The 60,948-nt window shown below is 39.1% G+C and overlaps 2 protein-coding genes and 1 long non-coding RNA gene across 4 annotated transcripts; 1 reads left to right on the top strand and 2 right to left on the bottom strand.

The window, feature by feature from the left end:
* Positions 1-464: 464 nt before the first annotated feature.
* On the bottom strand, positions 465-23,466 carry CIP2A (cell proliferation regulating inhibitor of protein phosphatase 2A). 2 transcript variants are annotated; one of them, XM_027681530.1, is made up of 21 exons: positions 23,267-23,465; positions 22,073-22,220; positions 20,950-21,062; positions 18,948-19,042; positions 18,219-18,315; positions 17,941-18,063; positions 17,644-17,789; positions 16,868-16,943; positions 15,600-15,827; positions 15,083-15,242; positions 14,113-14,254; positions 13,255-13,354; positions 12,264-12,382; positions 10,043-10,235; positions 7,770-7,844; positions 7,576-7,686; positions 6,610-6,806; positions 4,669-4,782; positions 2,797-2,879; positions 2,162-2,301; positions 465-1,093 (listed from the first exon to the last, which is right to left on the bottom strand). In XM_027681530.1, exons 1-21 carry the CDS (start codon positions 23,366-23,368, stop codon positions 923-925), a joined length of 2,733 nt encoding a protein of 910 aa, XP_027537331.1. In that variant the 5' UTR covers positions 23,369-23,465; the 3' UTR covers positions 465-922. The 2 variants fall into 2 exon arrangements, with proteins under 2 accessions (XP_027537331.1, XP_027537332.1); XM_027681531.1 differs by lacking the exons at positions 465-1,093; positions 2,162-2,301; positions 2,797-2,879; positions 4,669-4,782 and having other exon boundaries at positions 6,605-6,806; positions 14,113-14,256; positions 15,085-15,242; positions 23,267-23,466.
* A 43-nt stretch (positions 23,467-23,509) lies between these two features.
* On the top strand, positions 23,510-24,293 carry LOC113966573. Its single transcript, XR_003533872.1, has 2 exons — positions 23,510-23,666; positions 24,032-24,293. It is a non-coding gene; the product is annotated as an uncharacterized LOC113966573 (long non-coding RNA).
* A 1,300-nt stretch (positions 24,294-25,593) lies between these two features.
* SH2D1B (SH2 domain containing 1B) lies at positions 25,594-35,120 on the bottom strand. The gene is made up of 4 exons (XM_027681458.1): positions 34,943-35,120; positions 31,234-31,297; positions 28,525-28,693; positions 25,594-26,211 (listed from the first exon to the last, which is right to left on the bottom strand). Exons 1-4 carry the CDS (start codon positions 35,074-35,076, stop codon positions 26,174-26,176), a joined length of 405 nt encoding a protein of 134 aa, XP_027537259.1. The 5' UTR covers positions 35,077-35,120; the 3' UTR covers positions 25,594-26,173.
* Between the last annotated feature and the right edge of the window lie 25,828 nt (positions 35,121-60,948).

Genomic DNA, 60,948 nt, shown 5'->3' with positions numbered 1-60,948 from the left:
CACATTTAAATTAAGGACACAAAAGTGTTCTGCCACTCAAAAACATGCATCAAATCCCAGTACTAGTCTTTCATAGGAAAGTACATTTTTAAAAAGAAAACAAAGTTTCTTGAATAGTGACACTATGAACAATATATGAAATCCTGTTGATGTTCAGCAAAAAATGACAATCTGATAATAGCTAGCACATTGGAGGATTGCCAAAAAAGTGCAGACCTTTTTAAAAAACAAAGTGTTGTAGGATTAGCAAAGTATTACCTAGTATTTAAGAAATATTTGTACATTCATGTAATGCATTTTCTCTTGCTTTCCCTAATTGGTGCTGCTTGCTAAAAGGTCAGTTAGGTTTGGTATTCTACATGCTCAAATTCATGTCTCCTTATAATTAGAAACACCTCCACATTTTTACTACGTGAAGCACTTGGACCAATAGGCTGATAAAAAGAGCTTTCAATGTAATGTTCTAATTGATAAAATTAATTTTATTTTTATGTTTGTACCTTAGACATCAAAAAGCAACACTGCACAAATAATAATAATGGTATTCAGAAGAGTCAGAATTAACAAGATTAAATTATAAAAGTGCTCAACTTATGAAGCACGCTGCTTGTCAGACAGCCAAAAGAAGAATATACAGACAAAAAAAAGTCAGTGACTATGTGCTTTATGTTTCCCTACATATATATTTAGTCACCTGCTGAAGTTACATTTAGCTCCCAAAACAGATGATAATAGTTCTAACCAAGACCTATTTGCTATACAGTAGCTCATTTTTTCAGACCAAAGTTTCCACAATTACCACATTTTCTTCTCAATTGATAGTTAGGCTACTTTAATTTTAGATGTTTTAAAAGTCAGATCTAAAAATCTTTACATACATTCATACATATGTATAAAACACTAAAATCTTAAAAACAGAGCCCTACAAACTGAGGTTCACTGCTTCTGCACTTAACTTGCCACCACTTAGACTATGAATCATTGCAATCATATTGGAGTGTTTGTTCAATTCTTCCTTCTGTAGTTTTACAAGTGCCTCTTTTTCTTCCAAGCGTCCTTCCAACTGGGATTTTTGAACTTCCAGAGAAGATGCCTGAAGAAACAAACAAAATGTTATCATTTCCTCCATTATCAACTGAAAAACACGCACAATACTGTGAAAGCTGAGTGGCCTGGTGGTGAATTTAGGCAAGTAATTAAAAAGCAGTTTTAAAATTACAAGCTTATTTCAGAAATCTCTCTCAGCTGTATGTTTGGTGCATGTGAATGATTACGGCCACTGCCACACTGCAAAATGGGAAAGCACCAACTCCCATGTCTTGTTCAAGCATCAGAAGTATTCACGGTTAAGCTGTCTACATTTCATTTCAATACCCAGACCAGTAAATATTTACTGAGAACAAGGGAAATATTTGGTATATACTGGATAATATTGCCTGGAGAGATTAGGCTTTTGCTTCCAGGAAATGGAAATACAACAAATGTGTTTGTCAGACTGCCCACTTTGCATGTAAAATGAATCTCTGCCATGTGAGTTTACATGGAGCCTTACCTGCAGGCAAGGACAGGCAGGTTGCACTGAAGTTTGGGGGATTTAGTTGTTTGTGGTTTTATTTTGTTTGTGTGCTTTTAAAAAAAAAAACAAACCAAAAACCAGTACCCTGTTAAGTTGGCATAGCCAAACTGGTTTCTGTTTTAAAAGACGACTATTTCTTAGAGATAAAAATATTTTTTATTAGAATTTCAAAGATAAAAAAAAAAAAAATCAGGTGCATTTTGGTGCATGGATACGTACTTTAATTCAGGATGCGAGAAAGGGGGGAAAGTAAGCTGATCCACATTTTACATAAGTCACAACTACTGAAGAGGAATGTGCTACACTCTCTTATTAAATAAACATTATGCTACAGGTTTGGTGATTTTTTTTTTCCCCTTCCAAACATTACGTACTCACACATCATGCCTCATACAGCCTCACTAGAACTAGATCCTGACTTAAAAATTAATAGTTATGCAATTAAAATTGAGAGAATTTGCTCTTGTCCATTACTAGACTAGTATCTTTAGCTACTCTACCAGCAAAATACCCATTTACCAACTCATCAGTAAACAGATATCTAAAATTCTGGTCTCTAGAATGCAAGTGCAAATAAGTCCTTACCTTGATACTCAGTTCTTTCCTTGCTTGCTCTGTTTTACTTAATTCCTTTCTAAGAATATCGATAGTTTGTTCCATATCTGTTTTTTCTTTCTGTTGAGTTTTCAGTTTTTCTTCCAGAACTTTTATATTCTGTTGCAAGGCTTAAGAAAATGAATACATAAAAAGATTGGTTGCCAAACTTAAAGAACAGGTACTGCACTGCCCTGGGAGACAAGGTGTTTTTTTAATTAATTTTTTTTTTTAACTCAACACGGCTGCTAATTGAATTACTGAGTAGTGCCACCTACTGCTATATTTTAGTGGTTGCTTCCAGTCATTTGCAGAAGAGTTAAATTAAGCTCTTCTAATTTGCAGTTCCTACAGAAAACAGTTATAAAGACATGCTGTAAGAAGATCCTGAAGGGACATATGATGCTGTGCAGAGATTCAGTGAAGTCTGGGAAATCAACTTCATGTATCCTTTGGAAAAAATTAACATCTGTATTTGTTTCATTCAACTATCAAATTACATATCCATGGCCAACTAAGATTTACAAGTTGCTTAGCGAGATACAGCTGCTTATCTAGAGCCCATAAGAACAACATCTACTTAGTGTGGATAGTTCTCCAGCTTCAGTGACCTTTGAGTGACTTACTCAATATTTTGCCATCTCTCTCCTGTAGCTGTTGCTGTAATTCTTTTCTGCGATCTTCACTTTCTACCAACTGTGCAGCAGTCCTAAAAGTGCAGAGAAATAAATTTCAATGATCAAAGAGAGATATGCCATCATTTCCATGTCTAAGAAGCTAGAATGATTTTTGTATTATTTCCAATCGCTATCGAGAGCTTCAAATCATAAAATCTATGAATGTGCAGGGTGTGAGCACAGACAGATCTTATTTCCTTCCCCCCACTCTCCATGGAACAGTCACTGCCCTTCTCTGATTATGGCAGAAACTATTGAAAAGGTTCATTCCTGGAGCTTAAAAACTAGAAACTGTTGCCTTTGATTACAGCCACAAAGCATTCAAAACACTGACAGAACTGAAATTGTCATTCAACACGAGTCAAAATTCACTGCCATTAGTGATTAGGGATGCTGGGGTTTTAGCTCTTAGTAAGCTCCTGAATAGGCAATACCATTAGTAAAACTTGTTTCAGGCATTATTCAGGACATCTGTGCATAAAAAGCCACCATTCTGAACATCATCTCAATTGTCACACAACACTCAAACGCGACCAATCCATAAGATATTGCCATAGCCCATATATAGGTTTGCCTCAGACTTCCAGACTTAGTGCAATATTTAGTTTCCACATCCATTTAATATATAGGTACTGTCATTTACCAGCAGCATAGCTGTAACCTGAGCACTTTATGCTCTGTGAAGCTAATCTACTTCTTCAGTGATCAGCTAGCCTAATTTCTAAGGCATATTCTATTTGTCACTTGCCTTGCCTAGATGGCATTTCCTGTCACTCTTGTTTACTTGTTCATCCACTTTTTATCTACCAGTTTCTAAGCTGCAGCCTCTAGCAAGAGGGAGGGAACTGTATTTCCGTGGTCTCCATTTTATTTGTGGCAGTTCAAGAACATCTCTATAATAACTGCACCTCTGACCTGCCTTTAATGAGGGTCAGCTTTCATCAGAACAGCTCCCCAATTACAATGATCTGCATGTTGAATCTAAGTGCACAAATTTATTCAGTAGCAAACTAATGTATCAGTATGATAATTTTCCATTTGAATCAGAACTCAAGGCAGTGATTTGGACTGCTCTGATTACTGACAAGGCAAGAGCCTGGAAGGATGAAGTGAACTTTGCAAGCAAAATCAAGAATAGCATTTTATTTCTAAACTGAATACAAGGCCTGCCTATGAGCTGAAAATTAATGTATTAAATAAAATCTGTCAAAGAGGAGCCCTATATTCCCCTAGTTACATTGGTGAAAGGTTTATCAGACCTCTACTTTAAGCTATCAAAAAAGAAAAATTATAATTAGCCCTCAAGAAGACATAAGCAATGCTAGTTTTATGGTTGAAGAATGATGTTTTATACCACAGGCAGAACACTAACCTTCAGTATTTCTAATCTCAAATGTGTTAGTTTAGTAGGGTTGGTTGGGTTTTTTTCTGATCTGACTACATTAAGAGAAAACTTGCATGAAAATCTTCGGGTGATAAAAGCATTTAAAAATTCAACAACTACCAAAACGACACCTCCTCACTCCCCCAAATGCACCCAAGAACTGGGTCATCCTCTTTCTCTTCCTACTATCACTGAAGTTTGTGGGTATTCCCTCACCACCTTCAACTAATAAAGGAGCAAACAAAAAAAACCCACCACAGTCTCTCACTACTACAGATTCTCATCTAACATAAACATATAAAACAACCCTGAAGCATCTTTGGCCTCCTCTAACTTCGCTTCTCAGATGTTACTTAAAGCACAGTTGAAAAGTCGAGACTAACATGCTATTTAGTTTTACTTTTCAATTTGCTTTAAAAAGACTAGACTGAACTTACCTGTCATTCTGCTGCTCGAGTGATTCATTTAGTTTCTTCATTGCTTCCATTTGTTTATTTAATGAATTGCATGTAGTCTGTAGATCTTTATATTGTCTTTCAGTTGTTTCATACCTACACATGAAGTATAATTGCTTTTCAAGAGCTTTACTGTAATAGTTTGCAAAAAAACCCCCAACAACTAGACATCATCTGTGCAATCATCCCACTCAAGCTACAAGAAAGGTGTTTTGAGAAAGGGGGGTGTTCAGTTGATTTTTTGGGTGGTAGTTAGCTGTGTGTTAGATTTTTTTTTTTTTTAATGAACATACTTTGAATGATATAACCATTTGGGATGGAAAAGTTGAGTTCACTGAGTCAAACCATTAACCCAGCATTGCCAAGACCACCACTAAACCATGTCCCTAAATGTCACACCTATGCATCTTTTAGATACCTCCAGGGATGGTGACTCAGCCACTTCCCTGGGCAGCCTGTTCCAATGCTTGACTTGGAAGAAGAAAACAAACAAACAAACAAGCCAAGCTTCAGTGGATCCTTTAGATATCCTTAATTATTAATGATCAGGAAGCAACCTTCTTCCAGCAGAAAACTTAGGAACTGACAAAACATGCAAATGCCTTTAGAAATTTGCAGAGCTACTCTATTATAGTTTGGGTATGTCAGTCATCTTTTAAGGGACCCTGAGAGTCAGTTCATGACTTCCAGTTGTCTCATGATCCTAAAAACTGAACATACTGAAAACAATGCAGTGTGCATTTAATACAGGCTTATGAAACAGATTACACACTAAGTAAACATTTTCCTATTTTCCTACCAAAAGAAAAATTCTCTCCCCTGATGTCAGTTATCCGATTGCTTTTAAGGAACAGTATATTTGAAGTATGCAAATTGTTTAGAAAGCAAGTTTTTGCCTTGAAAGGACATTGTGAGGATCAGAAAGCTCTTATTCCTACTTTGGAGAATTTAAAGCCTCAGACTGAGGCTGATTTATTTCATGTGACTTAGTCAAATACATGTTCACAAAGTGTATGGCTGCATATAATTCAAGCAAGAATGGAGGCACTTCCACAATAACCATATTAGACACTTATTAAAGAAATCTCATAATGGACAAAAGTTTTATACATTTTCCTCCCTCAATGACTCCTTTATTGGCAGCAATAAGCCTTCAAAATTGCCTAATGTAATGCCTGCTCCCATTATTAAGCAAGAAATTTGCTCTCAGTTTTATCAGCTTCTTTGCCTTGCTGACACCTAGTGACAAGACTAGCTCATGAGAGTTGAAAAGTTTACGCCTTTATTCTTCCAAAACACATTCTAGTTTCTACCTTTATGTACTTCTGTGTCTCATGTGTCCCTTTTTAGCTTAAGATCCTAAAGAAAATAACACTTATAAATAATTCAGGACACACAAGGTGCCAACTCCCTCCCTAACTGACTTTTACTTAATTCAGTCAAATTTGCTACTGAATTGATCAAAGATACAAAGTCCTTATGCAGACATATCGTTATTGGCTGCTTCTCCAGAATATTTGCAGCATATAATCAAGACAGCATATAAAATCAAAGACAGACACTGAGAGTATGGTATAATGCTAACAGAAACTAAGCATTGTTAATTCTGTTTCTTAAAGAACAATGCTCTCTTTTATACAAAGTTCATGCTATTTCCTTAACTGGACCTTCAACATCTATGACTTCAGTTCTTATTCCACTGAGAGCTGAATGTTAAACTATGTTAGATTTAACGTAATAAGTTCTTGAATTACTTAAGTTCACCTCATTGACAAGCATATAGAAGAAAGAAAAAACAGTGAACTTTCCACTTAAAAACATGACTTAGCATGTTATGTTGCTCTTCCAATGTGCTTAACCCAATAAAGGACATCATCACTCTTTAAACATGAAGTATTTGTTTAGTGATCTTACATGCCTTACCTCTGAAGGAGATCAACAGAGGATTTTTTCAGTATTTCATGTTCTTCAGCAACTGTTTGCAACTTCCTGTTGTGTTGAAAGAGCTGCTCAATATCAGTCTGTGCTCGTTCAGATTCTACCTGCTGAGCTTTCAGCAAATCATTAAGTTCTTCATTTTTTCGTTCTGCATCCTTCAACATTGCAGCCAGAGTTCTTGCCTTTGAATGGAAAGACATGCCCACCACAAATAAAAAACAAAGGAACAAAAAACCACATGCACCATTACCAAGAATTCTTTTTCAGAAGTCACTTTGTAATAGGTACATTTGAGGCCATAGATCTAACACTAAAATGTCATCATCTACATTAAGAGAACAAATTCTCTCACCTAACTACAAATTAATTTGTTCACTAAATTCCTTTAGCTCCTGTTATAGACAATGTGAGGGAGGAGGGAAGAACAAAGCAAATGATGACACGTTTTAACTATGAATTTAGTAATCTGCAGCCCAATGTTTACTATAACCTTTAAAGAGTAGAAATTATTCTGAGTTTTCAATGCACAGCTCAAATACATATCCCACAGAAGCAAGCTTTATTTGAAAGTTCATCTCTGACCAGTGATTAAAAGGCATAAACAGGAAACAGTTCTCCATATACCAGCACATTCTATACAGAATTTTAGTAAGTGGCTTTATTAATTCTCAAGATTACTACCACTAAATTAACATAACAGTTAACCAACAATAATCAGTAAAGTAGGTCAGTTTTGTTGACTTCCTTAAGAGAAAGGACATTAAAGAAAACTGTGCCAAAGAACAATTTAGAGGAAAACGGGATGTTTATGATGAAAAATCAAGACTGCCCTAACTTGCAAGCATAGCTTACAGATAAGCAGCATAGTTTCCACGTGCAATCACAGTTAAAACTACCAAGGCAATTATTAGTCTCACCTCTGAGTCCCAGAGGGAAGCTCCTGCTACTTACCTCGGACTCAGCCTGGGCTCTCTGACATCGGTACTGAGCCATCAGCCTATCAGCCTGAGCCAGAGCTACTGCCTTGGCTTCCAAAAGGTCTTGCAGCCTCGCTTCTTTGGACTGTATGTAGGAAGAGCATTTTTCATTAACATTTTCTGAATGTACAGACTGCAAGGTACCCACACACGCCAGGTTGTACTCACTGCTAATGCCGACAGCTTCTGCTCGTAGACATCCATTATGTCAGAGATCCTCATGTCAGCCAACGGCTCCTTCATCTGTGGAAATGTTTTCCAGTTACTGCTACTGTAAATCTGCAGGTACTTAAGACTGGTAATGCACGCTGAAAGAGCTCAATAGCTTTGTAAGCTCCACTTGTCCATTAGCTTTTTGAATTGTCTGCTCCAATACAACCACCTGACTCTTGGGGAAAGTTCATGACTAATTGAACTAGTTAGCCTTAATAGGAATCATCTGCAGTAGACTTTCAGTCCAGCACTATAAAAAGGTAAAAATCATCACTCAAATTGTTCCCTTTGGTCTAATCTTTGCTGGAGAATTAGCAGTCCCCTCATAGGACACCTAAAGTAATCTGCCTTAACACTCACAGCACAAATGCTTATGGCTAAAACTCCTTGTTCATGCTCCATGACTTTCTCAATGTACAGATTAACAGAAAAGGCCCAGGAAAGTTGTTCTGACAGGATACTATCCAGAACAGAACTTACTATGTTAACCCATTGACTTACTAGACAAAATTCACCATATATGGCACAACAAATCCTAAGTGTTTATTAAAATATATGCCTGAGTCAAGTGAGAATGCTACCTTGGGATTTTGGGATGTTTTATCTTAGGAAGTGCTACTAAACACCACTTTTGAGCAGCTGTTCATATATGCTGATGTATGACCAAGTGCAAACTATGCCAGCTGTTCATACATTGAACACCTACTGAAAAGTTACCATTTCTGCAACATTTTGAACCATTATGTAAGAACTTATTTGCATATTAACAGGAGGCCCCATGTAGCTCCAGCTGTCAGCTCATTTTTCTGTCCCTAAAGTACAAAACAAGTAGTTTATTTTCCTACTTGCAAACTTAAAATATCCAAAAGGACATAGAGATGACTACCACAAGAAAAGTTTCTCTAAGTTCCTTTCATTCTCTCTGTACAGTAATACAATGAAAAGTGTTTTCTCAATTATGTTTTTACACACATTTGAGCTTCACACAACATACAAAGCACACATGGAAATGAAGTACTGGATATTTAAAATGAATGTGTATCTTGATTTTTAATGGAAAGTTCTACTAATTAGAAGGCCTAAGAAAAGCGTCACTCAACAATTCATCAACTTTCTTCCCTAAAAAAAAATGGAAGCAGCTTTACAAACTGTCACAACACTGAAAGCTGCTGCACTAGTAGCTGTTTAGGCACCTGTGGCTGCTTTGATTTACATTAATATAAACACAGCAATGCACCCAAAGACTGTCACATGCAGTCCTGGAAAGGATGATCAATGGGAGTATCCAGTGGAAGAGTAAAAAATAAGTCAATGAAGACTCACTTGACCTTTTTCATTATTATTCTGGCAGCTGACTGGAACTGGTAGCTCACTGAGTTCCAGTTCTATCAGTTACAACAAAGAGATGAGAGTTGCAAAGCTAAGGCTGGAGGCAATCCCACTAATACAGATGTCAAGCTGTTATCAAGAAACTTTCTATTCATTTTCCCAATTTGCATACTGTTCTTTCAAGCCAAAAGGAAACAGAATCAACAATCCATCACTCAGTCGGAAGCAGCTACAAAGCAGCTAACTTGCTTTGAACAGAAAATAGAAAGAGGAGATACATTCAGTATCTGACAGCACGGCCCACAAAGCTGCACCCGGTTGGTGGTGCTCGTTTGGGTGTCTCACTCACGATGCACGTTGCTGCAGAGGGAAGTAAAAACTGTCCTCTGAAATAAAAACAGTGCCTTTCCAAGAAGGCCATAAAAACTGAACTGCAAATGCTAGAGTCAGCTACAGCCAACAAAAGGAAAATGTTGGTAGGTGCGTTTAGGCATACAAGAGATGCACCACACTTTTCTAAAGCAGCATAGCATCTCTTCTTGATTACAGGCTATTTCTCAGGAAGCAGGGAGAGGAGGTTCCTTGTATGTGTCCCAGTGAGTCCAGGCAGCTGGATTATATCTGACTCCTGCCTTCACATTTGACAGCTAAGAAGAGCGTGGGCAACCCCACTGGAGAAAGGGACCTCAGTAAGGAGTCCAAGCTTCCGATGTAGTTCAAAGTAACATCACTGAATTTTGCTCAGGAGCTCAGTAAAAGGAGCACATTCTAAGTAGACAGTAATCTAAACCAAACTCAACTGATACACACATGGCAGCCTAACACTTGGATTTTACTTTCCGTCCCTCCCAGTAAAAAGAGTGGCAAATATTTAACAAGGGTATACAAATTCTACCAACCTCTAGTCCAGAGTGAAGTTTTTGTATTAATTCCTGAATATTTGAAGCTGTGGATTCATCATTTGAAGGACGGGATGAGGAACACCTCACTGAAGTAATGTTGGTCACAGGTGCCTGCATTGGGATTCTTTTTGCTGCATGTTCTGTTTCTTGTTGTCTGTAGGCATTATTTGCTGCAATGCTTTCACCAAGCCTGTATAAACATCAAGGCTATTAATGACACAATCTGCATTGCAAGGACTGAAGAGGAGAACAATTTCATAACAAAATTAACTTCTCTTTCATGGAAAACAGATTAGAGTCACATTTGCATTATCACAGAACATTAAGATGTGGATCAGACATGTGCCCAAACTGTCCAAAGATACTGAGAGTAGGAAAAAAAAAAAAAAAAGAGTATTATTGCTAACCTTTACAGACAAATGCAGAATCTCATCAGAAAGGGCATGGTGCTCAGCTCTTTTTGAGCAGAACAGATCATGCCTCTTATGAGCCTGTGAAACAGGTTATTTTACCTGTTATTATTCAACTTAACTAGGTCACTGTTTGTCTCAATGAAGACGGAGAGGGTATTTAGGAAGCATTTTTACTGGGTATAAAAATAAGAATGAATCATGAAAAAGCAGAATGCTGCCAATAAACCTTAGTTTTCCCTTGTCTGCGATTCTATTTTACAATGCTATATTGCATGCAGCACATTTAATTTTCTAAGTTTTAACCAAAATTTAAGTATGTCAATAAAAGTACAATCTGTTAAAATTTGTATAGGGAAGAGAACTCAAGAGCTTAGAAAAAAGTAATTACAGTACCTATATTCCAGCATTTGTATGCAATTTGTGGTTGGTATTTTCGAGGCAGCTACTAATGACATGTTTCAAATAAAAAAGAATGGTAAAACAGCTGATTTTAGAGGCACCAGTTAAAACTTTTTTCCTCTTGATAAATTCCTTAATTACTATTAAGGAATAGTAAGCTATCCCAGCCACTTCACTGAAGTGCTGTCTCAATTGCTTCCTAAGTGAACCCAAAGCCTATTTTTAACCTGCATTTATAGACATGTTATTTGGCTATTCCATTGTATAACTCCAGACATATTTGATTGCACAGATCCTTCATTATTGCAGCCAGACTATTTGTTACTGGCCATTATGAAGATGTTTCCTAGATCAACCAAATCATGTAATTATAGAACAATTAAGGTTGAAACCACCTAGTTCAACTCTCCTGGTCTAAGCAGGTTGCACAGGACTCTAGTATCCATAAAAGCAGCACTGATGTTTTCAGGGTGAACACAATTTTAGACTCTCATTACCGTGTTCTTATCACTGGCCTATTTCTGGGTTATGATGGAAACAGCAGGATTTCCTAGGGTGTGGGGGGATTTTCATTTGTTTTCTGAACCAAAAAACCACCACAAGGCAAATTGCCATGATTTGGCCGGGTCATCTTCCTTTACTTTTCCCCCCATATAAGTAGTAATTCAATCACTGTTCCAAGACAAGCTGGTTACGTTACAAATCTTTCACTGGAGAAAAGCAGTTCAAATGCCAAAGAGGCATCTGATCTGGAAGTTCTTTCAAACAATTTCCATTTTTGTTTTTAAAAAGCTCTAACAAAAAAGGAAGAAGTTTCAGATTAGTTTCCTAGGTTGCAAAGACTGATACAATTTAAAACCTTTTTTTTTTTAATTTTATTACACCTACAGAAATAAGGACTATCTAACAGAGTTTGTCAATGTTTTTCCCTTATTTAGGCCACCTTAAATACTTAAATACCTGAACCATATACGTACCATCTGACTGTGTCTTACCCTAATCTGCTCTTTCTTGGAAGCTACTGCAAAAGGGTGAGCAAAACTACAGGAACTGAAGAATGACATGTCTGACAAAGTTCAGTAGAGACAGAAATCTGACAGTCAGAATATTAGATGTGGCCTAAGTAAAAAGTTCCAAGCACAGACTTCAGGCAAATGAATGACGAGGGACAGGAGTCAGTCACTACTATGCTCCCTAGGATCTGATGTAAAATGAATGCCATCAGCATTTAGACTCTTCCTCTCGTTTCCAAGATCACTACTGTCTCATAACTGCACAAAAGGAAAAGATAGTTTTTCTAAAGTTTCTGTCTCTGATGAGCTGAAAATAGTACTCCAAAAACCATGAATATCACTAAGCTCATAAAAATGTGAAATCCTAACCAGACTCTCCAGAAATAGACTTACACTATGGCAGGAAAATCTGGTAAGGGTGCAGCCTCAAACAGTATTCCAAGTCCCACTTGTACTTGCTCTCTATGGTTTGATGTTAAAGCAAATGTCAAAGGCGTAATTAAGCGTTGATCCTAAAAAAGACAGTTTGGTCAAAACAAAATATAGCAGTCAACAACAACAAAACCTCTCCCACTAAACACAAACTACCAAAACATCACAATATCAAGGCCCATGAGCACAGAAATGTTTTATTCAAAACTTAAGCTACCTTCTTAAAGTTTGCCCTTCTAAGTTTCTGAGCCCGAAGCCAATGGAAGACACGTGATTTTAAAAGTAGTTTACACTTCTGAGTATTTAAAAACAAGTTTTCCCATTAAAGCCAACAGAACAGGTAAAGAGACTACTTAATTCCCTCAAGTTTTCAAGTGCTTGATTTTCAACATAAAGTGTCACAAGCTAAAGTTTTATAAATATTTATTGAGAACTGTAAAACTCGTTCTTACCCATTAAATTACACAATTCCCATTCCTGAAAGAAAAATCTCCAAAAGAACAAGAAGTGTTTGATTGTCTGGATTGCTTTTCCATCATTATTAAGGCATCATCTGATCAACAGGTATCAGAAACTGTTTTGACCATGCAAAGTCCCAAAGTAACATACATATTTAATAGTAACCAACACCATTAATAATTATATTGTTGTGATAGTTTTTTTCTACTTTGCTACATTTAAACTGCAGCCCTAATGCAGTCATAAAAGGATAATTCTTACCAGAGAGCTAAAGTATGATTTCACATGCATTACTGAAATAAATGATTGAAGGAAAAGCAAACTGCTCTTATTTTAGAAGCGTTAACAGTGAAACAACATTTAAGTTGTGCACTGGGGATTACATTTTCCTAAAAGTTTCATCATTTCAGAGATAAGCATGCAAAACATTCAAAATTGTAGTGCAGTAACACTTTCCTTCAGACACATTTCATGAGACATTTTAAAATCATACCTGTAAAATTCTGTAGAAGCTGACCTCCATACCAGGTACATCCTGCTTCAATCTGCTCATGAGCTCAAGCGTTTTCAAAATAATATCAGCAGCAAGTTTGCTTTTAAGGCATCCAAGCAGAAAAGCAAATTGAGTGGAAATAAAAGTGAGATTTGTCAAATCAGCACTGACAAATAAATTCAGTCAATTTAAAAAAAATTTAATAAATACCTTCCCAAAGAAATTAAATATGTCTAGCAAGGTAACAATACCAAAACCAAAGAGACCACACTGAGTTCCTCAGACATGCTCCTAAACTTCTCCAGCATGCCAAGGATGGCAACAGTGAAGACCAAAAAAATCACTTCCAAGTTGAAAGCGAGGAAGGTTTAATTGTAGGTCTAATTATATTTCACTGAGCTTTGCCTGTGTAATTCTTAGTTATACCAACATTCAGGTTCATGACACTGAGCTGAAGGAATGTGTATTTCATTTTCAGTGCAATAATTTCCTCCAATAGTAATGTGTGATATTTTTGAACTGATTGCATAAAATCAAAATGAGAAATTAGGTGCCATGAGCCAGTTCTAGTAAGCCTCTGCTTGGATAAGCTTGAACTACTGCATGAGGTTTAAGGTCACTGTTCCACATAAGTGGATCTCCAGTTTATGCCAACTGAATGTTTAAACTAGGTTTTACTTACTGAACTGACCAGCAACATTACCTTCTATTCCCACAAAAATACTCAGTTTGATTTAATACCAGTATTGATTTATATGCATTTAAGTGGTACTTTCAACTATCATATAGCTTTCATTGGTATCACCACTCTCATACGAGTCTTGCTAAATTAGATTTTAGATAAAAGTGTGTGCTCACCACATTTTAGAGTCCACTATTTTTGTCCCAAAGCCAGTATCAATCCCACTGTAAGTAAACTGGTGTTCTATTAGACACGTGCATTGGCTGGCAGTGAGTACCTTCGAGACATGCATTTTCAGTGTGTCATCTCTACAGAGCAGTAGACAGAGTTAAGAATAAATTCAATATACCAATGCTTAGGTATTGGCACCAAAAGGCAACATTTTCTAATAATAAAGGGCGCAAAAGCTAATGCATTGAAGCACAAGAGCCTCCAAAAATTCTTTTAAAACCCAATTACACAAGCCACTTAAGTCATGCTTAACTCACAACCCAAGTAAGCTTCATTTTTCAATTAACATATACACTTACTTGGAAACAGACTGCTAAGGGAAACCACAATAAAATCAGTGGCATAAAGAAACACAGTGAACAAGAGGTAGTGACCAGGCAGTCCCTAGAAGGGAGTTAGCAGAGAGACTTCTTCTCAGAACTCAAGCTTAGATGCAGGACTACATCCTGCAGTCATGTCCTCCTTACTGTGAACACCAAGGACTCAATGAGGAGCATAAAACTATCATTCCACATTATTTTTCCTTGTTTCACTGATCTACATTTATTTCATATTGGCTGGGAGCTGCAGTTGACTTAGCCAGGTAACAGTACTATACTGATCAAGATGGCCAACCAAACTCCCCTTGCAATTCCAACAGAAAACACTCTTCTTTGGTTTTGATCTGCAAAGTGCTTCTGAACTTTGCAATAGCCACAATGTTTTATCCTGCACCACTGTATTAGAAAATAATTTTACAGCAATGAGAAAGCTACTAAAGATCTACCAAGATGACAGTCCTAAGTAAAATGAGGGCAGTTGTTGTCATTAGAAGCCATTAAAGTGACCCAAGATGGATGTATCTTTTAACACCTTAGAGAAGATTATGGTGGAGGAATAATAAATTAACTGCCAATAGACTCATAAAAAGGATATTTGTCAGGACATTAATAGCCTTGACCATTCTTTCACACTTTTTCTTCACTAATAGCTCATCCACAACCTGTTCTGGCATCTGAAGATGATCAAGAAGAACAGGCAGCAAAAGATCCACAAAGTGTTCAGCTGAGACACTGTTCCCACTGTTAATAACATCCTGTAATAAAGATATTTTATTTTGTGTCAATATTTAAAAGTACAGCACAAGGAAGCCAAGCTTACTTTTCTACTTCCTAGAAAGCAATTCTGATAGTTTTCTATCTACCTCATGACTTCATGAACTGCCATATTTTCCACTTACAACACTGACATATTTCTAAAGTACAGCATGTCTTTAAAAGAATAGTTGTTTTACAAAGTATGTTTTATTTCAACACAATTTCTTTATAAAGAAGTCTTCTCCAGGTATTTCTTTTATGTGCCATTTCTCAAGTCAAATTCCAATAGTTGTTTAAATATAATTTAAAAATAGAGCTCTACGAAGCTCTTTAAACTCAATTATCAGTCTTGGTACCTCAAAAATCTCTCTGAATAGTTGCAGCGCTAGAACTGAACAGTCTTCAGAGCCTTCCAATGGCTGGTTTGACAAGTGCACCAATGCAACAGATGGTTCAAAAGTCTTTGAGCGAGTCACAAATCTGGTGCTTCCAGAGACTGGGAAGCCAGATGGTTCCAGTATTGCCTGCCGCAGGGTATGACGCAGTTCTGCCACGGAACAGAAGGCAAGCAGCAGCTCCAAGATCTGTGTGAAGTGAATAAGAGTTCAAATGCTGCTAAGTCAAGAACTTACACAGCAATTGCAACTCCCATAGCACAAGTCTAAAGAGGTATGTAAGTTCTATGCAACTCCTTTTAGCATTTTGAAGTTTTCTGAAGAATATTTTCCTTCCTTAAAGCCAAGCCAGCAGCAGAAACAGTTCATTATATCGGGGAAGGCTTGTACAGTATTGAGTGTATTGCTTTCCCTTCTTTTTTAAAGAGTATGACTGCTGGCTAGTGATTTGGTAAGCAGGAGAAATGCATCTACACTCACAATGAAGAAAGCTATGGAAGTGAAAACATTCTGAGACATGAACAGATGCGCCTGTCTGCTCCTTCTCTAAATATATCCAATAAACAACAACAACAATCACACAGAGAGAAATATTAGCATTTATTACTAACTAGGATGTGTAACACATTCATAAATAAAAGCTTAAGATGTGTTTCACAGATGTGTTCAGCCCCAAAATTTTCATATTTTAGCCTTAGCAACAGATAGCCAATGGTTCCTTTATGTAAAGTGGTAGTGAGATAAACCTGAATGGAACAGTTTACTGCTTAAACAGATGTAGCATCAATTTGTTAACTAAGGTGAGAACATTTACTCTTAAATCTTTGAAATTAGCATCAGGGTTCCCTGATCATCAGTTGAAGTCTGAGTAGTATTAATTCAAGTTTTAGACACTGAAGTGGGTACACATTGCACTTCTGGTAGATCCCAAAATTTCTTATTAGCTGAAGTACAGAAGGTGTTTTCGTTGGCTTTTTGTTTTTATGTCTGTTGCCTGAAAGCAGTCACACATAATCTGGCAAAAAAACAGTCATTACAAATTCAACCTGACAGCCTTTTGAATAACTAGAAAATATAAACTTGGTGAATACTCCAGGTCATTTAAGAGTCCTGAAGTCAATGTATTTCATTGTTGACCCTTGTACACAAGGAACCTACTTAGGAAGACAGAAGAGGAACTAGATTAGGGGTTGTACCCTCTTAGCCTTTAACTGAAAAAGCATAAATACCTTAGATGATGAATCAGGATCCCTTCCATGAAGAAGATCTAATACTTGACCAAGGCAAGAGGTAAAGTGCTCATATCTACAGTATGCATAGAGGAGAAAAAATATAAAAATAAAATTGAAATTTCACCACAGACATTTATACTGAGCGGTGAATGTGAGTGCCCTATTCCCCTTCTTACTCCCAGACACTTCAAGTACAGTTACAGTTTTGATAATGTAAATTCTATTTGAAATAGAATAAGCTTTAAAAATATTCTAAGAATGAAAGCAAATTCCTTAAAATAAGCCAAGATTTTTCATCTATTTTTATGGCTTGATTCAGATTGAAAATCAGCAACTAAATTCTGCTAGCTGAATTTGTACAACCACTAGTCAACCTCTCCACAGAACTGCTCTATAACACCCCCACTCTCGTAAAATTATTACTTCTCACAACCTCTACCATAGTATTTCACTTCAAGATAATATAGCACTGTAAAAGGCAAGATCAAGTTGTCTTGACTACCAACACTGCCCAGACAAAGAATTACAGAATACACCATTCAATATTCCTTAAGTGACAATGAAAAAAGCGGATTTCAATTCACACTTCTGTGTGAAACTATAACCCAACAACCCTTTAGGTTCAGATACAGCAGTTATAATCAACTATTCAAAAACCATCTAGGGATTTTTTTCCCTCCAATGTTTGGTTCAGAATTCAAAGAGCATACAGCAAAGAAACTGAATTAGAGCTTAGGAAAAATAACTTATTCTTTTAGGAAATTAAGCCATACCTGGTAAGATAATCTGCAACTTTGGGGTTCTTCATAAGATCCATGAGTAGATCAACAGAGTATTTTCTTGTTAGAGTACCATCTCCATTTACAACAATATTGAATATTAACTGAAATGTCTGATGGATATTTCGAGCATGAAAGAGCTGAAAGGAAGAAGAAAGTTATGTACAGGCACATACTTTGCAGGGTCTCTTGCTTATTAAAACTAGCTGGAATTAGAATTTTATTTGGCCAGTGTGACAATTAGTTTTACCTACAACTTAAGAATAGAATAGACTTCAAAGTATCACTTACTTTTTCTCCTACTTCTTCATTTAGGGTAAGGCTTGATAATACTGAAAGTGCAAACACAACCATAGTCAAACTGCTGTGGGCCAGGAAGCTTATTAAGGTACGATAGAAACTCTTCACATTATTCTAAAGTAAAAAGGAGAAACATAGGTATTATAAAACCTCCAAATTTACAGATTTTACGCATTTATAAGTAAGCCATACAAATAATGAATAAAACAAAAATTAAGTAACTCTTGCCCTTAAGCCAAAGAACCATGACATAAAAACAAAACTCTTACCAAAGATTTTATCTGACTTTGAATAGACAAGTTGTGACGACAGAGATTTGCCAGGAGTCCCAAACATGGTATCGTTAACTCATCTTCAGTGGATTGACTTAAAAGAAAAGTCCAAAAGATGCTTTTATTAAAGTATCTAGAATTTAATTACAAAATATTGTAGGGTGGGAGACTGGGTGGTGGGAGGACTTTTAATTTTGTGGGTTTTGGGGGGAGCTTGTTTTTTAATTAGACACCATTCCACCAAGCAAAACAAAATTCAGATTGTAATCCCCACAGTGTGGGCAGCTTTTAACTAGGTACATCTGAAAAAAGCCCCAAAGTATCAGAGACTAATGCTATCAAAGGTCATTTATTGCATATACTTCTAATACTCATTAGACTTCTTACAAGGACACTTGAGTAAAGTTTTTATTAAGCTAACAAGTCTGCTCCTAGTTACAAGCATGAATTTTCCCCTGGCTCTTCTCTTTCTTAGCTTCCTGCTCCCAGAGGTGTAGGGGTGGGCTAAGAGGTCAATTAATATTCCATCACCCAAAGTCCCACAACCACTGCATTAAACAATCTGAAACAACACGGTTTTCAGAGAAAAGTCTATTAACTTCAGAGAAATAAACGCCACAGCTCACTCTGGAGACCAGGTTAGTACAATATGCTGTATGCCTTCAGAAAGTTTAGAAACTCAGCTTGCTATTTCCCATAAGAAAAGACAAACGAGTACACACTTACACGTGGTGCATTAGAAATGCAATTAATTCCTCAATGTTGGTGCCAGCACAGAAGACTGGAACATTGTAGGTTAGCCTCTGCAGCAACTGAATACCCTGAGGAAATAAACAGCTATTCACATGTCTTTCCTATAGCATCTCACTGAAGAACGTTACAAGTTACAAAAGATAAAACCAAAAGGACAAATAACAAGACACCACAACTGAATTAGTTTTCAGACTCTAATGCTAACATAACAATTACACAAGCTGCTGCAAGCACATTGAGTAATGTCCTACTACGCTGATGTACTTATTGAAAGCCCAAAGAGATTAGTAAGGTTTTATTTTGACAGAGGAGTTACCTTTTCAGACCATCCAATTCTCCCCTTTGCCTCACCAGAAAGTTCTCCACCGTCAGTGAGAATGGGGTTTTGTCCTATTCAGAGGTCTAGAAGTCTCATCAAAATCCAAAAAGTACTTTGCAACGTCTTGCAGAAAGGATGCTCATAGGAAAACAGATTTGCTCTAAAGACTGCCAAGAGATCTAATGGTAGCAAAGTCCTTCATATAGCACTCTTTTGGCACATAATTGAGTTAATGGAAGCTAATATACTCAGATATGACAAGAATCACAGCACAGGTTAGCAGCTGAAACAAAATCTAAGTGTTTCAAGGTCTTATTGGATCTATTTGGCAACTACAGTATCTCTCCTACTGATGGGCCAATGTCCTGGTTAGAGCGGCTGGGACCGATTCATCCCTGGATGGGTGTAACCCGAAACTGTGTATTCTATAGCCTCCATGCCATTTCCCAGAAACTGCTGTCAGTAGAGGCCTGCAAGGTGGGAAGATGTTCCTGTACCCTTTTATGGAATTCCCCGCTCTGATATCCTTATATGGAATTCCCCGCTCTGATAAGAGGGACTGAGCATCCACATGCCCTTTTATGGAATTCCCTACTCTGAGGAAGGGACTGAGCACTCCCGCCTGAACTGGAGAGTACATAACTGGGAGTTTCAGAGCCTTGGCTCTCTCTCGTGGGACCCAGAGGAAGACAGCAGACCACCGCTGCTCCCAACCAGGCTGAGACCACCACCCTCAACTGGACTGCAATCACCACTTCTGACCAGACTGCAGCAGCTCTCCCACCAGCAGGTTTTATCCCCTCTCCCTTTGCTTTGGACTCGGGGGGTGGGCCAAGGTACACCACTTTTATTCATACCCCAGGGTGCTGGGTTTGTACACTTGGGTTTTGTGGGTTAAAACCAATTGTCTGTCTGTATACTTGTACTTATTGCATTATTTTAATAAATTGTTATTCTGACTTATAAATCTCTCTTTTGAATTGAGTTCATTTTGCCTTGCTGGTTAACTTTTAAACCAGCACAGCCAATCACTTGGATCCCCAATTTGTGGTACTCCTAGTGCTTTGAGATATATGCAAACCATGAGAAAAGTGTTCTTTACTGGATGCCTGATTCATTTTCCATTGAACAAGGGCAACAGCATTACTAGCAAATTCATTTTCTGCTTTTCCACTCCATAAAGAGAGATGTGACCACAGGCAACCAGCAAGCACTTGCTAAAAGCTCAGAACCACATAGCAGAAAATCTGTGCATATTTAAAAAAAAACAAAACCAAAAAACCTTTAAGGAAAGGTTAAAATCAGTGAGGTCAAACTGGAAGATGTCAGACGTTCACTGTAAGTACAGCCCCCTGGCATTCACTGGCAGATGGCACTGACCAGAAGGAAAGAGGCCAGATATGCCCTGCAAAATTTCCATGAAAACAGGCAGCCACAGCTTTCCTTTCACTCCTTCACAGTCACCTGTCAAAGTATTAGATAAAACGATCTCCAGGCTTTGTTATGAAGATTAGGAGAAATAACCAAATACCACACCTGAGACTCTTCCTGAACACATTATCTCAGATAGGGCTTTTGAAGGGTTATTATATGCATACAGTATAATGCATATCATGCAACAGTAGCTAAATATCATTAAGCATTAGTTCCTGTTACCTGTAATAAGATCGGGTCGCTAAGGTTAGTAGAACTTCGATGAACCACTCCTGCCAGCACACTGGTCAGATTGTAGGTGTCCTGCAGAGCTTCTCTAGTCTCATTGTCTGAAGCTAGAATTCAAGAATTATTAGCAAAACCCCCTATCTAACAGCAAAAGCAACTGTTGTATTAGCTACCAATTTAAGCAGAAGCCAAAGTCAAGTAGACTAAAACTGATAACTTGATAGGGTTTCTAGCAATAGCTAATTAGAAAAAAAGCCAGTTCTACTCAGGAACTCGAAAAGATGTAGCAAACAAGGATGACATGCAGGTAAAGCAATAGATCAGCTGGAGGAGGACTAATTCTTAAAATTTTCCAGACCCAACCTCAGCAAGTATTTTACAGTGACTGTTCCAAAAACATAAAAGAAAGCTCAGAGAGGCTAAAACTCCATGAATCAGAGATGATAAACAAGTGATCACCCCAAAGGAGTCAAGTGTTAAATAACTACTCATACATGATGAGAAACTAAGCAGGGAAGGGATAATTTTTCCCCACATACGTACATTGTGCTCTGAGCACAGAGCTCCCAGGACAATGAAGTCCTACTTCTGTGAAATGGAGGGAAAAAACCCAAACAAAAACGTCATCTCAAGAGACAAGTAAGAGGCAGTAGAATCTATTTTGCAACTGGGAAACCTGATGCACACAGGCCCAAGCTATAGGAGAGTCCAAACTGCCACCCTGCCAACACTCTGGTGGGAGAGGTAAACTGAGGTGATGACAGTTGTTGATGTAACATGGCTTCTCCCTATCCTTGCATCCAGGCAGGTCCCTCACTTCTTTAAAAAGTTAGTCTGTTCAAGCTCCAAAAATAAAGGACAAGAGAATAATTCCTCATCCTACCCAGTGAGGAAACAAATTCTGACAAGCACAATCATTGTAATTTCACAGTGATGACTTGAAATCTGCTTCTCATGGAGATTTAACATCTTAACAGGTGTCTCAGCCAAGCACTCCACCACAACGAAAAATACTTCGTCTTTCACACCTAAAGCTTCTTCCAAGAAATCCATCACCCACACCACAGAATCTTCCCTTGCCCAGATAAAAGATAAAAAGTTCAGATGCAAACCTTACCTAGTTGTGATAGCAAAGTAACTACAGACAAGGTCAGAGATGGGTTTATATTAGTGTCCTCAAGGAGCTCCACAAGGCAACTGAGACATTCACTTGGTAGAATCTGGTTTGAAGCAAATAACCGTGTAAGCTTCAGTCCAGAGATAACCTGGAGATGAAAGGGGAAAAATAACCTTACTCAACTGCAACAAAGTAATTCACATAGAAGTCAAAGCACAGAGTTGTATTAAATAGATTTTGCCCTACATGACAAACTGAGAATACAAGTGCCACTCTACTGAGGCATTTGTATTCATATCTGCAGAAACAAAAAAGTTTTGAAAAAAATCTGGTTTTCATTCCTGTGGATGTGTTCCCTTTACTCTTGGAAAGTAACAGATTTATTTATTTTGAAAGTACAACCAAACAGATTGCTCAACACAAACATTTAGCAATCAGCCTTCAGCTGAGCCCAACAGCCTGCTTCCTAAGGATGTGGACAGGAACCCAAAGGTGCCACTCCACAGGAAGAGAAGCAGCAGCAGTCAGTGCTGTTCTGGGAGCACTCTGGGACTGAGATGAAAAAAGTGGAACCTGGGCTCACAGAATCCTATACAAGAAGATGCCAAAAATGATACATCTGCAGCACATCAATACAGGCAGACACAATTTGTATTTTACAAAACAGAGACACATAATGTTGAGTTTGCACATTCCCTGTATATCTCTTTGCAAGGGACACAGACAAGAAAGCAAAGCGAGATGCTAATTCTCATATAAATATTTTAGCGATTAAAAAAAAAAATCTGTATTTGGAAAAGGTACCTTGCAGATGAAGTAATTCAGCCAATGGCCAACACAAGGGTTGTACACAAGGCTGAACCTGGAGGTCAGGGAAACGCACTGGCCTACCCTCTGAGCAAAAAACACACTGGAATATGTGTTGCATGGAACTGGCAAACTCCAGTTACAAGACCAGTTCATCATTCAAACTCTGTTTTTTTAGACGTTAATATAAATGATCCTTGTGGGTCAGAATTCTGGGGATAGGAAAAAACCCAGAAGTCCCTCGTAAGACACGCTATATGCCTGCCCTGAGTGTTTATAAGCATACAGCACACATCTGTAAACACACAAACACACCACAAAGCATTATAACAAAGGACGCCACAGCCACCCCCAAGCCCCCCTCCCACCGCGCCTCGGGACTCCCACCTCCAGGCTGCGCTGCAGGAGCGCGGCGTTGTGCGGTGTCTTGGCGGCGCGGTACTGCGTGGCTGCCAGGAGCAGGGCCTTCATGCAGCCCGGGGCGTCCATAGCGGCGCAGCCCCTCAGACACTCCACACTCCACTCGCATTTCCCGCCGCAGACGCCATTTTGACGCAGCGGCCACTGAGCGGGACCAGCCGCCGGTGCCGCGGGGCACGACGGGAGACGCCGCCGCCGCCATCTTGCTTAAGGGAGTCAGGGGCGGGCGCCAGCGGGAGTCGAGGGTGGAGCGGGGGAGATCCAGGGAATGCAGCGGCTTGGGTTAATGACACCGGTTTCAGGGCTAACGTGCGGCTGAGGCGGTGCAGAGAGAGATTCTTCCTAAGCGGAGGTGTATGGGGTTGGGGTGAGCTGTCTTCCAACCCCCCAACCTCTGGAGGGCAGCCTCGGGATTGCAGCTGCCGCCGGTTCCCACCTGCGCCCGCAGCCCTGTTTCGCTTTGCTACTGCCTGACTTTTCCTCTCCCACTGGGGTCGGCTTGAGCCCAGGGAGCAGCCAGGAACCCCTCCTGGGCCCCTCCGGCCTCTCCCGTGGGAAAGGGAAGCCTTGGTGGGGTACCGGCGGCGGCGGGGATCGAACCCGCCGCTTGTCCGCCTCGCACAGCGTCCGCCCCCTGCGGTCCGACACCGTGATGGAACCCTCCTTACAGCGTGTTCTCTGTTACACCATGTTATTTCTTACACCAGGTTCTCATACCTTTCGACTTTGCAGGTACGACAGGGTCTGCCCCCTCACTGCTCAGCCACCCCCCTCGCCTCCACACGGGCACACCACCTCCCCGTGGGATGTTGGAAAGTAGATGCTGCTGCGTGAAGCTTTCAAACATGTTTTCTCAACTCGTGCACGGGTTGTTTTCTGCTATAGGTATTGCCTGCAAATGTGTGCAGGAATGTGTGTGTTGTCCTCATTTTCTTATACTGTTAACAGGATAAACATTGCCAATATAGCAATAAAGCACTGGTGAATAATGTAATGTCAATCGTAATGTAAATTTCATTCTGTGTCTCTTTTTCCTGCTTTAAATCCTTTATCCTTATCGTGTTCTGTGCTTCACTTGACCGCCTCAGAGGTAATGCCCGAGAAGTGACCAGTGGGTGGGTTTAGAGCCCCCCTCAATCCTAGATGCAGCACCTGGAGCTGCAGCCACAATTGCATTGTAATCCAAGTCCAAAGCACGGCTGCCAACTGCCAGCTAAAAGGCACCAGAGCCTGCCCCCTTGTACCCTCTCCAGCCATCAGGAATCACACAGTCACTGTCATGAGGCACAGGCTGGGAATCCTTGTCACTCAGCCTTTTCCCCGGGCTGAACGTCAGTGAGACTGACTGAGCACGTGGGGGACTGCTGAGACTGTGATTTCAGAAAAACTGGTGTTGTGTTCTGTTAAAGACCAGGCTGCTGGAAGTGGAGTGTCTCAGCACAGCAGTTGCTCAGTCTGATACCTGTGATAACCAGCTATCAGACAGGCTGCTCAATTTTGAAAATAAAGAGACACATCAGTGTATGCGCTTCTACAGAGCAAGGGTTGTTTTTTTTCAGTTCAATAGTACAATTCTTCAGGGACAACTACTTTATTTTCAATTCATAACGTTTTGGACACATATTTTAGTATTTCTGGCAATGCCAGAGTCAATTAATATCCTTATTTTTTTGTCTTCTTCATGCTGTAAGTACCAGTTGAGCCTGGCACCAAAAACTGTTAGCACTGTTAAATTAATCATTAATTCTTAAGCACTGAAAGAACTAAAACTCCTTTGACAAGTTCCTTTCTTGTGAAAGAAACATAATGGAAAAAGATGTGACTAGTATTGTCCATTAAAATACATAAATAATTTGTGAAAGATCTTAAACACACAACCACTCTAAATATCTTTCTCACTGTCTCAAATGGTGAGAGAGTGTGTACGAGTGACTGGGAGAGTCAGGACATACGTTCCAATTCCGGCTTTGGCTGTTAGTTGCAGACCACCTTCAGAAAAAAAGTGTTTATTAAATATTTAAAATTGGGGGTAATATTAAAGCAAATTTTTCTATTAAAGAAACCAAAAAACCCACATACACATCATAATACAGAGCCAATGGCAGTAGCAAATTAAATGCAATAAGCATTCTCATATGTACAGTACCTATTAAACACTAGTATGCGTTCATACTGACATGCATGTAGAATTTGCACTCCACTTGTAATCTAGGATCATTCCTCAATATTAAAAGTATTTCAAACCATTTTCATTTTGTTGATTAATTCTTTATGGCATAGATTTAACACAGCATTTTTGTTTTAATTTGGATTATTCCAAACTACAGATTATTACTAGTATTCTTTGATGTTGATGAAATACTATCCAATTATACAACGAGGTAACATGAATCGTGCAAAATAGCAGAGTTTAGGGGTTTTAAAGAATTTTATAATGTCAGTAGAAGTTTTTACATTTATGATTTTTATCAACACATATCAATTCTGTCATAGATTACTGCTTTATGCACATTCATTTATTGTATTTATATTGCTGCTTTCTAACAGAATATTCACTTTAGCAGTCAACATCCTGGACAGTTTCCTGGCTTAAAACAACCCAAAAGACACATACATGGACACAGATACCTTTCCATGTATGTGTGTGTCTGTTATAAAAAATAATTCTTTTATTCCTGAGCAAAAATACATAGTAGCTTGTACTGGATCTAATGGGAGAAAATACAACTACTCTACCAGTCTGCAAAAGGAAGAGAGTAATTCCAGAGGTAAAGATCCACAGAGGATGCCCAGCTGGCAGCTCTCTCCAGCCGATCCACTGCACTGTGGCACAGCCTGAAATGGCAGCTTCCCAAATCGTCGGGCACAGATCCTTCACGGTAAGACAGTGACATAATCGGCATCATCAATTTCTGTAAAGTATTAGATAAAAACAAAAAAGGATGTTGTCATTGCAAGTGGCCCTTCTGAAAGGCCACAATAAGCAGGATGGCCTGTGGCAGGGCAGGTATCAGTAACTCAGTTTTGTTTCTCAGTATTCTCTCTGCTGTTGCAAGGTCAATGTTTAGGCCCCCTGTCCTATGGACTGGGTTTGCCAGCAGCCCACACAGAGGCAAATCCTGTATTGCCTTTTCTGAGCCATCAAGTTCTGTTATAAACAGTTGTATCCATGTGAGACCTCCTTCTTCCTGAGGAGCAGTAAAATGTTGGAAATCATTCATACTTGGTAAATGAGAACAATAGCCCAGATACCTGTGACTATCACATAACACATCCTTTCTTCTCTAAATAAATACCCAAGAGAAAAGGTCTCATCCCAACCAAGGAAGGAGAGCCTGAAGAAACCCTTTCTCTCTTACACTTTGTTCAGATTTTTTATGCTTTTTGAGAAGCCAGGGAAAAAGCAGACATTGCATGCTTGGGACTCAAAACTCCACTATGGAAACTTACTGCTCTTCAGGCAGTCACTCTCAGACAAGCTGTTCCTAGGCTAGAAAACAAAGTTCAAAAATCTCCAACCACCAGGATCGTGACTCCAGTCCCCTGAGGTGTTCCAGTGGTCGCACTGGAGTGCTCAGTCCCACATGTGCAGCAAAGCCAGCTGCTGGTGCAACATGAGGGACTGGGACAGGAAAATATAGTGCTTGCTTTGGGGAGCACTGCGGTGTGTTGTGAGGTGCCTGTGTTTCAGAGGGATCCATCATGAGCTCCCCTTGTGACCACGTAATAATGCAGTTCTGAGGAGAAAGTTTGGAATGCTGGATAAGTGAAATTTAAATTAAAATTGAATAATGACAATTCCAAAGTAGTTGGATTATTTCTAATAGCCTCCATTTTTATGGACAACCATAAATATTTTGACAGTGAAATGAAAGGGTTTGTTTTCCTCCTGGGAGTCGAGAACAGAACATGGTGCATCTACTAGAAAAATCCTTGTTGCAGGACCAGCCAATAAAATATCTATTACACCTGATTTTTCCGAAAAACATATCCATGCTACTGCAGTATTTTCCATCTCCCCAGAGCGGCAATGGTAAAATACCATAAAAACGTTTTTAGAGCAAATGTGGCCTATCTGCCTTCTCATGCAGGTGACAAGGTGATGTTGAAGACACGGGAAATACCTCTCTGCTACTGTTTCCCTCAGTCTGTTGGGCTCAGGGAGCACCAGGACTGTTGCAGTGCTGTTGTGTGCAAAAAACGGGGTGACTGCAGCACAGAGAGGCTGCCCCACACCACTGTGTTCAGCTATTGTTAGGCATGAGATGTAAATCACACAGCAAATTGGAGACTTAAAGGTTTCGTTTCCTTTACAATAATGGTACTTAATGAAATGATTTCCCTTGCTCACGTATTCCCTCGCTTTGACTCTTGTCACGGTCAGTCAGAGGACACTGAACAGTTTCAGGGTTATTTTTCAGCCTGTGGCTGGATGCTGCAGCTGAGCACAGTACAGCAGTAACATGAAGAGTGGCTTTCAGAGGTGTGTGAGGAATGCTGGCAAGTTACCAATAGCATGTCCAGTCATTCCTCCCAAAACAAGGCTGTTTGGATTGACATAGGGCTATAAAACATTCTAAAGTTTTATGAAAACCTGCATCTTTATTGCATCTATTTCCATAATTCTGTCATGTAGAAATATCATATCCCTGTCTTACACCTGGGACTCATGAGCATAAATTAGCAGAAGATCAACGAGAGGCTGAACTCTCTGGTTCCAAATCTGTGATTCTGGGTACCAGGCTATATGCTTATTAATTAGTCATATTTTAATACAAATCACAATTAATTACAAGATGACTGGTTTTTTTTCTTCTTTTTTTTTTTTTTCTTGCTCCCCTCCCCCCCCAGTCTCAGAAATAACTGAGTTAGGTTTTCATGTAAAAGTAGCTTAGAACCTGGACAATGAAGGTAAAGGACAGCTTTAAGTCCCAGTGAAGTGCAAGGGCTTGCTCAGCAGAACCACATTGGGTAAAACTGGTTCTCAGCCTTCCCTAGCCTGATGATTCTGTATCTCACAATTTTAATTTGTTAATTTGTAGTGGATGAGAGTAAGTAACATAAGTAACCTGTGAGCTAAGAATAACCATTTTCAGTGAACATAAGAGAGAAGGGAGAATGTCAAACTTCTATCCACATGAGAGGACATTTAGCAACTATTTACCACAAACCTGTCAAAGCTGTCATCTTAGAAAAACCCACAAAGGCACAGCTAAATTTCTCACCACTATAAACCTTGTCCATGCCCGAGTTGAACCTCTGGCTTCTTTGCGAGGCCTTCTGTTTCTTCACTGGGTAACGGAGGTTTGTTACTAGTCCTTGATCTGGCTTTTCAAAAGCATATATCAGGTCCTTTAACGTTCTGAAGATCCTTTCTGGAACACCTTCAGAAGTCTGCAAGGAAAAGACAACAAAGTTTGTTTGCAACTGTCCTTCCCATGGAGTCCCCTGAATGAAAGGAATGATAGGTTGTTTCTTATTTACCAAGGACCTGTTCATAAACAGGTTTGATGACAGAATATTTGTACTGTCCTTAAAACACTTGGGACACCTGTTTGGTAGCATGGATTTGGCACTAAGAGTAACCTCCCTCATCTTTTTTTTTTCCCCAAAAGAGCATACATTTAAAATATTGGTGTAGATGTGGGCTGCAGCAATCCACTACAGCAGAGCACCAGAAAGACAGCATTACACACTCTCCTCTGGTCTTAGAGCATAAGTTTAGGGATAACATATTTAATTCTCACTTAAAATGTTGTATTTAAACAACTATGTAACAAACAGGAGCCAAACTTTTACAAAATGTCAGCACTGTCAAGTATAGGACATGTGCAAGTAGTGGCGGATGTGTCTGAGGATCCATAAGAAAGCCCCCAGCTTTCACTATCAGGGAGGGGTTTATTATCTGTCCAGCTTTGTGACTTACCTTGGAGACTCCTGAGGCTAAAAATGGAGAATGGTACTCCTTAGGGGAGCAACAATGTTCTCACAACCTGCTTTTGAAGTGTGGGTTCATACAACAAGACAGAACTGCTTCCATGGCACAGCCCCACGGGGATTTGTGCTCAGACTTTACAGCACTGGTGACTTCAGGGCTGGACAGTGAACACATCAATCAGCTCTAATCACAGCAAGCATCCTCATTAAAAGTGAACGGGGCCTTGGTTTCACCTAATTCGCCATCTAACAAAGAAACCTGTGTCTATTTTCTTTGGTTTTCTGCATCCTTTATCTTCCATTCAGCCCTGTATGGACTTTGTGCCACTGCCTCTGTGTACTAGGTCTGGCTGGGATGGAGTTAACTTTCTTTGTAGAAGCCTGGATAGTGCTGTGTTTTGAAAGTGTGACTAAAACTGTGGATAACACACCCGTGTTTTGGCTGTTGCTGAACAGTGCTCATGCAGCCTTCAGATTGTTCTTTTTTTCACATTTTGCTTCCCTAGTGAGTAGCTTGAGGGCGTGCAACATGCTGGGAAGGACACAGAAGGACAGCAGATCTAAATGTGCCAAAGGGCTATCCCATCGCATCCCATCCCATCGCATCCCATCCCACACTGTGATCAGCAATAAAAGCTCAGGGAAAGTGAAGAAGTTTTGTTATGGCATTTGTCTTCTCATGTAAACATTGTGTGTGCTGAGGCCCTGTTTTCTAGGAGGTGGCTGCCTCCTGATGGGAAGGGGTGACTAAATTCCATCTTTGCTTTGCTTGCACGCACAGCTTTGCTTTACCTATTTAACTGGTCCAGGAGTTTCCTCACTTTTGCTCTTCATGTTCCCTTCCCCTCACCTCTCCTGTTAGGCAGGGCAAGGAATGAGCAGCTGTGGAGGTGCTTAGCTGCTGATGGGGGCAAACTACCGTACTCTAGAAAGCTCATGGCTGAATCTGGCCTTTAAAAACCCCCAAACAGTCTCTCCTCCACCATCAGTACATTATTTCAGTCTATTAGTTTAGTAAGCCCTAACAATCTGACTTAAAATTTTGAAGAACAAAACTCTTCTTTCACATTCTTGGCAAAACTTTGTAAAGAAAAGTGGGTTTGAAAAAACTAAAAGTGTCTCATTTATTACCTGCTGATAGGAATGACAACAAACCCCACTACTGTGGCTATAGTCCAAAACATATTATTTTTTTTCAACAAACCATTCTTCTTCATGGCAAATTGCATCTTTCATACATTAGTGGAGAACCACTAATAAGCAATAAATTACCAGTCTATGAGAGCTTGGCATGTTTTTTATAAAGTGATTTCCTCATTCCACTTAAATGCTACTTGACTGTTGGCAGTCCTTTTGGCTGTCTTACTACATCCAGGGTAGTGAGCCAGCTTTATAGGCATCCTCTCACATTGCCTGGGGATTTGATTGATGCAGTAGTCTGCTCTTACACTTATCTTTTCTTGAATAAGCAGCATTATCTGGCATCATCACTTCAGGTGCCTAACAATCACACAGAAGAATAGGTCTTTTAAATGAAAAAGATCATTGCAATATTCCAGATCCCAACGAGATGCTGTGTGCGATGGCAGAGCTTTCAAGTAAAAGAGCTAATTAGGAACAGGAGCAAGTAACAAAAATGATAGATTTTTCTTCAGTGTTATCAAAAAGAAATGGTCAAATCAGAAAGCAGCTGGTTAATAAATAATAGATCTGCTTAGATTATAAGGAAGTTCTACAAAAACAGTAGCTACTTTTGAGCTCATATGTAATAATAAATATAACATCAAAAAGACAAGAAATGAGTAGAGAAGAAAGCAAACTTGTAAATATTTTTCTATGGTATTGTGTTTATGTATTTTTTTTAAATCTATGATCTATGATAGATCAAATGTTCATAGATTAAAATGATCATTGATCAACTATGATCTTTTAATCGATGATTTTTAAAATCTAAGATCTTTAGTGCAATCTCTAGATATATAATGAGAGTTACTCACCTGTATTCTAAAATATCCTTGGTGCTCCCTGAAGATACGGTAAGTGTAGACGAGGTTTTCAAAGCTGTGAAAAACATAGTTGTATACATAATACACCACATTTGTAACTAAGCGCAAGACTAGAGATATCTTCAAACAGGAGATGCTGTTACAGATATGAGAAGTGATGCAGTAAAATTCAATGAGACAGAGGCAGAAAAGCAAAACAGAAGATTGCAAAAAAACAGAGATTGCACAATGAGTGAAGGTTTAATATCTTGAAATACAAGATTACTCTAACTGGGAGTTTCCAAGAACTTATGAACTAAACCTAACACACAGACATTTTGTAAGCTTAATTTGATTCCTCAGACATCATCTCCTCTCATCTGTCTTCTTATCCTTCTCTAGTGTGATATCTCCCTGAACTTCATTTTGATATTCTATCACAAGAAGGCTGTTGAATTCTTGGAGAGATGTTAGCAGAAAACGGCCTCCAGTCACCAGCACCCAGAAAATTACTGCATTGCTCCTACTTCTAAGAAAATTGTTCTTCCTTTGCATTTCCCAGGTTTTTAACTATTGTTATTTTTAATAATAATAATATGAGACCCCTGGTGGCCTAGTGGTTAGCATGCAGGACTCTCACTGCTGCAACCCGGGTTCGATTCCTCGGTCTCCCGGGCAGATGGAACCCGTTAGCCCTGTGAGGCCATCCATCTATGAGAAGGTCACTCTAAACAAACCTACGTCCTGAGGACCTCACTGCCATTGTCCAAGCTTGCTTGGCCCCGGCAGATGAACCTTAGGATTAAAGGGTGGGCTCAGTTCAGCGCAGGCTGTGTCTCACCTAAAAAATCCATTGCGCAGGCTGGAAAGGTAAAAGACCTTTCCCCAGATCTTCGTTCGCGAAGACTGGCCATTATATTATTATATTTTTAATAATATGCAGGTGTTTGAACACTAAGGCTACTGATGTCTTTGAATGTATTTTGTCAGCAGAAATTAAAGCTTTATCAAGTACCGCAGTGGCAGCAATTCAAGAGGTGAACTCAAGATCGTGACTGTGATGAAAAAAGGCAGCAGAGTTGCAAAAAGACGTACACCACAAATAAGTGAGAGGGTTGGGAAGTGGGGAGCAGTGTCTGAAAACAAGTTCTTTTAACTGGTATGCATGTTCATCGAAAGAACTTTAGCTGCGGCTAAGTGAATTGAGCTGTCTTGAGTGGGAGAATCTTAGGGTGAAAACCTGTATCAGGGGACTTGCACATAAATGAAGAGTTACTCTGAAATAAACTGCTTTGTTTTGCAAAAAGAGTTACTCTAGACCAAGATCAGGAGAAGGCTTCCAGTTATAATAGATTTATTTTAATTCAAAGAGTGGTATTACAAGGATGCATGTTTTCTTCTTGATATACCTGTGGAAATCCACATGTTCTTTGCTTAAGAGTACTTTATGAATGTAGATGCTCATTTTTTGAACAAAGACAGAGAAGTGAGAAAAAAAAATACCAGAAACTGATAATTTTTGAAATTCATTTTTTACCGATCACCTAAATTTTAAAAGGTTACTGCCTAGATATTATTTAGCTACTGTACTTTTTATTAAATAAACACGAAACTACCATGAGAAAGGAAACTTCCGTTTCCACATTAACTACTAAATGCTTATCAAGAGCTGGTAATAGGGTACAAATTAATATTGCCTGGCCTAGGCACAGGGGAGATCCAGTGACAGAAAAGCAAGGTGAGAGGAGAATGATGTTGAACCATAAGGAGAGCAGTAGCAAGTGCAGTAGATCTTGGCTGAGGCACTGTCAGAGACCTGGGACAGTTTTGGATGAAAATGAGAGTGTACTGTGGAGGAAGATGTATCAGCGGAGCTGTGCACCATGATCTATTAGAGAAGAGATGCTTTTGAATTGGTTCCCACCATTCTGACTCCCAGATTCTCCATGGGAGTGCACTCCTCCCCATATCCCAATAACAGAGGACAAAAAAAGGTTGGTTGTTTGCAAGTGGATCAGAATCTCTGCCCAGGGATCAGCTAATTTGAGAAAGGTGCATCAGTTTGTGCATCAGCCATGTCAGGTGCTAAGCAAAGTTTCAAGATGCAATTCTAATCCAAAAGTTGTCTTGAAACAGCACTGAGAGTTTCAGTGTTGATTTCCCCCAGTTTTAGGTCTGCTTTCCTCCGACTATTGAACCACTGCCAAGAAGTCCAGTCTCTGAGGCAATTCTCAGCCAATGCACTGTTACCTGCCCACGTGCTATCTGAAGATAGGCCTTGCTTTTACCTGTGCAAGCCAGCATCTGTTACATCACTGCTGCCACTCCTTCAGTTTAACTATTGCATTTATTAGTGTATGAGTTACAGTCAAATGCACTAAACACTAAAGTTCTGTTAGTTTTTAACACTAAAAACCCACAGAGGCAAGCTGGAAGTCACATGGTTTTTTGCACGCCTGCCTAGATATCACACTGTGACAAACCAAAGCATGTCTGCAAGAATTCACAAGTTAAATCTGCCTTGCCCTTAACAAAACAAAAAGCAAATAAAAAAAGCCGAACCCAAACCAACCCAAACGAAACCAAAAAAAACCAAAAAGGGACATTTGTCCCTTTTGTACCTTCTGACAGGGTATGCAAGCCCATTCCCTCCCACACTCCTTGTCTTCCCCTCACCCCCTACATTGTCTCATTCTACACCACAGTGAAAGCAGGTTCCCACAGCCCCCTCCCTGAGGGCTCTGTTTGTCCCCCACTTGCTATTTCCCTTCTCCTTTTTCTGTCATTGTACAGACCTCCTCTCTTCTACCTAGCAACACTATAGTACTACATTTTTCTCTCCCTTTTTCTCCCTTCTCCTTCGATTTGTTTCATAAGAAATGCATTTTTAGTCATTGATAAAACATTTTCTTGTATTTTTTAATTAATTAGATGTGCTGTTAAAAATTTTTGGTGTCACACTCAAACACATCCTCAAGGAAAGTGTAAAACCTCACAGGTTCAAGCAAAGAAAGACCTATATTCCAATTTGTAAACTTTAATACATTAGGAACAGATCAATTATATATGAGAAGTGTAAAAAAACCTTCTTGACAGAGAAATAAAAGTGCTATTCCCTACAGGAGAAGAAAATAATAAAATTTTAATTGTGGTAATTAAAGTTAAGGACTAGAAGTAGCAATTTTCTATGCCTATCTTGTCCATGGATTTGTCATACAGGACTTTGTAACTTTCTGTCTCAGCTTAAATTCTTATTTCAGGTAAAATTCCTTTTAAACACAAGGGTAATCTTTCATCAGGGAGAAATTCTACAAAGAAGGAAGTGTTTTGTAACATACCATGAGATTTTTCAGTCTCCTAGCAGTGCTAAAATGCTGTTTACTCATCATTACAGAGGCAGTTACTTTGAGTAAGGTTCTTAACATGTTTTGGCAGGCTAAGCTATTTTCTTTGGGCTCCCCTTATTGTCTGCAGAGAGAGACCAGCACCAACAGATTACAGTTTATTTATTGTCTGTTACATAAAATATTTTTTTTGCAAATTCCACCCTCTCACCACTTACTATAAAGGAAGCCTAAGATGACCAGCACTACTTGAATGCATAGACACACTCCCTTGGAGTTTGTTAATATCAGAGAAGAATCATTAATATTAGAGAAGATGAATGTTGCCTTTGGATCCATCTGAAAACTTGCTAAAAGATCAGTATTAGAGTACTTACAAAATACACAGACACAAGGCGCCTTCCACGCTCTCGCTCTCTCGTATTAAATAGCTACCATTCTTTCTCTTCTTGGCCAGCAGTTCTTCACAAGTTCTTCTTGTTATCTTTCCATGAAAAAATGGCAACTCCATGGACAAAAGAAAACAAGGTGTCTTGCCTTTCAAAGCAATTCCAGAGGAAGTCAGAAGCCTGGCATTAAAAGAAGACTTATTCCAAGTGCAGCTGCCTGCAGAGAACTGAAACTGGAGGCACTAAGTACACGCACGAGTTCATCTGTGTTTTTCACTGACCAGTCCAACGTGAGGCTGGTTAGCAGCTGCCGCTCACAGCTCATGAATGCAGTGAAGGCAGGAAAGGGTTGGTCTGCATTGATTACCATCCACATCAAAAGGGAAGAGACTGTTGAGTTATGTACCACACCTTTAAGTTATGGAATAACTGAGTTGACACCAAAGTATAGTTATCTTTTTAAGTTAACTTTTTATGTTTAAAGTGGCTCAAAGCCATGCAAATAGGGTCCTATGCTACAGGAATAAGTCAGGACTGTATAGAGAAGGAGAAAATTATCTAAAGAAACTCCTGACTTTTTAATTCAGAATTAATCGGTGAATCTGAGAAGAGAAAATGAGTGTTTGTGATGTTCTAATCAGCCTCAGTCACGAAGCCATAGAAAGTTCCAGAAAAGACTTGGCAATTCTCTGTTTGTGCAGAGGTTTAAACAAATTTCATCAAAATAAGCTGTAGAACTACACAAGGTGTTTAATAGAGGAACAGTGTGAGGTGGAGGGTTTCTCCCTGGGTGGCTTCTTGACCCCAGGCTGGGAAAAACAACCTATGAAAAAAACAAGGTAAATTGTGACCAAACACTGTAAGCAGGAGTAGCCATGTTGTACATGCAGCTATTACTTTCATGTTTCTTACTCTGACAACTTTATACACACAAAAATCTGATATTAACATTAGTGTATTTAGCTGCAAGTTAATCATGCATGTCACTAAGATGATTTCCAGGAATAAAGCAATAAGGTACTGTTTTGTCTCAAAGAAATTTCGAGACTTATGAAAAAAAACATACCCTCAAAAGAGAAACTTAGAACTGGCAAGACCAAGGTGACACTGATGCTGAGGTCTGTACTGCAGTCACCACAGATTACAAACAAAACAAGTCCCCATCCCCAAGCGGATGAACTTGTGTCTGTACTTAGAACCTCCTATTTCCATTGTCTGCAGACAGCTGCATTTGGAATAAGTCTTCTTTTATCCCCCGAGGGGATGGGGATAGAGGTGTTGGGGGGAAAATACCTTTGCCTTCCAACTGTCCATAAGAGCATATGACAAATATTCTCCTTGCTTTGAAATACACTTGTATTTTCCTACGAGTTAAAACTATTTGGGGCACATCTTATAAATAAACGTTTTCCATGAGGTATTGTGAGGTGAATGGCTTTTCCAGAAGCCCAGCTCTGCAAAGGAAGAGCAGCAGCTGCTCAGCGCTGCCCTGCTTCAGGCAGATCCTCTCAGCATTGAAAGGAAGATAAATGGGAAACAACTGCGAATTCCTCTTTCAGAAAGGTAATGACTAGATCTTCTTCACAATTTTCCCTAAAGACCTCATTATCTAGGTGCAGAAATAGAAGACAGTAGTTTCAGTAGATCTTGCAGATCTGAATCCAGAAGTTACTTAAAGGGAAACAACAACCAGATGCTGCCCACTGATGGCCTAGTAGAGTGCTTCTCTGATGACAAAAAAACCTGGAGAACGAGAAAGTGCTTGAGGAGAATTGGGGCCTAGGGTCTCCTTCCAGGAGCAGTCACCATCCCCTGCTCTGAGCACCTTCCTTGTCAGTTGTTTCCATGGCTCCCAGAAGGCACTCATGAATTAAGATAGTACTTTTTCCTTACCTTATCTATCTGTAGTCTTTAAATGGCCCTAAGAATAGGAGCTTGATTTAAAAGCAGAAATCATAGAAGTATACCAGAGAAAGGGGTCTGGGAAGGAGAAAGAAGAGAGAGGCTATAAATACAGTGCGGTCTGTCACTAAACCACAAACAAGATTCTGTGACCAGGCACAGGAACTTTACATTGTGTCTTGTATGCTTACCTGTATATCTCTGTGTGTGTATGTGTGTGTGTGTGTGGGTGTGTGTTTTGTTCTGACACTGGAGGGCAAAAATGCACCGCTTCTGGCAAAAATAAAACAGGACTTGCAGTTCACAGACTGGGCTACCTGCTGATGGAAGGTGAGGTGAGATTTCCTTGTCAATCACCCCAGAGCTGCGCCACGACCCTCAACACAGTTTGTACCATACAGCACTGAGTCTTTATCACGTATGTTGGAATCACATAACAATATATTTCCACAAGCCAAATTTAGCTGTAAACTCTGAGCAAACATTTCCTAACAAGTATTTATGGCTTAACAAATTTAGCAAGTATTTTTGGCTTACACAAACCTGCATACCCAGGCTGCCTTCTCAGCTGAGTCTGAGGAGTGGTCAGAAATATGAGCTGGTGGTATCAATTGTGATGAAATCTGTGATGAGAGGCCTGGGAAGGTAGGATGGCAGTGATGTCCCAAGGCAATGGGGCTTGAGTGGTTGAGGCAGTCACACCAGGCTGAGCCTCTAGGCATTATCACTCAGATCTTAGCTACACCAAATCAAGCAAAGGCTGTTGTGAATCCGCTCTTAAAATCATTTTACTCCACTCTAAAATAGGAATTGGTCTGTTTATTTCTTCTCATCTACTGAAGGAGATTTCACAGTTTCTAGGATAGCCTCCTTGCAGTGACTAGCTTTTCAGATGACAGAGAAAAGGGGAAAAGTGAAGTTCTTTTTCCTGGTAGACTGCCTCTTGGCCTGCTTCTACCATAGCATAGAAAAAACCAAATAGAGTATCACTTCCTAACAATCTTTGTATGTCAAAACAATTACGTCCTTTAGTCAATTTTTTTGTTTTATGAAGTTAAGGCAGTCAATTCCTGCAGTCTTTTCCCACAAGCCACATTTTCTGGCAATTGTTTTCTTTACTTTCTCTGATACCACCTTGGCTAAAACTTCTATAGAATTTGATGCCTATAAATGATCTAAATCTTTTGACTAGAAGAACAGGATAGTTAGCCACTCTTCCTTTGACAGAACAGCTGTTAGAGAAACAAGACCTGCAACATTTTGGAAGCAGTGTCAAGTCCTAGTTGACCATATATCTAATCAGTTTTCTGCCATTCTGTTGCCTTTACTAATTTTCAATTTTTTTCCCTCTTGTAATCATAAAACTTAGTGGGGCAATTTCAGAGTGAAACCTCATGTTATCAAGCACACTTTGCGCTCTGGTTCTACATCTCCTGGCTGTAGTTCTAACACAGCAAAGCTCTTGATAGTGCTTTCTGTAAGGATAGGAAATCTGAGGAAGAGCTAGGCTGCTTGACAACACTGAGAGTTAAGCATTCATCAATACTCAGGGAGAATGTGGGATATCAGGGTTAGATTGAAAGCTGTATTCAAAAGCAGCCAAAAGCAAAACCAATGTGCTCGAACTGTTGTGAATAAAGCAGGAAGCTGAAGGGTCATTTGTTATTTGACCAGAAAAAAGAAACAACCACAAAATAAGAAAACAGAAAGTACGTTCTGAGAATCTGAGTCTCCTGACAACCTGAGATCTCATTGAGCTATGTTGCTAGGCATTCACAGTCCTGTGGCTACTTTACAAACAGAACCAATTAGGTTTTTGCAATAAGTACCACTATAGCAAGAAATTACATTTAATTTTGCAAAATTCACGACTGTAGCATGATATTTACACCAGTCTTATTTTTGCAGTGTACTGTGTCTGGGTACAAATGTGGTTTTTTGTGGTATTTGTTGATGGCAAGATTTAATTTATACCAAAAGAAAAATCATTATGTAAATTCAAGAAGAAAATTGAACTAGTGTGTCTATTAGTTACAGATTGCTGCTAGAGCTCTCTGTGGAGCCCCAAGGCATCAGAGCTCTGCCATTAGCTTTCTAATAAAATGTAAACCTAGGAGGAAAAGTCTATTTTATAACCTTCTTAACATATTGCCTTTTTTAAAACAAAAGTAAATTGAAAATGATAATTGAAAATTAAAATGATAATTCAAAACTTATCTGTGCTAAAAATTGAATTAAAAAGTCACAGAACCAAACAATTAAAAAAAATTATATAGCTATAAGATATATGAGTAAGTGTAAGTAGTGGGTTTTGGTCTTGAAATTATCTAGAATTTTGCTTAAAAATTTACTTGCAAGATAGAGCCACAAAAGAACATTTTCCGTCTCACTGGCAACCACGCTGTCAGAGTTCACAGTGATCCATATGCAATTACACTGTGAGCTTAGAATAGTTGCAATTGTTGTATTTAAGTGTTACGACCTGCCCCTGAGACAGGGTAACAGGTTCTTGTTAATAGATCTCTTGAGGTGAATTAGAGTGAAATGACACTGAATGACTGGTATATATATAAGGCATATTTATTTCAAAATTATTTAATTGCAGCAGAAAGGAGTTGTGTAGCAGTTTTGGTTCTCTTCTGTAAAAATATAAAAATATCACACCCTGAAAATTCATCTCCTAAAACATCATTCATTGGTCTTGAATATCACATAAATCAATTAATGATCATAATGCCCCCAAAATACTGCCTTCCTGTTAAGAAATATGCAAATAAAGCTGTGGGAAATGACAAAACTCAACTTGATCACATTTCTATACTTCTGCTGCATACTCCATCAAGTATAACTACACTATAAAGCTTGTAGCTTTTGTCCTAATATTTGACAATACTCTGACTACGATGTTCATCTGTCTACATCTAGAGTCACATTAACACTGACATCTTTTTTACCTTCTGAATTTACTCTTACTAATAGGTCTTTTCACTGTTACTAATATTTTCCCACTCATTAAGTTGCCAATGTTCTGTCCAGAATGCTGTGTACATAGAACTACAGCTTGCCACTTTGGAAGGGTGCTGCTGTTTTCTCATCTTTGCATAATATTGAAAACAATGCTTCCCCCCTCCCCATAGTAATTAGACACTGAAAAATGTAATGAAAAACAAATGAGAATGATAACATATAAACTTCAGAGGGCTCTTGTATAATTTCCTAAACCACTTAGATGCCAGCATTTAATTATTATCCTTCAACTACCAAACTTCCTTCACATATTCCTTTACTGATGGTCTGGACAGCACTAGAGAGGGTGATCAGAGAACAAGGCTCTCCAAGTACACAATGCAGTGCATGCACAGGACAAAATGATGGTCTAAACTCTCAAGAGTTTACAAAACAAGCTCATACAGATCCTGGGCTTGAATTTATGTCTTCAAGCAAGGCAGACAGACATGAATTCCCATACAGAGGCTTATACTTGAAAGTACCAACTAGGCAAATAAATGAGAGTTTAAGTCATAGATGCAGGAATAACAGGGTCAAAAGAATAGGCTAGGAGAAATGTTTAAAGGAGAATTTGTGGAGCATATCAAAAGCAAATAAAGCATTTAGACTGCCCATCTCATTTGAACCAAAAGCCGTTTTTATGTCCCACATCCAACGATAGTCACTGGCAGATATTTAGAAGGAAGTGTAAGAAATACACTTTTTTTGTATAAAAGTGAATACAGTTCTTGTGAAACAGAGGATAAATACTGTGGAAGGACAGCTAGGATAAGAACCTTATCAATAGGAAGCATAAGTGAGATCCTGTTAGGAGTCCTTAAAGTGAGGAACACTAAAGACATGGGAAGAGTGACCGATGTCTCAAAGATAGTTACAGGTCAGTGGATGAGGTAAGCTACACATGAAAGAAAAGGCAGAGGCAGGACAACAAAAGGAAAGGAAGGGAGCTAGGGAAAAAAAAGAGGTAGGTGAATGAAACAAAACTTGATTTTCTGTAAAAACAATCAAAGGCTGATGAGAATAACGTAAAAGGTAAAGTGTCTAAAGACCACTTAACCTTATTTTGTTTAAGGACATATGAGCAAACATTGGTCACGCAGCAAGTGATTCATTAGAGCAGTACAAAGTGTTACTACTGTGACTTTCATGTGAACATAACCCATGAACTGCACCGCAGGATGGTTTCCCCACACTGTTTCAGCTTCTCTGATCAAATTCACATGGCTAGTTTTGATCTTCCCCAGCACAGCTGTATTTGAACAGGGGAACTTTTCTTCAAGGACAGTGTCTAAAAGTGACCTGAGTGGAGGCCATGTGAGGATTCCCACCTGTTCTGTGGCTTTCAGAGCCTAAGAGCTTCATGTTGGTACATTACTATTTGCCTGCAAAATCACCTGCCTCTCTCAGTGGGAAATATCGTCTCTAATCCCTATCTTATCTTCTGTTAGTTTTCATTATTTTGCAAATAGTTGGATGAAGATTTAGGAAACTAGATTATAGTTTAGCACTTCAGCCAAAATCAGCTCTTATAGACCACCAAACTAGTTAGAGAACCTTTGTTCTTTTTGCCATAAATTAATAGAGGCCAACATTAATCAAGGCCTTTGTGTTTTTACAGCATGCCTAGATTTGAAGTGCTGACCCAGGGAGGAACACTTTTTCTGTCACTTGATTAAGAGGGAAAAAAGAAAGGAATAGAACTATGGCAGCATAGCTGTAACAGAGTAACTCTTTCTGATGGAGTTCTCGGTTCTGCTTCATTTTGACTCCCTTTGACAGATAAAGCTTCCCACTGCTACTGTTGTTACTATCAAATTCATATTCAAACCCAAATGCTCCATCTCACAGCATGAAAGCTGAATGAAATGATTCTCTGGCTTGGTGACTCTGAAAATAACTCCACCGCATGGGTTAAATTAATCATGAAGAAGGAAGCAGAAATGAAAATAAACCTCATGTACACTTTGGTTTTTCTTTGGAAGTCTAGGAGTCTATCAGCAAAGTTCACTTACTTCCTGTAGAGGAGAAAAAGAGTAAGAATTTGTGATCACATAAAGACCGTTATAATCTATATGTACAGATATGTTTCATTAAAAAGTAGCAAAATAAACGCTACTATGCAATTGTTTCTGTCTCAGCTCTTACCTCTGCAACCTGACATCCTAGCAGTATTCGTGTGGCAAGCCCTCACTGTTTTGTTTGGTTCATTCAGTCCTATTTGCAGGTCACTACCTCACTTCTGTGATCTAGAGAAGACATCTGTTTGGATACGAATTCACAAGGACCTTATCCTCTCACCCGTGAAGAAAAAAATTGTTATAAGACATCACTTAATATATATGCAAAAAAACCCAAATGATCTGCAACTGTAATTAGCACCAAGAGAAAGAAAATGCAGTTTAGAAACCCTTCCCTTACAAGCTGCAAGGGCCCCGAATGCAGCCCCCCATGGGGTGACTGGGATGGCTGCAGAGGGCCCTGGGTGCTCCCAAGGGAGAGTGACCTGGACCTGGGAGCTGCTTTTAGTCAAGGCTCATCCCAGAGGGGCCTGCCTGGTCCCAGCCATGGGTGCCAGCCTATCCCCACCCCCATGGAAAAAGCCCTGAACTCACTGTCTGTAAAACCATACAAGTGGAACACCTGGATTCACAGCAAAACCAGGTTTTACCCACAGGCTTCCAAGAAAAACTGGAGATTATTAGTCGTATACTAAAAAGTAATTTTCAACAGAGCTATCAGGAGACTATCAAGTAAATCTGTTTTCTTGTGCATCCTCTGAGAGCCCAATTAGACCCCTCTGCTCTGTAGCCATTGCTCTTTACTACATGCTGGGAACTTTGTTTTAGTGAGGAGTTATTTCTTTACGGCTGAAAAATACAGAAGGTCTGTCATGCTGATTTGTCACTTCATGATTCATCAAATTGCCTTGTCAAACTGAAAGCTGCTCTGTAGGTTTCCTCAACAACTTCCATAAAATAACATCTCACTCAGCTTGTTACTGACAAATATGCAATGGTTATATCTAATACCGGGATAACAGCAGGTCAAGTAGACTTTGGCTTTAGAAAGGTACTCAACTGTTAAATTTTAGACCCCAAGAACAAGTGAGAAATTCCTTTCATAGGGGGAAAGAAAACAGATTTCTGTATGATGTTACAGAATTTGTTCAGTTATTTGTTTTTAACTGCAATTAAATTATTTATAGAAACTAAGAAGGAACCAACAAAGTAACGGATATAAACCAACAAAACAAAGTGATCTCCTGTCTGTGTTAGTGTATTATAATTAAGCAACACCCATCTATTTATATCTATCTAAAGAAAGGCAGAAAGGGTTTTTCCTACTATTCTAAGAGTAGCCCTATGAAGAGGTATGAAGGCATGGGATCCATAATTGAGATTGAGAGCTTGAGAGATTTCCTTGAGGCTCCCCTGTATATATTTTTGTTTGGGACATGCTGTTATTTTCTTTCCCCTTTTTGCATTTCACTCAACAGAGTTAAAAAAGGAAAAAAAAAAAAGAGAAGGTTTGTTTTGTCTTCACAGGAAGGAGTCAGGCTTAAGGGTACCCAAGTACACTGCATCTGTTTTGTTTTGACTTCTCTCCTGGATTGAGGGTTACAGCAGGATGCCGAGGCCAGCTCCCAAAATTTTAATATGTCCCAGTTACATGGATCAATTCCAGTCTTGTACAAGGTGGAAAAAAAATTTCTTATGTGTTAAAAGACAGGTACAGAAGGCAGCAAGGCAGGGATTTACACACCCACCTCTGCATGGGCCTGCCCTGGTTTCTTCAGAGGCAGCAGTGTGATGGTACAGGAGGAGCAGGGCTGCCCCATGGGCTGCACAGCAACTGCAGGAGCAAAATACAGTGGCATGGCCTTAACCAGGAACTTCTTTGGCTCTGTCTTCCTAGACGCCCCCAAGACAGACACTCCACTAGCTGCCTCAGGAAGGGCTGAGAATATACTCTGTGCAGTCATAGTTATCAAGCTCCTAGCACCATTCTGCCTTCATTTCTCAAAGAGAAAAAACCCTTTCATGGACAAAACCAACATATTGGTTTGAGGATGTGATAGCTAACCAGCCTTTTGTGCTCATTCCCCAAGCAGCAAAAAGCAAGGTCTGCCTCTGCCAGTGGAAGAGCAGTTTCTTTAAGATGTACTTTAGGAGACATGAGTGTTGAATAGGCCCAGTGCTACCTGCCAGTGATTTTTTCCTTAGCCCACACAGTATTTTATTGTTACCATTCAGTTACCAGTCTCCATTTTCACTCTGTTTAAAAGGGAAAAATGAAGATTTTAAGTTTGAATGGTATGCAAAGAAGACACGTATTCAACCATCTACAGCAGGATGCTTTGCCTAAGCTGGGGTACAGCAGCTCAAACTGTGTCTTATTTACAAGTTATCAGTGATGGATTAAGCAAGGAGGGTTTTTAGCATTTCAGAATGCTGAGACCAACCTGCCAAGTTGTCTTGAATTACACTCATCATGAGAAAGTGCAAGACAGGTGCTTCCTGGCTGAGCAGGGATGTGCAGGCCCCAAGGGTGAAAAGACAGCCAAAAATATCAAGAGCTGATAACATCTCTTTCAGCAATAAAGCATATTTTGCTGAGTAGGCATAACAAGACATTATCTAAAACCGTATATGATTGACAGTCAATAACTTTATGCTATAAAAGACCAGTCCCACTTTTTCATGGTGGGTATTTGCAGCTTACCTCCATAATGTGTGTGAAGATCCTTCCCTTGGGTGGGGATGCCCCTCAAGGACACCTCTGGAGGCTGGGTGAGAAACATCAATCTCTATTTGATAAGCTAGCTCTGATATTATTGATTTAATAAGAGGTGCAGTATATTTGTAGTTTTATAGAGTAGTAAATAATTCTGATTAGAGCCTTTTGACTTTTTGACCTCTTGTCCTTTTACCTTTTTGCATTTTTTTTTACATTTTTACCTAATCATTAACAATTTAAATAAATTGTTTATTTTATTCATATTGAATACCTGGTTTTCCATCCTTAATCCTGCAGGACAAACTTGTATAAAGGTTCAATTGCACCAATACAATTCTTTAGACATAAACTGTTGACCAAGTCTGGGGCTAGGATTGGATCCAGCCCCACCTAAACTCCTCTCTTGAGAAAAAGTTTAGAAAGCATGGGGCTCTTTTTTGAACTATGTGGCTCAATGGGAGGGTATCCCTGATAAACTTTGTCTGAAGGTCCCATTTGGTTCTGTGACAGCATCCAGTGTAAAGGTTGTGGGTAGCTGTTGTCTCAGCTTTGAAATAGCTTTACAGGCACTGAGAAAGGCTGGGTGTGGGATTGCCAGTACAGTGGAATTGCTGGGCTTTAGAAATAATTCATGAAGCCTCGCAGGCCTCCAAATTTCCTCTCCCTTCTCCTTCAAAGCACCAGAAGTATGAGGTATAAGCCCAAATGACAGCACCTCTGTGGGCCCTGGGTTCCCAAATCCCCAGAAGTGGGGATTAAATGCCATGTTTGCATCTTCTCCACAGAAACAAGAGACGTAACCCAACCAATTTTGGATGCCTGACTTAATTACACAAACTATGGCCATGGAAGACCTACAGAACCACGTCAGAACCACCACCAGCTCCCGAAACTGACTCTTTCCCATCTGAATCCCAAATTGTGCATCACAGATGCACACGACTGTTTATAGGGGCAGGTCTCAACTCATGCTTCAGGTCTCAAGAAAATTCATTACAGGACATTAATTAAATCTATTAGGTTTAATAAGAAAAAATCAGAATATGCTACTTTGTTACTTCTCTCCATTGCTCATCCCAGATTGTTTACTTTAGTCCTTCTGGTAAGTGGCTTTTACCAAGCACTTGTTCCCTGCAGATTATAGAGCAGATCAGAATGCTCTTCAGACACTCGTGCTGCCATGCCTGCAGCATTCCCTCTCTCTCTCATTCCCTCTCTTCCAATAGCTGTGAAGGCACATGATAAAAACAGCATTAACCAATGATGAGCACACAGGCTTCCCGACACAACTCTAATCAGAAAGGCTGGAAATGCAAAATACTTCCTGTGGGAGCCTTACCTCCCACCTTGATAAATACAGCAAGGAAAAGCATATGCCACCTGCATTCTCTTGGAAGTTCACAGCGATTATCTCGTGAGTCCATAGTGCCTTCTGGCGTGTAACACCACAGCTGCGGTTCGGGTGCAGATACTTCAGGGGTTGGGCCTAACTGTCAGGTTACCTTTGTTTAAGCCTGCTTCCACCAGTCCCTAGTCTTCTTTGCATTTTTATTATTAAGATGAAATTTGAAAAACCCCCACAAACATGAAGGCAAGAGGTAGGCCTGAGCTCAACATGGGATATTAATAACCACAAAGCAAGCTATTGTTTCAGTGAAAAGCAGTGTTCTCGAGGAGTAATGTATTAAACCTAAGTATTACAACAAAGCCTTCTCTGTTCCTCTAAAATTAGTTCTGAAAACTGTTCAGGGTCTGTATGCAGTCTCTAGATGGCACTGTGACTCTTCGTAATGAATAATCTAAAATTACCAACCCTTTAAAAAAAGTGCATTGCCAATTAGGTAAGAACTCACAGCTGCCAAGTGACTAGCTTCCAGTCCTTTATATATCAGATGTGTAATAATAGCTGTTTTTATAGTGCTTATTTACTTCTTGGGTCACAACACAAGTTTGTGCTTCATAAAATACCTTCTTCAGTTTGTTCACAGTTAATTCTACAAATACAGCCTGCTGGGTGCTGTTTTACTTATATGTTCTTTCTTAAGTAAAGGGAATTAGCTAATTAGGGACTCACTTCACTACCATTCAGTCCCTGTACTCTCAGGATGTAGTAGTACCTATGGCCAGGTTGTTATGTCTGATTAGAAACACATAATTGAAGGGTTAATCAACTGTTCACAATTGCAGGGTATCAGTGTGAGCAACTAGTGCTAGTGAATTCACTGATAGGCATCATCTTATTAAAGGCATGGAGAGATATATTATCCAGAGTCTTAAATCAATAGAGATAATGCTTTTTTCCTGCTTCCAGTGTGGAAATGAACATAATATAAAAGTTTTAAAATATAAATCAACCTTCCAATCTACTTTGCTTGCAGAAACACCAGTGTAGGTGGTGGGGGATGCACAAAGCAAAAGCAGGTTCAAGATCACAGAGATCTTCTGTATTATAGGAGACTGGTAGTTCGTCACCTCCTGATTCATACTGATAAAAGCCTCTAACATTATTTCCTTAATGGAAAGCAGCATGATAACTGTCATGATGAAAGATGTGGCTTAACATTTTGAATAATTATTCTGTGTATTTGGGCTGCAGTTGGGTATCAGCTCTAAGAATGCTACAGAATTAGGATGAGAGAAGAACAGTGTTTTCACAAAGAAGCTTAATCTGTTCCAACTCATCAAGAAATCCGCTGCATTATATAATCCTCTCTCATTTGGAATAAATACTTTTAAATAGTGGTGTGTGTTATTGTTAGTGAACACACTACATTTCAACAGGAGATATAGACAAATGTGATAATGAAGGCATAACAGTTGGAATAAAGTTATCAGCATTTACTTGAATGTCATTTTTCCCTTCTTTGCTCGTGATGTGATGGGGCTAGTTGAGTGAAAGGAGTTACTGCCAGTCAACAGTTTCTCTTGGTGTCCAGCCTATTTACCATGCCCTGAGAGTTTCAGTTGTTTTTCTTAGTTCTTTTTCTGCCCATGTGTCTCCTTGTTTATCTGTAAGAGGTACTGTACTAGTACAAATTTACAGACTATTTATTTTGATGTTATTGAATCACTAATGCCTTTTGCTGCACCTCCTTCAGCTTCCTTGATGTTATTCACATGCTTCTGATGCATTTTGTGTTTTGTGCTTCATTATACAGCAATCATTTTTAATCTCTTTTGCAGGTGTTCACAGAAGAAACAAGACTCACCTTTGCTTGTTTACTTTCTTAATATAGATTTTAGATTTATTCATTTGAAAATAAACAAAACACCCAAGCCATTAGCGTAGTGATGTTTTTCACATTACAGAATAAAAGGGGATCAGAATGTGCTATGGGGCCTGTGAGGACTTCGGGGCCCGTGAGGGCTATGGGGCCTGTCAGGGCTATGCAAGTCCAGCTTTTTGAAACTGGAGCTCTGCTCTCTAGTACCACTCAAAATTGTTGTGATCTCATCTTTTCTTTTGGCTGGTTGCCATTAGCTGTCTTGGTGCTGTCTGGCATTTGGTCTCTAAATGTACTATTCTGTCTTGCTGTTGAAGTCAGCTCCTTTGCACTCCAGCATTACGAACGTGAACCTTAGTCTGCTGAAGGCCACAGCCAGATTACGTGTGGTTTACCCAAAACTTGCTGTGGCTCTTGTTTTCTGCACTGAATATGGATGCTCCCGACTGGTTACCAGAGTCCTGCCTACTTCTTGATGGAGGCTAACACTAGCAGATACAGTAATCACATCCCAGGTTTAACCCTCAGGAAGGATATGACTATTTTGCACTCATTGATATACAAGTATAAAGACATATATATGTATAAAGGATGTTTATCAGTTCCTAGCCTTTATTTCAAGATATCTGAGATTTGCAGAAACACATGGTAATCCTCTTTGATCAAATATTATGTCCTGCTCTTATAGAGGAAATAAAAAAAATTTCTTCTGGTTGTGTGCTACTGTGTGGAACACAGCTGAAGTAGCAGACAGATACTGCTTTGCTTTCTGGCCTGTTACTTCAAATTGCTTAGAGAAAATGTCAGCTTCAGTTTTATCAGTAAAGAGAGGAAAGGTTTTGTGATTGCCAAATTTGGCAATCTGTAATTTAGGCATTAGATCTCTGCCAATACAAACATCCAGTCATAATGTTAGACATTGCTAAACGGAGAGGGGATTCAATTTTTCTTTTATTCCACTGCAAGTCAGGAGGTGATCTGTGGTATTAAAATAACGGTGCAAAACTGGAATAAATGAAGGCACTCAGGCTCTAAAACACTTGAGCTTGGTAATTTTCTGCAACAACAAGACAATTGTTATTTTATATCTAACATCTTTCATGCTTTTAAGCCTGATACAGATAGCTACAATTAAGTGCCACCTATATACTAGGCAATCCCATTTATTTTCTATTACTTAATTATAAACATTTATTTCTGAATAATATTTACTGTGGAGTCAAACTACAGACACTGTAGAATAGTATTGTTTCTAACTGCAGTAAGGACAAAAACCAAAGGCTCTATTTAAATGCGCTGTTCAGTTTGCAGCATATCTAGGTGTGTTATACAGAGTATTGAGGGGAAAAATCCCACAACTTTTTTCTGTGCAGTCAGAAATTCTGTCTCAGGTTTCAAATCAAGCTCTGTTTCATGCGAAGGATTGCTTTCAAGGAATCACAGTATTTCCTTAGTGAAGTGAAAACTTATGCATCACACTGAGGATGCTGTCTAAAAAGCTGGAAATACTGAGCAAAATATTTAGTACTCATTTTGTAAGCACGGGATTAAACAACATATCATTGAAAATAAGGAGCTGAAAACGTGGATCTTCCCAATTTCTCTAGCTAAACATTATTGCCCATTTTCAAGTGAGTTTGTGATATGATCAGTGGGTCCCTTCATAATGCCTTTGAGCTCTATACCCCTATCCAGCCTTTTAGATATGTTTTTTCTACTTAGAGTTGGACTAGCACAAGTAACCTTGCTTATGTCACCAAGGTCAAAATAACTCCACGTGTCAGTCTTGAATACTATAAATTATACAACTATCATGTACTCTGAGGCAAAGCAAAAGCTTTCCACTGGCCTTGCTGGTTAATAAATTCAGCCCTTACAGGTGTTACACAAGGGTCATCTTGCCATACACCGTACAGGCAGAACAATGATTGGAAAAGCAGGCACAGCTACTTCATGGAAATTTCTTTGACATGCTTGAGGCACAAAGCAAGTGCTTTTCAAAAGATTTCTTCTTCATATCAGTCTGTTAGCATGACACTTTCCCCAAAATCCTGTTCTGCTAACTTCAAAAATATATTCCCCGTTAGTGTCCTAACCTTTCTACAGAATGACTTCATAAGCAGACTGTGATTATGTGCTCTGGATCAGTAAGGAAGAACTGGTTCTTTCTGTCCAATATGCACCATTTACTCTTTGTGTAACCTATCAGGCTGCCCATTGCAGATAAGTATTGACCCCAGAAAGCAATTCCAGTTCAGATGGAACAAGTCACAGCAATATGGCAGAAAACCATTTGTATAACCAAAAAATAGTTCAGGTTAAAGATCTTGAACAAAATAGTTCAAGATCTTTACACAACTTACCCTTGCTTTTTAATAAAACATGTTCAATTAAAATATGAAAAATAATGCAGGTTGGTGTTGGGGGCACGTGCTAAAGAGGACAGGCAGGTACATGCCCAAGCATGGCTTGGAATTATCCCCTATTTTTGCTTTTGGAATGGGAGTCCTAAACCATTGTATTCCTGCGGCCATTCAGGATCAGACCTAAAGTTTTGCTTATGGTTCATACATATTTGTTGGCTGAAGAAAGAGCTCGGTGAGCGATGTACTGGGTAGCCTTTTACATCAGAGAGAGTTCCCTAACAATTTAACACCTTGCTGTAATGTGACTTTCTCCTTAGGCACACAGATACTGCTGAAACAATTTATATATCAGACTAATTGCTTGAGCTCAATTCATAGGCAAGCCCAACATTAAAATATCCTCCATAAAGCAGGACCATTTGGACTCTTTATTCCCTGCTTTGGGACTCACTGTGACAACCATTACAATCATTGCCAAACCCTCAAAGAGTCTGTCATAAATGCTAAGTCGGCCCAGAGTTGGGCTATAGAAGTAAAGCATTCCTCAACACTGCTTAGAATGAAAAACCACACACAAACAGTCAGAGCATGGTTTTGGTTACACATCAGACCATGAAGTCTGATTTCAACTGGAAGGACAGAATTGCTAGGTGAGCTGTGATCAAGTCAGAGAGGTTCACAAACAACTAAAACCATAACCATTGTATTATTCATATGTTTCCTTACCCCAAGAAGCATCAACTATAGCCCACTAAAGTTTATCACCCCAGTGCAAACATTTTAAAAACACAGATTTTGTTCAGTGATTTTCATTGCCTGCAGTTCATGGAAGAGATCAACATCAGAATAAATAGTAACCCTTGAGAGATGGATTTGCTGATACAGCTGGCTCTTTCGATGTCTAAATGAAACATGATCTCCCTAAGGCCAAAGGTTGTTTTAAAATTATTTACCTAAAGACTGATGATATCCATGGGCTTATTTCATTACTTCATTACTTATTTCATTACAGTTCTCCCATCTCTGCTCTCCCTTACCAGCCTCTGTAAGAATGGTTTAGCTTTACCAATCCTCTATGGTTAGCGCTTTATTTTTCCACTGAAAAGCCCTGTATAAGTGACTGAAAAACTTGTGTACTTTCTACACAACCAACAGATTTGTAGAAAAAAAGTTCCACTTTGTGTTTGTATGGGAGGTGCCACTTTTCTAACGTGGCAACCATGGTAAAACAATCTATTGGCACTCTATCTTTGCATTATTGTACTTTTTTGGAACTAAAACTCATTGGAAGAACTTACAGGTCCAGTGTGAAGGTATATTTGTTACAAATATATTTTTTTTCCTGTTGGCACTAACTGAACTTTTACTTGATCATTATTATATTGATTCTAATCAAGAACTAAGTATTATTAGTACTTTTATATTACTAATAGATGGGGGCAAACTTAACTTGCATTTTCTTTTTTAGAATATTTAGGTGTTTTCTTCAGTGAAAGGGGAGATTTTCAGGATTCTTAAAGCACAAATTTGTTTTATTTGTGGGAGTCATTAGACTAGTTGAATGCTCCTGGTCAATGGGGTATATTTAAACTTTGAGAACAATAGACTGACTGAAAAGATTTGATTTTTCACGGGATCTATCATATAAAAATAATATCAAAGCTAAACAACATTTTAAAACCCAAACCCTGATGCAGTAGTTGATTAAAAACTTGCCTAATATTTTGTCTGAGAACTGTTTCCACTCTCAGTTTTTTGAGGAAGAGAACGATTTTGGGATGCAGGAAATATTTTGCCATGAATTGCATACAAGTCAAGAGTAAAAGATATAGAAATACTGATTCACAAAGGACAGAATGAGTTCTTTAAGAGACGTGCAGTGATTAGTAGCAATGTGCTAACAGAATCTATCAAGATTTAGGTGGGGCAGGGTGGTGGCAGGGACATCTTCATAGGTAGCAGTGATTCAGATCTCAAGAAACTGGCCCAGATCTGATCATATATATGCATTTATTTAGAATAAATCTCTCTGTTCCCAACACTAGGTGGATTTCAGTAGGTAGAAGTCTTTCTGTTGAAATTAATCTTTACCGTAGCAACATTCAAGACTGAGAATTTAAGTGGTTAGTTGCATTGCACTGTTCTGTACATAAACACTCCCCTGTCTGTTAAATACATATTTATAGCCTGGGAGGAAGACTCTTAACTAACTGTGGTTATATGTAGGTAGTTACTTTGGTGGTGTCTGGAGAATAAAGCAGTGCTTTAAAGTGCAACATGAGTGTTTCTCTCTTGCAAATTCTGCTACCTTATTTGCTATAAATAGGATCTTGGCAGCTGAGAATTGTTCTGGATCTAATCCAGTAGAGTGCTCAAATGCATCCTTACCTTTAACTCTGCAAGTATCCCTGCTGAGTTCAGTACATGCATATAAGACAAAATATATGCTACTAAGTGCCTTGCTGAATGCACAAAACCTGCAGGATTAAGTTACATGGAGATTATTTTTATTGTCCTTAATACTTGCACTGATATTTATGGGTTATCACTTTTGAGGCTGCAAAGTATAACAACTTACTGTAAGAAAGTAAGCCATTGAAAATTTCAGTGTATACTGCATGTTTGACACTAGGGATCATACACAGAGAAAGGGGGATTTTACATTTTGGAACAAGAATCCTAGACAGAAAATTACTTTTAAATGCAGATGGATACTGCTCTTTCCAACTTGAACTTCTTTTTTTGTTCTTCTTTTTTGATGATCTTTACAGAACTAGCATAGTCAGAGAATTGATAAAACAAATATAGTCATTTGTTTGATAAGAGTATCTATTACAGGTCTGATAGAGTTATAGAACTATGACAGAATTAACTTCATTATTGATTCAAAAATATATATACTCTTTCTTCTTCTGGTACTCACAATTTTAAATCTGCAAGAATGCCAGAGTGTATAGGAACCTTGTAAAGCAGTGACAGAAATGGTCAGTGACTCAAACTGAAAAGGATTTTAGGCTTTTGTCACATGAAAAATGTAGGGCTAAAAGCAAGGCCTTAATGTGGCCAGGCTCATAAATCCTCTTCTCTGTAGCCAGAGCAAGCACATTCCCCACAAACAGCCTATCTCTGGATCTGTGAAATTCAATAAATAGCAAATCAATCCCCATGGCTACAACCTAGGATGAGCCTTAATCTGAAGTACTTTTTATGGCTCAGCTTGGAAGGCAAAAAGCATAATTACCACTACCTCACTGGTGTGAAGTGTTTTCACTTGTGCAACTATTTGCAGAGCCGTTTCTATTGGCACGAGCACTGCCTGTACTCTTCTGTATCCCATTGGAAGCCAGGATATACTTTTTGTATTCAGCTGTAGGATAGCAATCTTCAGAGATTCTGCAGTTAGTCTGATAAATAAGAGAGATTTGTTTGGTCCAGGCTATCCCCCAATTTTCCAATAACTCTGTCATCCCTTACGTGCTCTGGGGGCCTCTCCTGCTTACACACTGCCTTTTCCTTTCCTCTTCTAGGCTTTTTCAGGAGTGTGGAAGAGAAATTAATCTGTTGGAACAGGTAGGAAGAGACTGAGCAAGATTTTAGGCTGGAAAGAGTAGAGGGGGAATTGGAGGAGGCATAAATGAGACTCTTCATCCCTGCAGCTTTTACGGAGCTACTCTGAAACCCTCACATAGCCCAGTCTACCCATATTTTAGAGCTTCCTTTCAACCAGAGGTAGCTTGGCCAAATTGTGTTATTAAGAAGGATCTCTGGCTTCACACAAATTGGGCTGCCACGGAGACATGTTCCTGTGCCAAGTGAGATGGCCATCACCAGCCCTAAGTGGAAAAGCACAAAAAGTTGGAGAAAAGGCTCTAAAGGTCTTCCAGCCTCTCAGCAAGACAAGCTGGGAAAATATGGCTTTAGCAAAGGGAACATGTTACATTTCCACCCACCAAGACCCTAGAACACCTCCTGTTCTTGCCTTTGCCCTTCTTCTCTCTAGGGGTCTTGGCAAGAGAGAACAAACTGATAAATGAGCTTAACTTACCATAGGAACACTCAGACCTTTCTTCTGCTCAGTTACTGGAAAATGATTAGGGTTTCAGTGAATTAATTTATCTTGGTTTTGCAATGACTTGTCACCTCAGCTGCCAGTTTTCTCTTCCATATTTTCCTGGGCATGAGAACAGTTTGTTAGTGAGAGAAAAAAAAAAGTCAAAGTTACTTGGTGAAACAGAAGCAGCATCTTGGGGTTGGTGGGGAGAGACAAGAATTAAGATGTAATGAAGCAGTGAGATGCAACATGGTGCACACTGCTTGGTTCCAGGCATGCTTTCTTTCAGCCAAGAAGTGAAATGAACTTTTAAAAATACTACTTTTTCTAGGAGATAATCAACAGTATGATACCTTAAAGCACTCATACTAGTTAACTTCCTCACTAACTAAAAAAAAAATTTACTCTGGAGAAGAGGATTTCGTACCACCTGGTTTAGAGTGAGTTTTCCTCTCTGAGGATGGAGAGAAGTAAGTAGGAAGGTATGTACTTTCCTTTACTACTCCATATTGATGGAATGGCCCAGCACAGGCCTTAGCACATAAAAGGCCTTCAGTGCTGACCACTGAGTTTTGTGTCCAATATATTTTCCAAGACTGGTGTAACCATGGTTGTTTAGGAGTTGCTCAAATGGAGTGAGTAGTGTTTCCTTCTGGTGTTCTATGGTAACATTAGTTAAAGCCAGTCAACTAACAAGAATCTCATGTTCAGTCTCAGGAGCTGACAGCAGTACAAGAGCCACTGGCCATTTGCTTTGCTTTGCTGTGTAGGGGTGAATGTCAGAAGTGACAGATCAGATGACACTAAGCAAAGAGCTTTCTGATGGAATCTAAATCACATACAGCCAACCCCTCTCTTCCTTACCCCATAACCCTAACAAGTCTTTAAAGAGCGAGGGAGATAAGCTAAAGAGCCAAGACATGCAGGGTATAACTTACCAAACCTGAGAGCTTTCCAGTTGGAAGAAATCTTTGTTCTTTAGGAAACCAGAGACACCTGCCCCACATCTCTGCAGTCTACACTACAGCTCTACCTTAAAGTCCATTTTGAGGGCTGTGACTCCCAATGGTGCCTTACAAAGGACAGTACCACAGCCTTCAGGAGAAATGGTCTCTCCCCAGTGGAACAGGGCTTTGCAGTATTTACATCAGTTTGGCCTTCTCATTGAAGTTTCTTCATCTCTGGTTTAGGCATCCATGCTGCATTTCTGTGGCCCAGCAGCAGGCCAGCATGTTGAGGCAGGTGAGATGCAGCAGGCAAGGCAAAGCATCACCCAGACCATCGAGGCTGCAGAGCAATGGCCTGCAAAAGTGCAAGGCACCTTCAGTCTCTCCAGCTGCAAATTTCCCACTTCTCTGAACTAGCTGCAATGCTATCACAGAGATGGTGTTTACAAGCATCTCTCTGTCATTTTTAATTAGCCAGGCTTTAGTTAAATTTTATAGAAGCTACTGTGCTCCATGGGATCAACTGCTGCCAGGATACATCCATTATATCAAATCCTCAGGTGCCTGCAGTAGAGGAACACTCAATGTATCGTGTATAGCTTTAGACACAGGAATTGCATTCAGTTAATACCTTAATTCAAGATTGCAGTTCTGAAAACATACCCTCATATTTCACTCACCCTGTTAAGATCTGAAATTTCTGCCATATTTCTTGAAAAAAACCCCAAAATCATCACCCCATCTTCTCACATACTCAGAGATTCTGCTATTTGAGGTATGAGATATATCAGGGTTGAACTTTGGCATTTGTTAGAGCTCAAGTGAGCAGAGAACTATCCTGCATATCAGTTTCTGTATTGAAAACAGAGATGCTGGCTCTTCTCTGTATCATAAGAACATCATAACTATACATGCACTTTAACACCTGGATACTGCGGTGAAAACAGATCAAACGTAGAGCTTGGTACATGTAAAACTGTAGTACTTGGGAGGTAACCTGCTTTGTGCACGGACTGCAATCTGTCCTTTCTACTAAATCTGAATAGCAGCTCCTGGCATATCTCTGAACCATCTCCATTGCTTTCAGATTTCAGGGACAAGCTTCATTTCTAGTCATTAAGTCATACTTTCACAGCAGTTTATATTTAAGTACCATATGTGAAGCATGAAGCACACAAGGCTTCTCCTGAGCAGCTTGCCTATCTGCTGTAGGCAGGCAATGCTCTAAGTCCGTACCACTTGCTCCTTCATCTCCTTGATTTAGTGAAACGTGGGATGTATTAATCTTCAACTGAATGTGTTTCACTTGCTCCTACCTCCTCCTCCCCCCCAAATTGTCTTTCTACTTATTATGCAAGCAAAATTACAGCAAGTGGATCTCATCTGAATTTGAAATAATCTCTGCATTATACTCGATTTCTTAAAGCCTTTTATGACGCAAATCTTAGTCTGAGACTGCATGGGTTCAGGGAATCTTCAAATTTTTCTTGTTATACTTCTAGGATATGCTTTTAACATTTCCAGACCCGAGATTAAAAAAAAAATGTTTATAATAGGATAAACTGGTATTTCTTCATAAAAACAGCTTCGATATTTCATTCTCAGGATGAGGTACATTTGAACTTCCAGAATTCCCGATACGTACCTGTATTTGTCCCAGTTTTATGCAAAAAGCTCATGTTCTTAACCAGACATTCAGTTTTGTAAGAGAAATCTGAAATTTGGGAACTCTTCCATAGTTTCACATGCCAAAACAAGACTTCTTGTTGCCTTTAGAGTCTATTTAATCAGCTTGGCTTTTGATCTGTCTACCCCTGAAGTTGTGTGTAAGAGTGTCTCTGTGAGGTCACTGCTTGTGTTTCTGCTTAGTGAACTTCCCGCTATCTCAGGAAACCTTAATAAATTTTAAGAATTTTGATCATTTTCATACATCTTTTGTAGACTGTTGAACTGCTACCCTTTCCCATCTGCTGTTTACTCTTCTCTAATTCAGGAGAACATTATTATTCCATGTGGGATTAATGCAGTGTGACGGAGGAAGCCAAACACCAGAAATAATCAAAGTAAATGGTTTACAGATTACTAGTGGGATGCAGATTCTTTCTCACCATCTACCAAAATAAATGGCGTTTTGGTTTTTTTGCAGGATGTTTGCAACAAGAGAAACTCCACAGTCTTATGGGTCACAGGAATCATTAATCAGCCCTTGAAATATCAAATATTGGCTGCCTTCAGACACAGCACTTCAGTAATTAAAAACTACATTTATCAGTTCAAAAGGCAATGTAACATCACAAGCAACTTCCACTCTGTTACTGCATACTGTATCCTTGCTATTATGACAGGCCATACTTTTTCTGGGAAGCCATTTTAGAGCAGGAACAAATGAAAGCATTTTACCTCTATGAGTTTTTTTGTCTCAAATATTTTAAAAATTCCATTTATGCTTTGTTTTGTTGTTGGTGGTGTTTTTTCCTAATACTGAGAACAAAACACATTCTGATTTAACTATGAGAATCTAGGAGCTAGGGGGGATTCTTGGGCTAGGTCTGGAGCCCCAGTACTTCAAGCCATTCCTTGGCAGCAAGACAACTTCTGTGAGCTTCAAGTACTCACCAAGTGTATTGTTTCTAGGCCATCAATTCAGTTCTATTGTCACACCTAAAATTGTAGTTACAAACTACTATGTATGTGAGCTTTTAATTTATGCTGAATGCTTGACTCCACTTCACCAGCTTGTTTTTCAGGAAAAGAAATGCTCCTTTTGCAACACTCCTCCTCACTCATCCACAAAGTAATTTGCAGATATCCATGAGCATGGAGGAGCAGGGAAATTAAAACCATGGAGCATGGAAATTAAAACCTATTAATTGAAAAATAATTGAAAAGTCACTAAAGTGATCTCCAGAAACTTATAAATAAAAGGTAATTAAAAAATGGAAGTATGACATTTGCACTTAAATATAAGTTTACATTTGTTATTCCATAAAGCTTTCAGACTAATTATTATGCCCAATTTTTAGAAAGTGTACTGATGAAAAAAAGAAGAGGAAATAAATATTGTTTTCCTCTTAGAAAATATACCTGTCTTGACTACAAAAACAAGAGTTTACTTTAAAACCTCGGTTCTCATAAGTTGGCTGAAATGCTCCATCTTTTCTCCACCTGCTTCTTCTTCAATGCCTCTGCACAAGAATGTGATGATCATTCTGACTATGAACATTAAAAGGGCAAATTGAATTACACCTGTTCTGCAGAAGTATTCATATATGCTCTTTGGTCTCTTCCACATACAGTCAGCTGCTTTCCTTGGTCCTAACCTAAAAATCACCTTTTGCTCATAGCGGTGATTATTACAGGTAAAGTTACATAAAGAATTATTTTCATCCCTTTTCTCACTTGTGTGTTCTCCCCAAATGTATGAATTAATTACCTCTCAAACAGTTCTGCAGGCTCATAGCTTTTGGCAAATAAATCTTTAGCTATTTTTCACTAAAATACATGCAGAAAAAGGTACAGTTTTCTTGAATCAAGAAACTAATGTCTCTAGAACTAGTTCTGACTGTAGCATTTGAGCAGCTGAATCCAAATTTAATATTTTCAGAAATGCCCCAGAGCCTTAGGAGCGCAAGGTGTGCTGATTTTGGCAGGTATTTTGCTGCTATAAAGGACTTCACAGTTCCTGTAGACAAGCACTGCTTAGTACTTGGAAGTATACTTTGCAGCTCCACATTAAACTAAGCACAGTGTTCACCTACTTTGAAATAATTCACTTTGAAATCTCAAAGCCCTCGAATAGGTTGGTAAAATGCAATATCTCTCCACCCTCTGAAGAAACCAAGAACCGTTCAAAGGACTTTCCCACAAAGTTTCCAAACTTGGAGTCAGGTTTCTCTAATGCTTCGACATTAATACAAATGAAGCAGTGATTCACAGTTTTATGATTTCAGTGTGACATGCACACTGAGGTGAGAGCCCAAAGCAGGTACTTGCTGCTTTCCCTGCAATGGGCAGTGGTAGTGAAAGTGCTCCAAATGACATTGAGTATTCCTGCTCTTGGCTCTGTAAAAAGGCAGATCCCACAAGCTTTCTTCAGTGGATGATGTATAGAAAAGGACTTTGGGTATCCAGCTCTGGTGCTTAATCAAAGCTAATTAAAGACCATTTTTAGATGTGAGGGTCTTAGTTTACGTAGGTTCCCTCAAAAACTCTTTTTACATAATAATTTTTGTGAGTTACAAAATGAACAGGATTATCCCACTGACCTCCACAAAAACTAGTGATAGGCGAGTTGCTGTAGGACAGCAGCTGGGCAACTATACTATTTAGCATCTCCCCACTCCAAGGCTGTATTAACAGTGCTGCTTCCACAATCCTAACAAGTGTTTTAGGCTTATAATAAAGGCTATTTTTAAGTACAGTAATGCTAATAAGTGATTACAGCACGATGCGAATGATTCTTTAACCTACCACAAAATCCTAGGACTAATTTCAAAACATTAACTGAAGAGCTAGAAAAGGAGCAGAACAGCATACACAAATCTTTTAAGGCTAATTTCCGAGCACAAGCCTATGTTAAATATGGTATATCAGCACTACTTGCTTGTACATTTGATTTCAAGTCTCTGTCTGATGCTGAATTTGAGGTCTATTGGAACATGCAGCTCCTAAACAACACCCAGAAGTAACCAACTTCATATTCTAAGCACGCACAGATTGAAACTAAAGACATCATCTCTGAAGATGATGGGAAAAACAAGTTTGAAGCCAATCTTCTGAGTGTCAGTCTTGTTGAAAGTGAAGAATCTCCAGCCAAGAGATAGGGGACTCTACAGATACTAGGCAGCATGTTGTGCCACCACCATACCTGGAAGCAAGCAGCAATGGAACATCGTAGGATTTTGCTAACCTCCATTTATGAACCCTTCTTCCCAATATGTAGCCTAAACATGGGGTACTTACACGAGAGAAAATAACCCACAGTCATCTGGCATCCAATGAATGAAAATTAAATTCACCATAATCTTAAATCCTCAAATCTGCAACAGTAGCCATGGATACTGAAATCCTGTGCTTATCCACAGGCTGAGACTCCATATGACCATGAATAATTCCCAAGTTTCCCTAAAGTCCTATACATTGCTCCTGTTTTGGCACAAAGGTGTCCTCTAATCACAGATTTAGAGCAGGTGAAAGTCCTGTGGCTGCTAGAAATCCTGGCAGTAGCAAAGTGGTCGACAAATCAGGTATTTCACATATCAGTTCACTAAAGTAACCTCATTTCTTGAAGTAGCAAAAGTTTACACCTTGGAAATGAAATACTATATTCCTTGCCACAGTTATGCCATAATCAGCAAACAATGATGGCAAATATATGGCTTTTGGCTTAAAGCTTGCAGAGGTGTCCTGATCTCAGCCAATGTCTTTCCTGGTTCGTATTATTCAATTTTAACAAGGTGCTCTGAAGCAAAAAGGGCTTCTGAAAAAAAGGTGTACATTTGTTATTTGAGATATTTATTTTTTTAAAACATTCCTATCATAACTGTGCATTTTGACCTCCTTTCCAAACTGTGAATCTGATTTGTCACAATGAAACCTTTTCACTTTTTGTCCCTAGTTCCTGAATTTAGGCTCTGCTTGTAGCTAGAAGGCAGACTTTGACCAGATTTTAAGAAAGTGTGCAAAAAGTTACCTGCATTGAAACCCAGTTTTGAAGCTGGACTACTTTCTGTTTCTGCCTCTTCTGAGACATCAGATG

This window comes from Neopelma chrysocephalum, unplaced genomic scaffold, assembly GCF_003984885.1.
Source record: "Neopelma chrysocephalum unplaced genomic scaffold, ASM398488v2 Primary Assembly neopelma1_60, whole genome shotgun sequence".
NCBI lineage: Eukaryota > Metazoa > Chordata > Aves > Passeriformes > Pipridae > Neopelma > Neopelma chrysocephalum.
The sequence above is the reverse complement of the archived record's forward strand: the minus strand, read 5'-3'. Positions and strand labels throughout refer to the sequence as shown.

Bases quoted from the DNA above. Each gene is read 5' to 3' on its own strand.
- CIP2A (XM_027681530.1), bottom strand. From the start codon at position 23,368: ATGGACGCCCCGGGCTGCATGAAGGCCCTGCTCCTGGCAGCCACGCAG. The intron at 18,064-18,218 runs GTAAGAGTTTTG...TTTTTACTTTAG, and splicing joins AAAGTCAGATAAAATCTTTG to AATAATGTGAAGAGTTTCTA. The intron at 14,255-15,082 runs ATATCCTTTTTA...AACTCTGTCTAC, and splicing joins GGCTATTAATGTCCTGACAA to TGCTCTGTAGAGATGACACA.
- SH2D1B (XM_027681458.1), bottom strand. From the start codon at position 35,076: ATGGAGTTGCCATTTTTTCATGGAAAGATAACAAGAAGAACTTGTGAA. The intron at 28,694-31,233 runs GTGAGTAACTCT...TTTTCCTTGCAG, and splicing joins AAGGATATTTTAGAATACAG to ACTTCTGAAGGTGTTCCAGA. The intron at 26,212-28,524 runs GTGAGAAATTTA...AATACTTTACAG, and splicing joins CATGGACAAGGTTTATAGTG to AAATTGATGATGCCGATTAT.